The following is a 72,089-nucleotide window of genomic DNA, read 5'->3' as shown; positions in this document are numbered from 1 at the left end:
GCTGGATGGTCCAGGGCTTTGTTTTTGCTTTCACAGCAAGGACAAGGTCGTAGTGCAAGTTGACAGCCTGTAGCCCACTGTCTCCCTCTGTGGTCCTCCTGGATTTTGTTCTTCCAACGGCAGGTCAGTTCCTTTTTAACCATCCTAACAGGGAAGTGTGGTTAGCAACGAATGCTGTTTTCTCATAATCTTTCATCTTCTGTGAAAAGGCCATTTGTCTTCTCAAATAATAAACTGCAGGGACTCTTGTCTTCCCACATGCCATCTTCTCACCTTCTTAGGGTCTGAGTGTTGAAAAAGATCTACAACGTTTCTACAAAAATACTATAAAAATGCATCTCTCAGAGCTCTGGTGTCTCTAATAGGAGCAATGTGGCCTTTGACTAAGGGCAAGAGCTAAGGGGAGAATGGGTTTCGATGCCTGAAAGACTTTTCTTTCTTTCTTTTTTTTTCTGGTAGGAAAAAGAAAAAAAAAAAACCCACTCAGGAACCTTGTTCAGGCAGTAAGGAGAAACTATGGACCATATTTTAATGAGACATGTATTCTGCCTAGGAGAGAAATGTTTGGACAAAAAGCCATGAAGGGAGTGAGAATGACTAGGCTATTGCTTTGTTAAGAAATAGTAATGTATTCTTTTCTGGAAGGAAAAGACATGATCTTTAGAAAGAGGAATCTTAGAACAGAGGTTTTTGAAGTACAATAGATTTGAATCCAAATCCTAACTATTCTACTTACTATCTAAGTAAGTTTGGGCTAGTTATCATCTCTTTGAAATATTCAAGTTTACACATCAATATAATGGGTATAAATATTAATAGCTATTAATAGTATTGTGAAGATTAAATGTAATATTGTATGGGGGCACCTGGCTGGCTCAGGCAGTAGAGCATGTGACTCTTGATCTCAGAGTTATGAGCTCGAGCCCCACGTTGGGGGTAGAGTTTACTTAATAAAAAAATTTATTTTAAATGTAGTAATTACAAAATATTTTAATGCCTGGATATAGCCAGTAGCTATTATTAACATTGGTGATTTTATAAACATCTTGAACAATGTAAGGTTGCATAGAAACTTTCAACTGGGAAGCTTCAAGACTATGTGTGTGTGTGTACACACATACACACAAACTTTTTTTTGGTATATATGATCGATCTTTTAGTTTTCTTTGTAAATAAAAATAACAGATATTGAGTCTTTAGATGGCAGATAAAACTTGTTGTCTACACAATGTTTTTTCTTCCATTTTTCCTGACTGAGAAAGTCATAATGTGCCCTGCTAAAAAACTCGAATTCTTGCAGTTAGAAGTAGTTATGTGGGGGCGCCTGGGTGGCACAGCGGTTAAGCGTCTGCCTTCGGCTCAGGGCGTGATCCCGGTGTTGTGGGATCGACCCACATCAGGCTCCTCCGCTGGGAGCCTGCTTCTTCCTCTCCCACTCCCCCCTGCTTGTGTTCCCTCTCTCGCTGGCTGTCTCTATCTCTGTCAAATAAATAAATAAAATCTTCAAAAAAAAAAAAAGTAGTTATGTGACACAGTTCTGACCAAGGAAAAGGAAGCAGAGGTTTGTGGGTGATTTCTGGAAAAGTCTTCCTTTCCTAATATTGCTACCCCCTCTTTCTTATTGTCACTTCCAATGCCTCTTTTTGATGGGAAGGTTGAGATGAGGCTAGAGTAGAGTTTCCATCTTGAGGCAACAAGGAGACCATAGGATCAGGGCCACTCACTGAGGCTGGCAGAGCAGAGAGAAAGAAAGGGGTAACTCGAGGCAGCTGATGACGCTGAGGAGTTGCTTTCTTAGACCACCTCGATGTGAAATTTTTTGAGGGAAAAAATGAATTCTTATTTGGTAATCTCTGAAGTAGATCTTCTGTTCTGTGCAGCTGGAATTTATCCCTAGCTGGTGATTCTTTCTGTTTGCTGATGGCATGCTAATTTGCTTTTCATGAATTATCTGATTGAGCCCTAACACTAGTGCTATCCTGTGACATACAAATATATCCCTCATTTAAAAGATGAGGAACTGTTAAGTGACTTGTCCGTGATCACAGAGCCAGTACATGGAATATCCAAGATTTAAAAAAACCAAGGCAGTCAGACTTCAGAACCATTGTGTGTCTATTCATACCTTCATATCGTTCTATGATGGATTTCAGGCTCTTTCAAGAACTCCATAAAATAAAAGACATTAATATAAAAAACCCCAAAGTGTTGCTGTACAAGAAATAATACATTTCACTAGGAGGCGAAAACCAAGGGGCAGTGACGGGGGGTGGGGGGGACAGAACACATAGTCACTCCAAGAAAGATCCACAAACTAATGTCTGAGCTTTCTGGTAGCTAAGGGAAGGTAGGATATATTTTTGTGTGAGAAGAAAAAACAAACCCATTCTTAATGGGAAACAAAGCTTTTCCATGGTAAGTTCTAAAAGCAATTGCTAACGTATGGTTTCAGGGGGGACAGAAACGTGATTAAGAGACCATGGTTGTTTTTTTGTTTTTTTTGTTTGTTTGTTTGTTTTTGTTTTTTTAAAGATTTTTATTTGTTAGAGAGAGAGAGACTGAGAGGGAGAGAGCACGAGCAGGACAGAGGGAGAGGGACAAACAGACTGCCTGCTGAGCCACCCAGGTGCCCCAAGAGACCATGTTAAGACACAGATTCCTGGAAGCTGCCCTCAGAGATTCTGACTCAGTGGGTCTGTTGTAGGGATTGAGAATATGCATTTATTCCCTGCTTCTAGGTATTACTGATTCTGCTTGTCTGTGGACTGCATTTTGAGTGGCATAGCTACAGGATGCAGGTCACAAACTTCTATACCCAGAGGCGCCAGCCAAGTAATATAAAGGATCGAAGAAGACCACAGGGAGGGGTTGCTGCCATAGCCAATCAGGAACTGAATGCTTCATTTTAAAGGGGTAGCTGCTTCTCAACACCAGCCAGTTGTTGCCTTGTGAAAATTCAGGCAAATATTGCTGGATTTTCACCATTTCAAGAGAAACCCAAATGTTTCAAGATATCCCAAATGTTATCAAGAGAAAGTTACATGAATTGTCTATTTCTAAAAATAATGTTCTAGCCAAATAATCCATTTCTCTCTCTCTGTCTCTCTTTCTTCTCCTCCTCCTCCTCCCTCCTCCTCCTCCTCCTCCTTTTTCTTCTTCTTTTTTTTTTTTTTACATAGGCTCCACGTCCAGTGTGGAGGCCAGTATGGGTCTTGAACTCACAACCCTGAGATCAAGACCTGAGCTGAAATCAAGAATTGGATGCTTAACCAACTGAGCCAACTAGGTGCCCCTAAATACACCCATCTCTTAATACATGGGCTGTAGGGGGTGAACATATCTTATTGCTTTTGTTGTAATTTCTCTGTGTTATTGTGAGTTTTGTAAAATATTTTCTGCATGTTACTAACACACCCATTCATGATTGAGGAATTCCTCCTGAGATAATGTGTGTTTATGGTTTTATTTATGTTGGTGACTTAAGGCCCCTCTCTGTTCCTAATGTGGAGGTTCTTATATAAGGGGTAGGCAGGTGGCCAGGCTGCAAAAACTCACTCCAGTACCTTAAAGCTGAGGTATTTGCTTCCATTTCCTTGGAGATCAAGGATTAATGGGAAATAATTATAGGGGTCCAAGATCTTACAGATGAAATTCTTCTAGTTTTTGGTCCAGATTCCCTGCAAATATGAGCTAGCAGATTTCACATAATCTTTTTTTCAAGGTAAATTTTTTTCTTCCATAAATGGACAGAAGATAAATCTCTTCAAAATTTGTAGAGTACTTTCTCTTTGTTGACTGGTGATATGCTGATATACTGTGATAACACCTTTATTGTTGCTTTGATAATTTCTTCCTTTTTGTTTTTGTTCTTTTTCTAGAACTGCTAATATTCAGATATTGACCTCTTAGACTGATCCTCTAAATGTTTGCTGTGTAGCTTTTATGTAGATATTCATTATAAGATAAAGGAAGTTCCCTTCTGTTCCCATTTTGCTAACAGCTTTTTTGTTTTAAGTCATAAATGGGTTTTTAATTTTATCAAGTGATATTTTTGCATCTATTAAGATTTTCATGATTTTCCTCTTGTTAATATGAAGGATTTCTTAGGTTGATTTTAGCACATTAAATCATCTCCACATTCCTAAAATAAACTTTGATTAGGGTATATCATAATTTTTATGTATTTGTTAATTTGATTTTCTAAAATTTGATTTTCTAAAATTTCTCTTTATAAGGAATTTTAGCCTATAATTTTCTTTCTTATAATGTATTGTCAGATTGTGGTAGCAAGTTATCCTGGCGTTATCAAATGAGTTAGAAGTGTTTTTCCATATTTATTCTCTAGAAATAAGGAATATTGAATAATATTTTTATTTCCTCCTTAATTATTTGTAGGATCACTGATGAGGCCAGCTGAACCTACAGATTTCTTTGTAGAAAGATTCTTTTTTTCATTATTATTATTATTATTATCATTTTATTTAAATTCGATTTAGTTGACATGTAGTGTATTATTAGTTTCAGGGGTAGAATTAAGTGATTCATCAGTTGCATATAACACCCAGTGCTCATACATCAAGTGCCCTCCTTACTGCCCATCACCCAGTTACCCTATCACCCCACCCAGCAACCTTCAGTTTGTTCCCTATATAGTTAAGAGTCTCTGTGGCTTGCTTCCCTCTCTGTTTTTATCTTATTTTATTTTTCCTTCTCTTTCCCTATGTTTATCTGTTTTGTTTCTTAAATTCGACATAGGAGTGAAATCATATGGTATATTTCTTTCTCTGACTGACTTATTTCACTTAGCATAATACCCTCTAGTTCTATCCATGTTATTGCAAATAACAAGGTTTCATTCTTTTTGATGGCTGAGTAATATTCCATTGTGTGTGTGTGTGTGTGTGTGTGTGTGTGTTTTGCCTTGTCTATCTTTGCCATTCTAACTGGCGTAAGGTGGTATCTCAGTGTGGTTTTGATTTGAATTTCCCTGAGCTAATGATTTTGAACATTTTTTCATGTGTCTGTTAGCCATTTGTATGTCTTCATTGGAAAAGTGTCTGTTCATATCTTCTGCCCATTTTATGATTTGTTTATTTGTTTCTCGTGTATTGAGTTTGAGAAGTTCTTTGTAGATCTTGGATACCAGTCCTTTATCTGTGGTGTCCTTTGCAAATATATTCTCCCATTCCGTGGGCTGTCTCTTAGTTTTTTTGACTGTTTCCTTGGCTGTGCAGAAGCTCTTTATCCTGATAAAGTCCCATAAGTTCATTTTATCTTTTATTTCTCTTGCCTTTGGAGATGTGTCGTGAAAAAGGTTGCTCTGGCCGATGTCATAGAAGTTGTTGCCTATGTTCTCCTCTAGAATTTTGATGGATTCCTGTCTCACATTGAGGTCTTTCATCCATTTGGAGTTTATTTTTGTGTATGGTGTGAGAGAGTGGTCAAGTTTCATTCTTTTGCATGTAGCTGTCCAATTTTCCCAGCACCATTTATTGAAGAGACTGTCTTTTTTCCACCGGATGTTTTTTCCTGCTTTATCAAAGATTAGTTGCCCAAAGAGCCGAGGGTCCATTTCTGGGTTCTCTATTCTGTTCCATTGGTCGATGTGTCTGTTTTTGTGCCAGTACCATGCTGTCTTTGTGATCACAGCTTTGTAGTACAGCTCGAAATCCGGCATTGTGATGCCCCCAGCTTTGTTTTTCCTTTTCAACAGTTCCTTGGAGATTCGGGGCCTTTTCTGGTTCCATACAAATTTAAGGACTATTTGTTCCAGTTCTTTGAAAAATGTCCTCGGTATTTTGATCGGGATAGCATTGAAAGTGTAGATTGCTCTGGGTAGTATGGACATTTTAACTATGTTAATTCTTCCAATCCATGAGCATGGAATATTTTTCCATCTTTTTATGTCTTCCTCAATATCTTTCAAAAGTGATCTATAGTTTCTAGGATATAGGTCCTTTACGTCTCTGGTTAAGTTAATTCCAAGGTAACGTATGGTTTTTGGTGTTATTGTAAATGGGATGGATTCCCTAATTTCTCTTTCTTCAGTCTCGTTATTCGTGTATAGAAATGCAACTGATTTCTGGGCATTGATTTTGTATCCTGCCACCTTACTGAATTGTTCTATAACTTCTAATAGTTTGGGAGTGGATTCCTTTGGGTTTTCCATATAGAGTATCATGTCATCTGCAAAGAGAGACAGTTTGACTTCTTCTTTGCCGATTTGGATACCTTTGATCCCTTTTTGTCTTCTGATTGCTGTTGCAAGGACTTCTAGTACTATGTTGAATAATAGTGGCGAGAGTGGGCATCCTTGTCGTGTTCCTGATCTTAAGGGAAAGGCTTCCAGCTTTTCCCCATTGAGAATAATGCTTGCAGTAGGCTTTTCATAGATGGCTTTTATGAGATTGAGAAATGTACCCTCTATTCCTACACTCTGAAGGGTTTTAATCAGGAAAGGATGCTGTATTTTGTCAAATGCTTTTTCTGCATCAATTGAGAGGATCATATGGTTCTTGAGTCTTTTCTTGTTGATATGATGTATCACATTGATTGATTTGCGAGTGTTGAACCATGCTTGCATCCCAGGTATGAATCCCACTTGGTCATGATGGATAATCCTTTTAATGTACTGTTGGATTCTATTAGCAAGGATCTTGTTGAGGATTTTGGCATCCATATTCATTAGAGAAATCGGTCTGTAATTCTCCTTTTTGAGGGGGTCTTTGCCTGGTTTGGGGATCAAGGTAATATTAGCCTCATAGAATGAGTTTGGTAGCTTTCCTTCTGTTTCTATTTTTTGAAATAGCTTTAGGAGAATAGGTATTATTTCTTCTTTGAATGTTTGGTAGAATTCCCCAGGAAAACCGTCTGGGCCTGGAGTTTTATTATTTGGAAGGTTGTTTATCACTGACTCAATTTCTTCATAGTTAATTGGCCTATTTAAGAAATCTATTTCTTCCTGTTTCAGTCTTGGTAGTTTATAGGTTTCCAGGAAGGCCTCCATCTCTTCCAGATTGTTTAGTTTTTTGGCATATAGCTGTTGATAAAAGTTTCTAATAATCCTTGCAATTTCAATGGTGCTGGTCGTGACCTCTCCCTTTTCAGTCATAATTTTAATAATCTCAGTCCTTTCTCTTTGTTTTTGGACAAGTTTTGCCAGTGGTCTATCAATTTTATGGATTCTCTCAAAGAACCAGCTTCTAGTCCTGTTGATCTGCTCTACTGTGGTTCTGGTCTCTAATTCATTGATTTCTGCTCTAATCTTGGTCAACTCCTTCCTTGTCAGTGGGTTAGGCCTGTCCCTCTGTTGCTGTTCCAGTTTCTTGAGGTGAGAATATAGAAACTGCATTTTAGATTTTTCTATTCTTTTGAGTGAGGCTTGGATGGCTATGTATTTCCCCCTTAGGACTGCCTTTGCAGTATCCCATAGGTTTTGGACCGTTGTGTATTCATTCTCGTTGGTCTCCATAAATTGTTTAATTTGTTTTTTGATTTCCTGGTTTATCGAGTCATTCTTGAGCAGGATGGTTCTTAGCCTCCAAGTGTTTGAGTTTCTTCCAGGTTTTTCCTTGTGGTTGAGTTCCAATTTCAGAGCGTTGTGGTCTGAGAATATGCAGGGGATAATTTCAATCTTTTGGTATTGGCTGAGACCTGTTTTGTGTCCCAGAGCATGATCTATTCTTGAGAATGTTCCATGGGCATTTGAATAGAATGAGTATTCTTTGGTTCTGGGGTGTAGTGTTCTATATATATCTATGAGGTCCAACTCGTCGAGTATGGCATTCAAAGCCTTTGATTCTTTGCTTAGTTTTTGCCAGGGTGTTCTGTCTATTTCTGATAGTGGGGTGTTGAGGTCCCCTACTATTACTGTGTTCTTATCTATATGTCTCTTTATTTTGGTTAAGAGTTGGCTTGTGTATCTTGCTGCTCCCCTGTTGGGGGCATATATATTAATAATTGTCATATCCACTTGTTGAATACTTCCTTTAAGAATAATATAGTGCCCTTCTGTATCTCTCTCTATGGCCTCTAGTTTAAAATCCAGTCTATCTGATATGAGAATTGCTACTCCAGCTTTCTTTTGAGGTCCATTTGCGTGGAAGATGGTACTCCATCCCCTTACTCTAAGTCTGAATGCATCTTTGGGTTCAAAATGAGTCTCTTGTAGACAGCAAATGGATGGGTCATGTCTTTTTATCCAATCTGCAACCCTGTGGCGTTTTATGGGAGAGTTTAAGCCATTTAGATTGATAGAGATTATTGACAGATATGATTTTAATGATGCCATTTCTCTTTAAAGTCTTTGTATCGGTTGTGACTTGCTGCTCTGTATCACTCTTGGGGCCTTTTTACCTTTATAGAGCCCCCCTTAATATCTCCTGTAGGGCTGGTTTCGTGGTTACGAAATTGGTTAATGATTGGCGATTTTGGAACGTCTTTATTTCTCCATCAATTCTGAATGACAGCTTTGCTGGATAAAGGATCCTTGGCTGCATGTTTTTCTCTGAAAGAGCTTTAAAAATGCCCCCCCAAGCCTTTCTCTCATTCCAGGTCTCTGTAGACAGGTCTGACGTAATCCTGATACCTTTGCCTTGGTACGTGAGAAATTTCTTTGCCCTGGCCGCTTTCAATACTGTATCCTTGGATCTAATATTTGCGAATTGCACTATGACATGCCGTGGCGTAGGTTTGTCCTGGTTGAGCTTGGATGGGGTCCTCTCTGCCTCTTGGACACGAATGCTTGTTTCCCTTGCTAGATTAGGGAAGTTTTCAGCTACAATTTGTTCAAATATCTCTTCTAGACCTCTGTTTTTCTCCACCCCTTCAGGGATGCCGATGATTCTGACATTGGATCGTTTCATAGAGTCAGTAATCTCCTGTAATCTACATTCGTGGGCATGGATTTTTTTAAGACCAGCTTCTATTTTCGTTTTTTCTTCTACTAACCCATCCTCCAATTCACTAATGCCTGCCCATTTCTCGATCTATTTATTCTTTGGCTGTTGAGTTTGATAAATTCTTTATAGATTTTGGATAATAGCCCTTTATCTGATATGTCATTTGCAAATATCTTCTATTCTATAGGTTGCCTTTTAGTTTTGTTGTTTCCTTTGCTATACAAAAGATTTTCATCCTGATGAAGTCCCAGTAGTTCATTTTTGCTTTTGTTTCCCTTGCCTTTGGAGACGTGTCTAGCAAGAAGTTGCTGCAGCCAAGGTTGAAGAGGTTGTTGCCTGTGTTCTCCTCTAGGATTTTGATGAATTCCTATCTCATATTTAGGTTTTTCATCCATTGTGAGTTTATTTTTGTGTATGGTGTAAGAAAGTGGTCTGGTTTCATTTTTCTGCATGTGGCTGTCCAGTTTTCCCAACACCATTTGTTGAAGAGACTCTCTTGTTTCCATTGGATATTCTTTTCTGCTTTGTCGAAGGTTGGTTTACTGTAGAGTTGTGTTCTCTATTTGTTCCACTGATCTGTGTGTCTGTTTTTGTGCTAGTACTGTACTGTCTTAATGATTATAGCTTTGTAATATAGCTTGAAGTCTGGAATTGTGATGCCTCCACCTTTGGTTTTCTTTTTCAACATCCTTTTGGCTATTCAGGGTCTTTTCTGATTCCATACAAATTTTAGGATTATTTGTTCCAGCTCTATGAAGAATGCTGATGGTATTTTTAAAAAAATTTCTTTATTTATTTGACAGAGCAAGAGAGGGAGAGAGAGAGATCATTTTATCTTCTATACCACTGATTTGATCATCTGCTTTCTTCATCTCTGTTTTTATGGCCTGCACTTGGGACTGTATCTTGGTTATAGCACTTTTAATTTTGGCCTGACTAGATTTTAGTTCTTTTATCTCTACAGTAAGGGATCCTCTAGTGTCTTCTATGCTTTTTTCACATAAAACTAGTATCCATATAATCATTGTTTTAAATTCTAGTTCAGACATCTTACTTGCATCTGTATTGATTAAATCTCTGGCTGTAAGTACTACCTCCTGTTCTTTCTTTTGGGATGAATTTCTCCATCTCATCATTTTGTCCAGACAAGAAAAGAAGAAAGAAAAAGAAAAACAAAAACAATTATAACAAAAACAACGACAAGAAAACAAATAAACAAGCTAGATCCTGGGTGTGTTTTGGTCAGCTTGTTAAAAGAAACTAGATCCCAAAATAAGAAAGCAAGAAAAAATAAATAAATAAAGTAAAATACAGTGAAAGGAAACAAAAAATATATATAAAGTATACATAAAAATTTAAAAAAGAATAAAAAAGAACTGAAAAAATAAGAAAATAATAAAAAACTAAAGAATAAAAGTATAAAGGTTGCTAGATACTATTTTCCCCTAGAGCTGAAGCTTTGCAGCCCTCTATGATCAGTAACCTTGGTGGGAGGGAGTTCTTTGTGCTGATCTTCTGGGGGAGGGGCCTGTTGCTCTGATTCTCAGGTGAACTTGCCCTAGTGGAAATGCGCCTCCAGTGCGCAGGGTGGCAGGGCTTGGTGTAAGCGGCTCCAGATTCCACTAGGTGGTGCCGTTTTGCTCCCTGAAGGCTTTTGGCCCTGATGGGTGGGATTAATATGGCAGCGCTCTGCTCTATAGCCCCAGAGCTGGAAGTTTGTGCCCCCCACTCATCAGTGAGTCTTCACAGAAGAGCAGTCAATCACTCTTGTCTCCCTGGTTTCCGTCAGAACTCTGTGTTCACCCTGCCTGTGTCTGAGCATTTTTATCTTGGGCACACGACTGAGTTTTAAAACTCCAGATTTTAGGGACTCCCGGGGAGCGGACCTGCTCTATTCCTTCCCGAGAAGGGTCTTGCTGTGCTTCTGTCTTTTGCTCGGACCCGTCTGAGGAAAGCAGTCACACAACTGTGCAGCGGTTCGGAGTTTATGGCAATACAGAGCAGAAAGCCAGCATGTAGACTTGCTGTTCTCAGCTGGCTTCCAGGTGCCTATGCCTGAAAACCATGCTACACTTAGGCACCACCAATCTTCTCACAATCCAGGGGGTCCTCAGATCATGGTGTCATACGTGGGATTCTGCCCTGCTTCACTGCCTGAGCACCTTTGCTCTTATTTTTCTAACTTTTGGAGATGTATTTTTAGGTCACTGATTTTTTGGCCTTTTCTAATAGACGCATTTAAGGTGCTACAGTTCTCTATGTGGGCTGCTTTAGAAGCAAGTATGTTTTGGTATGTTATATATTTTTGCTGTCATTCAGTTAAAATACTTCTAATTTCCCTTGTGATTTCCTCATGGGCCCACAGGTTATTTAGAAATATATTGCTTAGTTTCCAAACATTTGTAGTTTTCTTGCTATCTTTTCATATTGATTAAATGATTAATTCAACTGTGGTCAGAGATCGTTCTCTATATGGCTTTAGTCATTTCAAAATTTGTTGAAATTGGCCTTATGACCCGGCATATAGTCATTTTTTGGTCTATGTTTCTATGTACAGGTGAAAAGAATAAATATATTGCAGTTGGTAGCTGAGTGTTGCATAAATGTTCATTAGGCCAAGTTGGTTAATAGTGTTAAAGTCTTCTACAATCTTACTGACTGTCTTATCTTCTTATTCTATTAGTTACTGAGGGGGATTGAAATCTCCAATTATAGGGGCGCCTGGGTGGCACAGCGGTTAAGCGTCTGCCTTCGGCTCAGGGCGTGATCCTGGCGTTATGGGATCGAGCCCCACATCAGGCTCCTCTGCTATGAGCCTGCTTCTTCCTCTCCCACTCCCCCTGCTTGTGTTCCCTCTCTCGCTGGCTGTCTCTATCTCTGTCGAATAAATAAAAATAAAAATCTTTAAAAAAAAAAAAAGAAATCTCCAATTATAATTGTGGATTTGTCTGTTGCTCCTTTTTCATCAATTTTTTTTGTTGTTGTTGAATACAAATTAAAAATTTTTCTATCTTTTTAAAAAAATTTTTTACCTCCTAGTTGACCCATTATTATTATGAAATGTCTCTGTTTATCTCTAGTAATTTTCTTACCTTAAAATTTACCTTATGTAATATTATTATAGCTAAGTGAGCTTTTATTGATTGACATTTGTGTGGTTTGTATATTTCCATTATTTTGCTTTTTTGAAATATATGTTGCTTTTTACCCCTCTCAGCTTTGTTGAGATATAACTGACATATAATATTGTGTGAGTTTAAGGTGTACAATATGATGATTTGGTATGTATACATTGCAAAATGTCATCATTTTACTTTTATTCATTTTATATCCTTATATTTAAAGGGTGTTAAGTAGCATGTAGTTAGGTCTTGGATTATATCCACCCTGAGAACTTTGACATTTAATTGAGGTATATTGTCCATTTATACTTAATACAATTACTGATATACTTTAGTTTTTGTCTACAATCTTATTATTAGTTTTTTATTTGTCCTACCTATTTTACATTTCATTTTCTCTCTTTTCTTGCATTTTCTTTGATTAAATATTTCTCATTATTCCATTTTCTCTCTAGTTGCTTGTTATTACTACGTTCCTCTGCTCTTCTTTTAATAGTTACCTAGAAATGACAATCTGTATCATTATTTGTTAGAGACTAACATCAATTATTACTTTTAATACATCCAGTACAGTGCATGAAACTGGGAAGAGTTTTCATCTCTTACCTTCACCTACTGGTGTGCTAGTGCTGGCTTATATCAGCTCCTGAAGGTTGATTGATAAATTTTCAGAAATTTTGCAAACCAATTGGTAAAACGTTGGTGGTTTGCAATTGGCCATGGTGGGGACTATTTATATTACAGAATCTGAAATAGTCAGAGTAAGATATTTTGTGTTTTCTCGAGAACTTGTTTAACATCTACTACCACATTACTGTCTCCATCCCCAGTTATGGTACTGTTTCCATATACTTTTCCATATATTTTAATCATATGTTTAATACTATATATTATTCTGCACAGTTAGTATTCATATATAAATGGAATGACTAGAATCACAGATCCCTGACAAAACTTCCTGTGTATTTTAAAATCAGCATATTTTCCATAGCACAAAGAATTGAAGTACAATGAATAATTATCTAGCCAGTTGAATTGACATACATTGTGGGCAGAAGCTTTGCCTGATTTTGACTCCTTTTCATGGCAGCAACTTGAGGAATGTCAGTTGTCCTCTTAGGCATTCAGTCCAGTGTTTGCTAAATGAAAGACAAATTTAATAAACATATGATCCATAACCTATAGATAATAGAGATAACATTATCTTTGATGCAACTATTACTACTAATATAATATCATTAAGAAGGGAATCCCTTTTACTATACCTGAAATAGAGTGTGTGTTCAGTAAATATTTGTGGAATTGGTGAATGAATAATTCAAGCCATAAAGGAGCACCTATCCTCACCAGCATAATCTTTTCTAAAACTGGGAGTATTCCTGTTTTATCTCGAAAAGTCTATTCATAGTTCAGGCTTTAGCCTTCTCTAGAAAGCCTTTCTTGACTTTTCCAAGTTCATGGTAGGTGTCCATTTGTGCCTCCACACCATCCCAGACTTTCTCGTATGACACATTGTAATTGCTTGTTAATTATCTTTTTATTTTATTTTATGTTTTTAAAAAGATTTTATTTATTTATTTGAGAGAGAGAGTGTGTGCATGTAAGCAGAGGGTGGGAGAGGGACAAGCAGACTCTGTGCTGAGCATGGAGCCTGATGCAGGGCTCGATCCCACAACCCTGAGATCATGACCTGAGCTGAAATCAAAACTTTTGTCCTCAACTGATTGAGCCAGCCAGGCACCCCATGTAATTGCTTGTTTAATTATCAATCAATTCACCATTCTGCACATTTTGTAAAGGCAGGGATCACGGCTCTTTTGTTCTATAGTAGATGCTATATACAATTAACTTGAACATATGAATTATAGATTTTCAATGGCAGGTGCTCGATCTCATTTGCCTGTTTTTACTTTGCAATGTAGGCATAGTACTACATTGCTATATGGTTTTCAGTTAATAGTTGTCATTTGAAATTCCCTCCCTATTAGAACGTGCTCAGAAAAAAGAAACTGCTCTCAACATTAATTTTGCAGAATACCTAGAAAACCAAGCTTGACTGAAACAGCCACACAATGATATTAGAAGTATTTTCTATTGTAGCTTTCCAGCTTTTGTTATTCTTTAACTACGTAGGTACTGAGCCCTTTTGGCATTTCCAAGAAAAAAAAGGGAAAATGTGGCCACAGAACACATCAATTAGAGGATTTCCAAACATTTAAGTGGTATTGGATGGCGATGTTTAGCAAAACTTGGGCAGCAGTGGATCAAATGTGGTATCAGAATTAAAGTCCGGAGTTTTGACTCTCAGCTTCATGGTTGCTCAGCAGGCAGAAGGCCTTGGAAGCTGTTTGTTGTGCCCCCTGCAGTACCTTGGTCCATGTCACACCTAAGAAGGCAGAATCTAAGTTTTTAAATGCAGTCAGCGTTTTTCCACAAGCCAGGCTCCATTGAACAATTGCTTTAACTGCAATAACAATTTTCCATTTGTCTTGCCATTGTCAAAGCATATTGAGAAAGTTTAGAAACGAGGATTATGTATTTGGCACTATGCAAAATTTATAGAATTCCCTGGACATGGCCTTAGGCTCAGAACCAGTTGGCAACTGCAGTTGGTTGGAAGGTTAGTTATATTTGTAAAGGTTTTCGTTCTTAGAAAATCATACTCTGGGAATAATGAGTGGCCAAAAAAACCTCAAAAAACAAAACAAAACAAAAAAACCCAACACCACCCCCCAAGCCCAAAACCCCTGTCTAGCTTGGCTGGGATGAGGCTAGTCATGTCATCTGTCTTAAATTTGTGGGCAATGGAAAGACATTAAGCTCCATTTTTAATGATTACAGGTCATGATTTCCATAGCCTGACTGCATTTGGCCACATGTTATTGTGTTATATGGCACATAGACAGTTTTGAAACCTAAACCACGAGATTTTCCTCCCCCTTATTTTTCTTTTTATTTGCTAGTCATAGCTGCTTTGTCTAGAACTTCTTTTTTGCTGTTCTGTTAGGGAATCTTAAGCAGACTTTCCTTAGGGAGGATTCTTCGGGTTGGTCACTGACCATATTCTTTCTACTTAACAGAGCACTTTTAATGACTAATTGAAACCAGTAGATGGTCTTTTGTCTAGTTTGGAGAACTGGTTCGTTTCTGGTGGCCAAAAGTAGCCAGGGCTTTGAAGCGAGATGGAGCCTGTATTTACTATGAGGGAGGAAGGTTTGCTGCCAGGTCAAGTTGGAAGAGTGCCTGCTCTAAGTCACATGCCACATTATTTATCTAGCTCCAACTTCTGTCATCTCTACTGGGCAAGTGATATTCTCCCCATCTCACACACATAATTGTGTGTGTTTATTTTTGTGTGTATGATATGGGGATACAACGGGAACCATATATCTTTTTGATTTTCCAACAGTGTCTGATACCTATTAAGTTCAGAAAAAAACTGAGGGGCAATTCAGGGTTACTTAAAGGAAGCAGAGTCAAAGTCCCTCTGTCTTAGGCATTCTCTTCGATCTGTGCACCATATAGGCTCCCACCTTCTCATCTCTGAGCCATCAGCCCCAAGAAAGAATGCCTGCACAAACCTGCATCCTTTACCTCCTTTCCCTTATTCTTTTTTGATCCACTTTGGAAGGGGCAGCCTCAGGATAGATTTCTACTGTTGGAAGGAGTGTCCTCTCTACACTCCAGTAGAACCTGGCTGAGGCCATTTGACAGGGATCTTGATATTGGAGCCACAGGGTGACTTGGAACTATGGATTATTGAGAATGAAAACACACTGCCTTAATTCCTCCTCCTTGAAAATAATGTCCCGTTACATGCTTTTAAAAAATGGGGTCATAATGTTCATTCTTTTAACCTACTTCAAAATATATATCATGGACAGCTTTCTGTGCCCGCAAAAATAAGTCTACATTGTCATTCTTACTGATGCCATACTGTTCCGCTGTAGTTTATTTGACCTTTTGTGGATATAGAAAATAAAAGATTCCATTAATAAAGCTCTTTTGTAATAGAGCTCATAGTAGATGCTATGATTTATTTGAGGCCTAAACTTTGGCATATTCTTTTTTAAGATTGTAAAGAAATTCTAATTCTCTTAAGGTTCTCCAGAACATTCTAAGTAAACTTAATGCTCATACCAGCTGTTAACAGTCAATTGCTGGTGAGGTTTAAGGTCCCATAGAGAAGATTACAATCTATTTCAGGAAAATTCCTTAACTTTTGAGATAAACTGATAAACAATTTTTAGATACCCAAATCTGACTAAATTTGGGCCTAGGTCCTCTGGACAAATGTTGTGGGGCACCACCATTATTAATGTGATGTCAGAAACAAGCCTCTTGCCTTAAAATATTTTGGAAATAATTGAATACCCTGAGATCCTGTGTATAGTAACCTCATTATATTACCTTACATTTTTTATCCTGTGGTTATGCAATGCCATTGCTGTTGGCCTCATTTATACTAGGGTATGAATGAGTTTCAGAAGGCTTGTGGATTTTTTTCCCCCTCCCTTCTCTTCTTGAAAAAATGTGAGAGGAAAAGAGGATAAGCATATTGGATACCTAATGTAGGAAAGTGGCCTGACAAGTGTGATGGGGGTGGGTGGGTGGGGGTGGAGATTGGGGTCTGGGATAACTACAGGGCAGTTTGCCCCATCCTAATTTTGTCCATCACAATTTCTGATGGGGTCATAGATAAGAGCGTAAATTTAAGGCCTTACTGGCGGGAAGGGGGCAGTTCTCACATCCCATGGACAGATCTGATAAAGAGCTTGAAGAACAAGACTGATTTCACAAAGTTGCATTGAGGAATGATGCTCTTCAGCATTCAGCAGATGGCAGGCAGTCCCTTTTATGCGATATATTGTGGTAGGTGAAGGAACTAACCATAGGCAAAAGAGGTACTAACTTACTGACAGTTGAGTGCCCCTTAGGGGGTGGCCAGTGGAGAAGATGGTCTAGGTTCCTGAGTTCTGGCCCCTTTTCCATTTTTCCAGTCCTTGGGGCAATGCCTGATGCCACTTGGGGATAAAAAGAGCCTCCAGGCTCGTAATCATTCATAACAGAGCAATGAGAGTTCCAGCTCTGTTTATGGCCAGCAGTTGTGAGAATTAAGGTGAGCGGCAGTACTTCGCCATTGATGAGGCGGTACATGGATGTTAGCAGTCATTACAGCTGTGACTGTTCCCTGTAAGGCTGTCTGAGATCTTACTTGGGAGAGAATGTGATTCTATTCTCATAACAACCCTGAGAATAAGGGAAGAAACTATTTTAATTTTACAAAATGAAAACAGCTTTATTTTTTGTCCGATTGTGGAAATAATACCTATATAGAATATCCCCCCCCCAAATAAGTACAACCAAGGAAAGGGAGTACATATTTAAAATTTTGATACATATCACCAAAGAGCCCGTTAAAAAGATTCAGTCAATCAATATACTTACCAGACATGTATGAGAGAAGCCTCCACTCTTGCAAATGCTGGGTTTTGCCCATCTTTTTAATTATAGCCAATCTGTTGTTTTATTTATACTTCTTTGATTACTAGTGAGGCTGAACATCTGTTCATATAGGTATTGGCCCCATTTTTTATTGAATTACCTCTTCATATCCTTTACCCATTTTTTTTGTTTGTTTCATACTGATTTGTAAGAATGTGATGCACTGCTCATATTTACCCTTTTCCTGGTGCATATGTTGCAGATGTTTTTCTCCAAGTGTCTTTTATTCTGGACTGAAATATTTTTGTTAGTCAAAAGACTTTGTTTTATGTAAATATATTAATATTTTAATTTATAGTTTCTTGTTTTTTACCATGCATGGAAAGAATTTCCTCATTTAAAGATGTAAAATTAGGGGCGCCTGGGTGGTGCAGTCATTAAGTGTCTGCCTTTGGCTCAGGGCGTGATCCCAGCGTTCTGGGATCGAGCCCCACATCAGGCTCCTCCGCTATGAGCCTGCTTCTTCCTCTCCCACTCCCCCTGCTTGTGTTTCCTCTCTCGCTGGCTGTCTCTGTCAAATAAATAAATAAAATCTTTAAAAAAAAAAAAGATGTAAAATTATCTGGGGCATCTGGGTGGCTCAGTCAGTTAAGCATCTGCCTTCAGCTCAGGTCATGATCCCAGAGTCCTGGGAGTGAGCCCTGTGTCGGGCTCCCTCCTGCTCAGCAGGGGGTCTCCCTCTCCCTATGCCTGCTACTCCACCTGCTTGTGCTCTCTCAAGTAAAAAAATAAATAAACAAAATATTTTTTAAAAAAATATAAAATTATTCACCTGTACTTTCTTTGAAAATAGGATTTATTGGGTGCCCACATGTCTTTGTCTCATTGCATGTATAATTTCATTAAATTTGCACCAAAATCTTATGAGGTAAGAATTGTCATCCTCTCCATCTTACAAATAAAAACCTCGCAGGTCAGAGAAATGATTCACTCAGGGCCACCCAGCGGAGAAGCAGTCGATTGACCGTTGGAGGTCTGATCTCTGGCTTTATAGACTATGAACTTTTCAGCTACTTCGTATCCCAGAGATGATCCTGCCTGCAGATATTTAATTTGAATAAATTCATAAGTTAAAAGGAAGCTATTACAAATACTTTCCCAGAAAAAAATGCCCAATTCTGAAAAGAATTACTTTAATAGCTTTCTGCAGGCTGGATAATAAAAAGTAGGAATAATGGCTGAGAATGCCAAGAACTAGTTTATACAGTAAGATTTACTGATTTCTATAACTTGGTGAATGGAATATTTTGGTTATTCAAATATTCCAGTTAAAATAAAATGCAGGACAGTGTCCTCATGAGCCAGTGGATAAATATTCTGAGATTGTTTCTGGGCAGAAATCATATTCTTCTTTAATAACCAGGAATAAATGAATGAATGTTACGTCTCCATCTACAATAGCCCCTGTCTAGGGGTGACATTTTATTTCTACCCTGTCTACACATTTATCGTGTTAATTTATTTTTACACCCAAACCTTGGTTACATACCTATTCTCTTTCAATTCAAGTGCTGTTTGATACCATACTTAATTGTTTTCTTTGAATTCTTTGTCATGTTACATATTTGTGACCCATTTCTAGCAAAATCAAACCAGTGAGCTGTGAGGTGTTCTGTAAATGAATTATCTAGGTTCTTGCTAAGATGAGAACTGTTGGCAAATTTTTAAAAACTATGAAGTATGGTAAGATATTGGTGTGGAGGGGCGCCTGGGTGGCACAGCGGTTAAGCATCTGCCTTTGGCTCAGGGCGTGATCCCGGCGTTCTGGGATCAAGTCCCACATCAGGCTTCTCTGCTGGGAGCCTGCTTCTTCCTCTCCCACTCCCCTGCTGTGTTCCCTCTCTCGCTGGCTGTCTCTCTGTCACATAATAAATAAAATCTTAAAAAAAAAAAAAAAGATATTGGTGTGGAGATGGGTCTTTTATGTTGATACTTTGAGCCTTTGGGTACTTTCAGAGAACTTGTACAGGAAATGAGATGTTTTAAAATTACATGGAAAAAGAGTTATTAACATTCTTTTGAAAATTTCATATCACAGAGAAAGTAGAGCTTTTTCTTGACTGGTAATTCAGGAGTGGAGGGTGATTTCCAAAATTTTAAAGCCAAGAAAAAAAAATTACACGGGGTAATAAGGCAATGGGAGACAGTTTTAACCATGATAACATAAGAAAGGGTTGCAGAATAATTTTAATTTGCTAAAGAAATGTGTATGTAAGACACAATATCCAAGGAAGTTCTTTGTTTTTGTTTTCATTTGGGGTGGAGGTTGTGGTTAAAAAAATAATTTTATATACTTGAGTTAATGACATAAAACGTAATTTATAAGTTATGAAGAGGGAAGTTTGCAGGCTACTTATCCATCAAGTAAGTGGATACAGTGAAGGCAAGAGGATGTGAATCCAATCTTTGTTGTCTTCAAGGAATGTCTCTTGGACATCAAAAGTCTAGATAAATTCCTTTGAATAAGCAAAATTTGTTTTTGCTTGCTTCTTGTTAAAAACATGAAAGAGAGAGGGAGAGAGACTCTGACTACTGGGTGATAAGTTAATTTCTCTTGGGGGGTGATCTGTCCTTGGAGCGAGCTGGAAGATGATAACATGAATGATGTGAGGGTAATGGTTCTGTTTACTAAGATGGGACAGAAGAAGGAAGGCTCAGGGGAAGTGGACTGGAGTTCGTGACAGGGGTCTGGACCGGGCATACAGATTTGGTAGTCATTTCTTGATTGATTTAGTCAACAAATATCTATGGTGTATCTACTAGGTGCCAGGCACGTTTGGGGGAGCAGTATTGGCTGTTCACTGTAGCTTTAGCCCACAGATAATTGGACTAATTGGGGGAGAGCAGGGGAGCATGCTTTTTCTCTTCTCACTTCCCTCATTTACTCCCTGCTAAGGGAGAGAGAAAAGGTTCATCAGTAGCTCAGAACTTGAAGTTAATGGACTGCATTTTACTGTGGGCAGAGCCACTGTATTAATGGTGTTATTAATGGCATGCCTTCTTCTTTTTCTGCTCTCTGGATCCATGGTGCTCACAGTTAAGGACTTTCCCCTTGTGTGCAGAACAGCTATTCCCTTTTGCTGGTCTGCCCCCGTGGGTCAGACTGGGCTGCCAGGTGGCGACCGCAAAGCCGTATCAGCTCAGGGTGAAGCTTTGGAGTGAGCGTGCTCTGTCTGTGGCTGTCTCTCAGTTCCTCTGCGTTGGGGCTGGTGAAGCAGGCCTGTAATCCTTGTCCATGTGGGTAGATGTGTAAGTGGATTTGGGGTTGCCTGTGCAGTGCTGGCCTTGATTGCTCACTTATTCCTGGCATAGCAGAGTCTCGGGGCTCAAGGCTGGGAAGCAGTGGGTCCCTTGAGCCTGAGCTGTGTTTCCCATTCCAGCTTTTGCTAGAGCTCTCCTCCGCCAATACCATTAATAAACAGCATGTTTTATTTGGCTTGTGATGTTTATTTGGCCAGTGCATGCTCTGTTGGCCAGGCCTTGAAGGGAAGGAGGAGAGAGGAGTAATTCATTTCAATTCAGCCCAACTCTAAGGGGATTTGAATAACATGTAGGGCCCCCAAAGCCTTGATAATAATATAGACAAGCCAGGAACAGTAAGTACATAAAGTGAGAAAAAAGGGGAAAAGGTGACAGAATCCTAGGAAAAATGCCATAGCATTCAAGGGGTAGGTATTATATTACAGAACTACAGTGACAGAAGAACTAGTGTAGGGAGTGAGATGGGTGTGGATAGTGACCTGTGGACACAGACACCAGGGGAGGTTTTCTATTCGTCTCGTTTTCACTTTCTGTAGCTTGCTTTTTTTTTTTTTTCCCCACCATAACAATGAGCAGTAGCTACTTTTATGGTAATAAAAAGAAAAACTTAGGGTTTCCTGGGTGGCACAGTCTGACTCTTGCTTGGTTTCAGCTCAGATGGTGATCTCAGGGTCATGAGGTCAAGTCCTGCATTGGGCTCCACACTCAACATGGGTCTGCTTGAGTTTCTCTCTCTCCCACTGGCCCTCCCAGCCATGTTCTTTCTCTCTCTCTCTCAAATAAATAAATAAATCCATAAATAAATAGAATCTTTTTTTTTTTTAAAAGATTTTATTTATTTATTTGACAGAGCGAGAGACAGCCAGAGAGAGAGAGAGAGAACACAAGCAGGAGGAGTGGGAGAGGAAGAAGCAGGCTCCCAGTGGAGGAGCCTGATGTGGAGCTCGATCCCACCTGGGATCACTCCCTGAGCCAAAGGCAGACGCCTAACGACTGAGCCACCCAGGCGCCCCAATAAATAGAATCGTTTAAAAAAATAGAATGTTAGCTGATTCTAAATTACTGCTCTCTATGGTCTCAAGGAAAGAGGATCTTCCTTCCACCCCGGGCTGTGACGCACAAACCCACTGTTTGTTTGACTGCAGGTGCATATTAGTAGGGTACTTCTTTTGCAGATAACACGTGGATGCAGCAAATTGGGGTTCTGAGAAAATTCATTTTGTGAGGAACCATCTGGGGACAATAAAATCTGAGGTCAGGAAGCATGCTCCACAGCTGGAGAAAGTGAGTGCAAAGGAAGAGGAGAAACCTGATCTAAGAATAAAGGAATTTATTTGTCCATTCAACAAATACTCACCGTGCGCCTCTCATGCGTCAGGTTCTGTGTGAGGTGGTGGGACTACAAGGGTGCCCAGGATCAGTGTGATTTGTGCTGTCACTGACCTACCATACTAGCGAGGATGCACCAGTCAGGAAGGGTTGAACAGCATGTAAACGCCGTGATGGGGGCGCCTGGGTGGCTCAGTCATTAAGCGTCTGCCTTCGGCTCAGGGCGTGATCCCGGCGTTCTGGGATCAAGCCCCGCATCAGGCTCCTCCGTTATGAGCCTGCTTCTTCCTCTCCCACTCCCCCTGCTTGTGTTCCCTCTCTCACTGGCTGTCTCTCTCTCTGTCAAATAAATAAATAAAATCTTTAAAGAAAAAGAAAAAAAAAAAAAGGAAACGCTCCTCCTATAAAAACAAAACAAAACAAAAACCAAAAAAACGCCGTGATGCGCCGTGGCTCCAGGAGCACCTGGAAACATCTGAAACAGACGGTGGGGAGAGTTCGTGAAGCAGACAGTGGTGGTCAAGAAGAGCATAGAACTCTGCTGTGGACCTAACCCTTCCCTAGCTACATATCTGGAAATTTCTCCCCCAGACAAGGAATGGCATTTTCCCTCATAACTGTGTATGCAAGGTTGGGAAGCTTCCCCATGGATGCGCTGGTGTTTCCATGACTGATAAAGAAATGACGGTTCTGCTAATCAACAAAATGCCTAAATATTATGAGTACTTGGCTCAGCATCCGAATATGCTTTTTAGTTTTGTTCCAGAAACCTCTTTCACTTTAGAAGCTGTCTGGTTTCCACACCTAAACCCAGCTGAAAAGCTAATTTATGAGCAGAGGATGTCGGATGCCAAGACAGACAGGCCGTGCCATAGCAGCTGTAGCAGATTACAGCCTGTTAAGTTTGTAAAGACACATGTCACTGTGCTCTTGTGCTTCGAGGAAGCCATATGCTCTATTCTCAAATGTTTTGGGTCTGCGTTCCCCCAAGGTTTCAGCTTCATGGTGGTGTGTTTCGTTGACACTTAGGGAGCCAAGAACATCAGTGCTCTGTCTCCCAGGCTTAAAGAAAGGGCAAAATGCATGAGCAGGGGATTGAAACAAAGACCAGGATTAAAATGTGTAGGCCCATATTGCCATATACCTCTGAGCCTATGATCTGCCTAAAATGTTAATCCGGTTTCTGGTAAGCTTTTCATTTGTTAAGTGTGGGGATTGGTGCGTGTAAAATGGCCAGGCTAGCTATATGAGAGGCTTGCCTCTGCTTTTGGGTTGAGAAATGCAGGGACATTTTTAAGAGAGCATGACAGTAGACCCTAACCACTCTGGGCCAGGTGGTGCGAGCAGGATGGATGCTCTGAGAAGACTATGGAATGGTAAATTTGGGAGGATTTAATGAGAGAATTGTCATGAAGCACTCATTTTATATATATATATATATATATAATTTATAATAAGCATATAATAAGCACTTAAGTAAATGTGCTTCTTCTTTCTGGATATAGTTTCTCTCCTCACCCTAGGCTTCAGATCGTACCAGCTCTTCTGCCAACTTGTTTGGGGACATAGAACAAGCTTGCTGGAAACAGAACTGTGGTGACAGGCCACTTATTCTGCTTTGGCTTTCAGGGCAAGGGTGTAGTTTTTTCAAACCAAATGATGGTTCTGGGGCATCCTTGACCTTGAACAGAAGTACCTCCCAGGGTGGTTCAGGGCCCACATCACATCTGGTTACCCAGTCAGTGCCTGAGGACAGATGATCAGAATGTTGGGTGCAAAAGAACAAGGTGCGGTGCGCCTGGGTGGCTCAGTTGGTTAAGCATCTGACTCTTGGTTTCGGCTCAGGTCATGATCTCATGGGTCATGAGACTGAGCCGTCTGCACTCAGTGGGGAGTCCACTTGAAGATTCTCTCCTGCTGCCCCTCCCCCTACTCGCATGCGTGTGCACATGCACCCACATGCACGCTCTCCCTCCCTCTCTCTCTCTCTCTCAAGTAAATAAATCTTTAACAAAACAAAACAAAATGGCAAGGCTCTCAGTTATAACAGCATTCCCTCCCTTCCCTCTTTGCTTTCTCTTTCCCTTTCTCCTTCTCTCCCTCCTTTTCTCCCTCCTTCCTTTTATTCTTTTCCACCAGAAAAAGGAAGCAAAGCAGAAACAATTTAGGAGTAGGAAGATACCTGAATTAGGTACTAATGTACTAAAGCTAAGTACCGAATGTTGCTCCTCAAACTTCCTAGAAGCAAAGCAAAACTACTCCAGCATGCAGAATTTGAAAATAGGCTATCTTGGCAACTTGGAAATAAGACATTTGTGCATCATCCTAACTCCGGCTTGCCCTGTAGACTGCATTGTTTATGCAACCAGAGGCAAAAAGAGATAAGAAAAGTGTTGTTTCAGTTTTCATTCTCTTCATTGCTCAGTTTCTTCTTCGCACTGATGACTATTTGTAATTATATAAAATTGCCTGTTTACTGGTTTCTCTGATTAGACTATAAGCTTGTTGAGGGCAAGGACCATGCCTGCATTGTTTACTATTGAATACCTATTGCCTAGCATAGGGACTTTTTTATAGTACAATTTTGGTGAACACGAGTGAATGAACGATTTTAAAAAGGCGCAAACATAATGTACACAGATGAGTAAATGAAGTCCAAAGGAGCCCACCAAGAATAAGACCAAGAATGAGATTAGCTTGGATGTTAAAATTTGAGATCTAAGATCAATAATGGCTTAGTAGCCTATAGTTTTGCATATCGTTCTGCTTCCAATGGACCCAAGATATTGAAGAGTAAATAGTTAGGAGGGCGTTGCCAAATTATAGCTCTCCTGCATACATAACTTACAGACCTGAGTATCACATTTGTGTTGCCTTTCTGTCAGAATATTTCATAGACAAACCCCCTAGAATTTCTTCCCCTTAGGTGAGAAGACAAGAATGATCCTATGGATGAAAAAAGAAAGGGATGACTTGTCCAAATCCAAATGGTGAGTCAGTCACAGATCCGAGAAATGACTAATGAGCTATGGGAACCTCCCTGAGTCACTGAATTCTTCCGAGCCTCATCTGGCAGGTGGGTGTAATTATAGATGCCCTATTACTTGTCTCATAGGGTTTTTGAGAGGATTAAATCTCCTACTAGATGCGAAAGCCTTTGAGAGACACATTACATAAACGTACGATAAGAAAGTGTCGTGTTTTGTTTTGCCTGCTAGCATGCAGTTCTGTATTACTTGAGGAAGCCTAAATTGCTGAATTAATAAACCTAAAAGAAATGGCTCAAACAAAAGAGAGATTTCTTTCCTTCCCTTGTAACAGTCTGGGCTGATTTTGGTGGTGGCAGTGGTGGGGGTCTGGCAGTGGGGTAGAGTCTTTCCACATAGTCATTCAAGAATTTAAGCCTGACCAAGGCTTTGCCATTCTCAACACATGGCTCGTGGTTGCTCTGGGCTTGCCATCTTCACTCATGGGAGTGACCGTGAGTTTAATGGCCCAGGCCTAGAAATAGTACTGATTGCCTTGTACTCTTGGAGAGGACTTTGTCACATGGCCACACCGAAGGGTACAAGAAGCTGGGAAATGCAGCACAGTTGGACAGCCTTCTGCCTTCTTCTATAGGAGGATGTGAGAGTGGATTTTGGTGGGTACCAGCAGTCTGTGCCCTGGATGGGGTCACGTTCTCCCTTTATAGGATCTCACATTCTTTACAGTGGTCCAAGACACAAATACATTTTATGATTATTGGGTTCATTTTGCCTCATCAGATAAGGGCAAGGGTCCCATCTCTTGTTCATCATGATCGCCAGCACTTGACATAGTGCTAAAGTCATAATAGACCTTCAATCAAGATTCATTCCATGAGAAAGGGTATATGAATGTATCAAAGACATTGGTTGATTCTAAAGAACCTCAAATGAGACTGTCAGCATGTGTCCGGTGAGGTGTTAGAGCCTTGCGCTCATCAGGTATCTTTTGCAACTTTTGATACACTTTGGGAAAGGGGGTGTGGTAGGCAGAATTCTAAGATGACCCGCAATGACCCTCACCCTTGTATAATCTCCTCTCCTTGAAAGTGGCTGAAACCATTAAATATGATAATCATTAAGTTATATTATTTGGCTCAGATGACTTTGAGAAAAGGAAATTATCCTGGGTGGACCTCTCCTACTCAGGTGAGCCCTTGAAAGGGACTGGGATCTCCTTGAACAGGTTGGAAGTGTGAGAGGTATTTGATGCAAGGGAGACTCCCTGTTGGTGGCTATGAAGATGGAGGGGCCACATGGCAAGAAATACAGATGGCTTCTAGGAGCTGAGAGTGGCCCCAACTGATAGCCAGTGAGATAATGAAGACCTCAGTCCTACAACCACCAAGAACTGAATTCGGTCAACAACCTCAATGAGCTTACTAGTAGATTTCCCCCCATGGCCTTCAGATGAGAACTCAGGCTGGTTGATACCTCAGTTTCTACCACAGAAGACCCTGAAAAGAGATCTCAACTGAGATGCCCTCAGACTTCTGGTGTTCAGAAACCATGAGCTAATGAATGGGTGTTGTTTTAAACCACTAACTTCGTGGTAATCTGTTAGGCAGTACTAGGAAGCTAATACAGGTTCATGTGTGTTTACTGGGAGGGGGTCGAAGTTGGAGGATAGAGAATGATGTCTGCTCCCCTGAGGGCTTCATAGGTTTGGTGCCTGAAACTTAAGTAGGATAACTGTTCTAGTTTGCCTGGGACCAAGGGTTCTCAAGTATGTGGGATTTTCAAAACTACCACCAGACAGTACTGAGAAACGAGGCAGTTGACCCCCCGACGCGCTGTAAGAGTTGCTTTGTGAAGAAGAGGTACTGTGGGCCGTGGTGGTTGGCTTTCTTCTGTTTAGCAGAGAGCAGGAATGCGATCCTTGCTTCAGCCCACAGTGGCCTGTTTTAGAGCCACTGACACTGGTATGATCGTGGTGGAATCTGGAATAGAGGCTGTGATGAGGTCCAGCCCTCCAGAGACTGTAAGTAGCAGATGTAAGCGAGGAATCCCTGAGGGAAATTATATGAACGTCTACTGTAATCACGGGGGAGTCTCCGGGACCTTCTAGAATTAATCATCTATATCTCTGAAATGGATCTGTAGCTCCTGCACAACGCAGATATGGCACGTGCCAGGGAGATCTGCGTTCTCATCGTCAGTGTGACCTGACAACCACAGGCTCATGAACGAAGGTGTACACGCATCCACTGTGCTGGGTGCAGGGCTAGCCGTTCTCAGATGTGCTAGGGTCACAGCGTCTTACATGGTGGATACTGTAAGCCCCATTTGGATTATAAGCAATCTGAGGCTTAGTGAATTTACATAATTTGCTTAGGAATGCCACCTGGGGCTATTTTACATGTATGCTAAATCTCCAGGAGATACTAAAAACAGCTCTAAGAATCAGTACATATAACATCTTCAAAACTCTGGAAGGACTACTAGGAGATCCCAGTGGTAATTTATCTTCTGTAGTTGCCTTTGCTTAGCTTAGGAGCTTGGAGCTCTGTGGGGAGACATAAGGTATACATTGAGTTTGAAGGGCATCTACGTAGGTTTTGGTCAAGGACGACTTAACTCCAGTATCTGACCAGGAATGCCATTATTTTTTTATCATTATTTTATCATTTATTTGGGGGGAGGGCAGAGGGATAGAGAGAATTTTAAGCAGGCTCCACACTCACAACCCTGAGATCATGACCTGAGCCAAAATCAAGAGTCAGACGCTCAACTGACGGAGTCACCCAAGTGCCCCAGGAATGCCATTCTTTTAAAAGCATTTGGAGGTGGATTGAGTAAATTAAGTAAAGAAACAAGCATTAGCACATATCGTTTTACCAGGTTACTTCATAAAACACAGAATATCTGACAAAAAATCAGAAAAACATCTTGTTTCCTCTGCATCTGCTTCTTATTTGTAGTGCCAGGGCTAATAGCTACCAGAAAATGAGCATCCCTCCTCCTAGCTCTTGTTTGTAAAGAAAATAGATGAAGTTTCTCATTTGTCAACCAAGGGCCACTGTGTACATTCGGGCAGGCTGTGTACTGCACAAGAGTGCTTGGTATAACAGGCATCTTCTTCTGATTTGGAAAGAATAAATGCTCAGTGAGCTAGAAGCAGCCCTCCTAAGCCCACGTGGTTCCATGCCTCTCTCTTTCCATATTCAGGCAGAGCAGAGCTAGGCTCTGAAGCCGAACTAGGCCCAGCGTACGCTGGTAGCTGTTTTCTGTCTGTTGGGGGAGGGATGGGTGTGGGACAGATGGAAAGAACCCACTTAGTCCCAGAGGTTGGGAGTTATAATTTTCACATCCTATTTCCAGTTAGTACATTAGAGAACATAATATGGGGGTAAAAGGAAGATCTCCTTGTGCTACTGAGAGATGGATCTGCCCCCAAATTTATGAAGGCCCTGAATTTTTACCTAGAAGTGCAAATGATAACTCTCTTCAGTTTCTTCTAACACAACTTGACTTTAAGTGCCTAGTGACTGGACACTTAGTCTATTTTTGCTAACTTCAGTTATGTCAGGTTTCAATTCAGACAATTCAGGTCTTGCTACCTCTTCCCTCCCCAACCCCCACCCCCACCCCCATAAAATGAGAATTTATTTTCTCTGTTCTTTTCTCCTAGGGGCTTAAATCTCATGATGGTACTGCAGGGAGGGTGGGCTGTCCCCTGTGATTGGCAGCTGTCCCTTTGCTAGGTAGAAGATTGAAGTCATCCCATGTGGACTTTGGTATTTCACATCTGTGCCCTTTGACCTTCAGCCCTGCCTTAGTGTCAGGGTCCTCAGGCTGCACTTGTTCCTATCTGCAAGGAGCTGCCCAGTGGGCAAGTCTTTCTCAGCCACTTCCGCAGGCTCTTGGGAATACAGGAAGGTTTGAACTCTTCTCTCATACCACCCCAGGTGTGTGCAAGAGTCTGGAGGCCCCTCCTGGAAACTAAGTTCAGATCCTTTCTGCTTTCCAGGCCCCACTGCAGCGTGGAGTTTGCTGTCTCTCCCTTGAGATCTGTCCCAAGAGGGTGGGCACCTGTTGGGGACACTTTGCAGGGTCAGACTTTTTTCCTTTTTCTTTGCTCTTTTAATCAAATTTGGGCTGGAGAACTGACTTTTTAAGTTATCTATTATTAATAAGGTAAACTTTTCCTCTTGGTACTTAAAACTGAGTTTTTGAGACTCAGAAACATCTTTCTCACCTTATTACCTGTGCTGAGAATTTCAGAACTCTATATGGAGACAGCTGAGACATGACTTTTCTCTGTTGTTCTCCTGTGGCCTGCCTTCCCTAAGACATAAGCCTGGAGGGCCTGAATGCATCTGAAAAGAGGGAGTAGAAAGCCCAGAGCAGTTAATACTGAAATATTCTTCCCTTACATTTGCTCGCATGAAATCAAGAGTAGAGGGTCAAGAGTAGAGGGAGAGCAGGACATAGGTCATGTACAGAGCTTGCTTGCTGACAACCCTAAGCCCAGGCAAATTGTCCTTGGCCTGAGGGTGAGTAGAGATAATCAACCCAAAAAGGTCTAGGAAGAAGCCTTGCAGAGAAAGAGAGAGGCAGTGGGCAGAGTCAGAGGAAGGGCAGAGGTTTGAAAACTCATCTGCCGTTGAGGCGCCTGGCTGGCTCAGTTGGTGGAGCATGTGACTCTTGATCTCAGGGTTGTGAGTTCAAGCCCCACATTGGGTGTAGAAGTTACTTTAAAAAAAAGTATTAAAAAAAAAAAAAGAAAAGGAAAATCACCTATGGCAGCATCTGGAGAGAAAATGTTGTTGTCCTCAAAAGAGTGCATTGTGAACAAATTTAAAAAGGAGAAGGCCTGGCAGTGTTTGTCCCCTACTTAATGATACTTGAAGGAGGAGAAAATGCAGAGGACCTTGGCTTAATTCTGTTCACTTAGGTATCATTTTCATCTCTTTTGGTGCCGCAGTTGAATCTCAGATGAACTGACATGTTTGGTCCTGTCTTCCCAGCCTCCAAGGTTTCCTCTGCTTCTAGATACTGATACGACTTTTTTTTTTTTGGAAAAATTTTTTTTTTTAAGTAGGCTCCACACCCAGCATAGAACCCAATGTGGGGCTCGATCTCATAACCCTGAGATCAAAACCGGAGCTAAGATTAAGAGTCAGACACTTAACCAACTGGGCCACTCAGGCACCCCCCCATATGATTTTTAATCTTTTTGATTAACTATGTGGAGAATGCAAATACCTCCTAGACTTAATGGTCTATCAGCCTTAGATTTTGAAAATGAATTATGTTTTCATCTTTTTCTATTTCTGATGATATTTTGTTGAAAAATTTGGAGAGGCTACATTGGGGCCACCATCCTAAACTGGATGTCCCATTGTAAGTTATTTTTAATAACATTTAATAATAGTGCAAATAAATATTTTTATTTGGTAATTATTAGAGGAATTTAAGATATTGAAAAACCAATTAGTTGTTTATATGTGTAAGTCATTAACATTGGAGTCAAAGACAGCCTAAAAAAGTAACTTTTTTCAAAATAGTTAAAAGTGACAAAATGAGTATATATGAATACTGTGAGTCTGTGTAGGCTTTTTTTTTTTTTTAAGATTTTATGCATTTATTTGAGAGAGAGCAAGAGAGAGGGAGAAGCAGGCTCCCTGCTGAGCTAGGAGCCCAACCTGGGGCTTGATCCCAGGACCTTGAGATCATGACCTGACCTGAAGGCAGACACTTAATCGACTGAGCCACCCAGGCACCCCTTTATAGGGTTTCCATTGCACAACTCAGGGGATAAATGATGCCCTTGGAGTTGATGAATTCAACAGCTCAGGGTAAAATCAACCACTAAATTTACCCTTGAGTAAAATAAGATAAAAATAAAAATATTTAAAACTGGAAATTCCTGTCACATACTGAGATATAAAACCATATCTGATAAAAAAAAGACATTAAAGTGGTGGCAAATTATTTTCCTTTTACGTAACTGATGATGGACAGTGGCTGCCTGAGGAGCTGTGTTAAGAAGGATTCTGAAGCCACGTCTAAACCTAGAGGGAAATGGGTCAGGATCAATCATGTATGGTTGTCATAGGCACTGACAATGAAGTAGCTATCAAGCCCTGTGTCAAGATTTTGCTATCCTTAGTATAAGAGGAAAACATGAGTAAAGAAAAAGAAACTAGCATAAGCAATATGTAAAACTAAATACATTAGTTTCAAAAAGTCCAAAGATGTCTTTTCCCAATTTAATGTGTATGTACAAAGTCCTGTGCTGTGAGCTCTGGGGAGAAAAGCTGTTCAGTGAAGCTGAGATCCCTTCAGATCCTTGGACATCCATCCGTCAAGCTTGAATGCCAAACGCTTTTACTTTTATTTAGGCAGAAGAATATTGACAGTCCTTACACAGTGATCTTACTGAGCATTTTGTAATGTATCAAATTTAGGGGACTTCACAATGATGAAAAGGAATTTCCTTTAGTGTGTTCATTTTAACAATGTTTTTCTGCTGTATTTGTTGCACGATTGCATTTGTTTCCTTGGGCTTCCATATCACAAGGTGGATGGTTACACAACAGAAATTTATTTTCCTCAAAGTTCTGGAGGCTAGAAGTTCAAGAGGAAGATGCTAGCAAGGTTGGTTTCTGGGGAAGCCTTTATCGGAGGGCTGTAGATGACCCTTTTCCAGCTGTGTCCCCACATGGCCTTTCCTCTGTATGTACACACACACCCCTCTGGCGTCTCATCCTCTTCTTGTAAGGACACCAGTTTCATCCAATTAGGGCCCCACCCTTATGACTTCATTAAATTTATTACCTTCTTAAAGGCCCTATCCTAACTACAGTCACATGGCCTGTGAGGGCTTCCGCATATGAATTTTGGAGGAACTCAGTTCAGTCCCTATGAACAATCCTGTGCCTTCAGTTGCACCCTGTCTCCTGGAGGGGCAGGCATGCTCCCTGCGCTGCAAGGCGAGGAGGATGGAATCAGCCCTGGGATAAGGATACAGGAAGCGCTGAGGGAGATAAGAGGGAGAGGTTGCCATTAGCAACAACCATAGCCTTCTGTGAGTTAACTATTTCCTTATCTCTTTAGCTGCTTGTTTTTCCCTAAACTTCAATCACATCTGCCTCCATGGGGTTTTCAAACTGTGCTCTGCATGCCCCGTTGTAGTGATTCCTTAAATGTGCGATTCAGATTTCATTTAAAAATACATTTCAAGTATTAAAACTGTAATAAAATAACATGCAAACAAGCTTCAAGAAATAACTCATGTGTGTTATTACCAAACTTTCACACATTACAAATCACTTACACACCAACTTAGGGTGCCAGTTTATCTTGATTTCCTGTAGGCTTTGGAATAAAACCTCTGCTGTTGCATCTTTATTGAAGAATATCTTGAGATCATAGGACAAGCTGTAAGAAACAGTTCATCTGTGTGAAGAAACAAAAAAAAAATGCAAATAAAATGAGCATTGAGGTGAATGTATAATTCAATTTAAATCATGATTTCTGGGTGCCAGGATGGCTCGGCCGGTGAAGCATCTGCTTTTGGCTCAGGTCATGATCCCAGGGTCCTGGGATGGAGCCCCATGTTGGGCTCCCTACTCAGCAGGGAGTCTGCTTTCCCCTCTGCCTGCTGCTCCCCCTGCTTGTGCGCTCATTCTCTCTTTCAAGTAAATAAATAAAATATTTTAAAAAATCATGATTTCTGCTTTCTTTAATAAAACAAATTTATTGACTTAAATTGTTGCATATATAAACTTATAAATTACATTTATGCTAATGAATGGATGTTAATAAATAATGACTTTATACTCACTTAGTGTAAGATTTCATATGAAGGTAAGGTTGCCGCTAAAGCAAGTTTGAAAACCATTGCTCTATTTGTCTATATGTCTTCTATGCTGCCTGTGCCATTAAACTACTGAAAATTGCAGGAGCCTATCATATAATGTAAACCGAACAGGTAAAATCAGGCACATGGAAGTCTAGGTGGATAGAGATACATGTCATTTATGTGCCCTTGAGTTGTTGGTTTTATAGCCTGGCAGTGAGCAGTCATTCATTATAAATCATTAGAATTTTAATTTAAAAAATTAGTGTAAGGAGCCGAGTTGTGGGGGGCATTAATATGAGTATTTGGTATTAAGATGAGAGCAGCCCGGTAGGAAACTTCCTAATGGAAATGTCACTGATAGTAATTACGCCTTTCCAGTCAAGCAGCTCTTTGATTTTCCTCCAGCATTAGGGGACCAGGCAGTCTGACAGATCCAGTGGAACGAGAAGGGTGATTTTAGAAAGCTAGAGAATCTGGAAGGCTGGCTAGGGAATTTGGAGACAGCAATGTGGTTTGCTATTTGCACCATCTGAGAAGTGTGTTGGGTCTAGCTTTTTCATTGCTGGGGAGAAACTCGATGGGGGTGTGGGATACTGAGAAGTGGAGCCAAGGAGCGAGAATTTCAGGACCCGAAGATCCGTGCTGATGGGCAGAGAGTGGGGTGGGCAGGAGAACCAGCCAAGGTGATGGGAGTGCTTGGAGGTGGCCGCTCTTGCACTCCTCCCACGAGGGGTGTCTCACTCTCAGAGGGCCCATGGGTGGTGTGCTGGTGACCCTGGGAGGAGTTTTAGGATGACTTTAGCCTCATTGTTCTTGTAGGCAGCATGTGAGATGTTTATCATTACTCAAACCTTGTGAAATCTTTTTTTTTTTTTTAAAGATTTTATTTATTTATTTGACAGAGAGAGACAGCCAGCGAGAGAGGGAACACAAGCAGGGGGAGTGGGAGAGGAAGAAGCAGGCTCCCGGCGGAAGAGCCTGACGTGGGGCTCGATTCCAGAACGTGGGATCACGCCCTGAGCTGAAGGCAGAAGCTTAACGACTGCGCCACCCAGGCGCTCGTGAAATCTATTAAACTGAATATATGAAAAGCTCTAGCTAGGGTCTCTGAACCAAAGTAGCTTGTTTTAGCCTTTTTTTTTTTTTAATTAGTTCTTGGAATCCTTAAGCCAAGTACCAGCAACATTTTACTTCCAAAGAAAATGCTTACAAGTTGAAGGGTGAAATTTCTGATGATTACACAGCCTCTTGCCAATGGATAAGTATGTGTGTCTTCCATTCCTTAGTTTTCCATACTATTATCCCCTGTGTTTCTATCATTTCCTCTCTCATAGAAACAGCTTTGTAACCTCAAAATGAAGATTGAATGAGAACCCTGGTCCTGGTTTTTTTTTTTCTTCTTTCTTTAATGATTAAAACTTTCTTTATTAAGAACATTAAAGGAAACATGTCAGAGGGCTTAAATTATCTATATTTGAGTGTGACAAGTTAATAATAAGATTGCGTTCTTCTGTCTGGCTCTGGATTAAGTCTCATTTCTCTGAGAATACGTAACACACCCAGAGGAACACATATTGATATGACAGCGTGCAAATACAGCAGCTATGTTTACAGATATCCATGGGTGAAATTAGACAAGCACTTTCAGTATATAAATTTTTGTTTTTCAAGAAAGGAAATACTGCAGAGACCTCTCTGCAAAGCTATGCTGACTGTCTGTATTAACTGGCCAATATAATGTGCAGGGTATGTTTTGGTTGATTTCCTAGCAATCAGAGATAACGTGACAATTCACAGTATTTGATTTTTGTGGGTTGGTAATGGTACAAACGCACGGGAGTAATTCAAAACTTTGCTTTTGTGGGTTCAATAATTCCATCTCCACTTAGAAATGAAATGATAGATTTTTTTTAAAGCAAGTAAATAATGCATGGTGTGATGGGATGAGGAGAGTATTGCTAAAATTCACATCAAAAAGCATCCTCTATCATACCGCTCAGTTCTCAGAGCTGTTCCATTAGTGCCCCTTTAACATGTAATATTTTCCAATTAAATGTGTTGGTAAGAATTATTCATTTTAATAATTAAAGAGCTTCCCCAGCTCCCTGAAGAGCGTTACCATGGAGGCCCAGCTCCACTGCTGGGAATAATCACAGCATGCTAATGTAAGGAGAGGGTGACAGTTGAATGCTAGTGTTGCCATTGGGTGAAACTAACTTGGGGCTCATTTCAATGGCTGGGCCCCGGGACACCCGTGAAGTGACCTTTTGCTGTAGCAGGCTGTGATATGGCTTGGTTTTGTGGCTATAATGGAGTATTAAATTTATCAGTTATCATGTATTTAGACTATGCTTTGAGACATCTAGGATGATTTGAGAAGGCTTTTTTGACTGCCTTTAATACTACTTAACTATTACACAGAGATTTCCCCCAAAGTAAGAGTTTTGTGATACCTTGAAATAAGGGCTGCCTTGAAATGCTGCAAACAAAAATTTCTTTCATTTTAATTAAAAAGAAATATAGGGCCTTGGGGCTTTCTGGAGAGGCTCATGTAAAAGCAAACTTTGAGAAGGGGTCATAACTAAATGCAACAGAAATCCTCAGTCTCTTGGCAGCAGCTGTAATAAATCTGGGTCTGTGGGCCGGTAGCGAGACACTGCCTTCTTGGGGATAAACTGCTGGTAAATGTAATCCTGGCTGATAGTATTAGGGGATTGATAGTTCCCAAACACTTGAATTCCTAGTATAAGAAAGTTATGTAGTATGTAAAGCCAAAAACCCCATCCCATTACTGAAAATAATGATGAGAATCATGGGAACCGCTACCGCTGTGAATCATCATTCTAGCAGGTGGCTCAGTCGGTTAAGCGGCTGTTTCCGGCTCAGGTCGTGATCTCAGGGTCCTGGGATGGAGACCCAGGCTGGGCTTCCTGCTCAGTGGGGAGTCTGTTTCTCCCTCTGCCCCTTCCCTGCCACCCCCCCCCCGCTTGTGTTGTCTCTGTCTCTCAAATAAATACATAAAATCTTAAAAAAAAAAACAAACACCCATCATCCTAATAAAAAACTCATGCTTACAGAGTATTGACCCTGGAACTCTATTCTAAGTACATTACATAGGCAGATTCATTTAACTATCATCTGCAAAGATCAGGTTCTATATTCTGATAACTTGCTAGAGACATCAATGGTGATAAGTATGTCTACAAATATTAGCACTACCCCTATAATGATAATGCTTTGTGACTATTTAGTACGGCACAGCTTTCAAACCACTCTTATGTTTTTTCAGTTGATTCTTGCAACAAACCACTGAGGTAAATAGAACTACTTTTCTGTTAATCATACAGAGAAATGATGGGATTTTCTGAAAATTTAGCAGCTAATCTTGGATTCCCAGAATTTTCAAATTGGAGTTATTCTATAGATTTTTATCAGTGAGAAAACTGTCTGACGGAGCTTTGTGCTCTGCTCAAGCTTTAGGTCTTGTCATTGTCATTCCTATGAATTTCCCCTGACATCAGTACCTTTGCCTTGATTATCAGAACTGGAATGATCATTCCTTAGCTTGCCTTGACAAGAGATGCTTTGCTTAAGGCCCTTCAGGAGCACTCCCAAGAACAAGAACAGAGGCAAAGAAACAGTGGTTTCTATAAAGGGTTCTCATGGTTTCCCAACGTGGTTAACCTGAGAAATGAAAAAAATGAAAAATGACCAAAAAGGATCAGAAGGCAGAGTGGGATCACAGATTACCTTTCTGGTTTCTGGACCCCCTCCCCCGGACAGGAGGAAACCGAGCACTTTTCTGGTTTCTCGGGCAATGAGTGGACTGTGGTGCCATCCCCCCCAGGATCCCAAGCTGCAGTCAGCCGTCTAAGGGTGGCTTGCTCAGATTGGTTTGTCTACATTTGGGAGTAGTCATGATGGAGTTGGGAAGTGTCGAGGAGTGGCCAGAAGCCTGGGCTATTTGAGCCGGCTGTCTATGATCCTCCCAGGGTGGATCCGATTCTCCATCTGTCAGCAGGCCTCACCACCATCTTCTCTGTGATCCAGGGCCTATCTTGACAGATGGTTCTTATGCAGTGTTATAGCTATTTTCCTTTTTGAGGGGAGCTCTCTCAGCCCTCAAATTACAGTTAACATTGTAGCTAAATCTTTCTCTGTTCTCTTTGGGCAGTATATAGACATGACCTAGTGATTTTCATATGCACTGGGTAGTATCACTAACTTGCTGATTCCTAAGTTTCAGTACAACAGTCATGCACATAATGCTTGTAGCGCCCTTGAACTGAAGGCAGAGTCCCCACTCTCCATTGTGAGAAGAAAGGGAGAGGGAGTCCTCTCTTGGTTTGTCCCCTAAGTCCCTTTGGGTCCCAGTCATCCTTTTTTGCATGTCTTCAGATTATTATGATCTGCTATTTATCTGGCTGACTTTACCAGGAGACATTTGGTTGCAAGGAATAAAACTCTTTTTTAGGAAAGGGAGGGATTAATTTCAAGGATACTACAGGGAATTTCGAGGTAATCCACAGGTGGGAAATGAAGTCTGGCCTGTATTTATGGGACTGGAACTTGGAAATAGGGTACAGACTGCCTCTCGCTTTCTTTGACTTTTATTTTTCCAAAGCTTCATTGTATTTGGTGTCTGCTTTTCTTGGTGATCTGTGGACTGTCTTCTGCTCTCACACGGCTTATCGTGACTGCCTCCAACCGCAGCTTCACATCTCAGATTTCCTCTATCTTGTGGTCTCAAGCTGGCAGCCAACTGACCTGGACTCTGTGTATCAGTTCCTCTTCTCTGTTGTAAACAACAGAAACCACCGTGGCTAATTGAAGCAGGAAAGGAACTTACTGGAGGATATTATATAGCACACAGAATTGTTTGGAAGGGCTGGGGAATGGGCAGGAAACAGAAGACTCCACAGCCAGAACCACAGCAGAATGTGCCACAGAACTGGTCCCGTGGGAAGTCCATGGCTGCTGAACACTAGACCCTACTCATCCTTGGCCCCCTGATGCTGGAGGCTCTTGCATTCTGCTGATGCTGCTCTCACGGCTGCTCATCCTGTTCCTTCTGAAATCAGATTCACTAGTGTCCCTGCATCTGAGCATCACTAGCTTCCACTTCAAAGTCCAGTCTGACTGGTCCAGCCTAGGCCATGTGCCAGTTCCTTGCCTTTAAAGGAGATCGGGAAAGCCAGCGTCAGGTGCTTCTAGGCTCTGTAGTGGAAAGAGGGCTCTTCCTTCCACCGTGTCTCATAAGGTGGGAAATTTCTCAAACCTAAGAAGGGGATTTAGGTTCCGGGCAGCCCCCCCCAAACCAAAGCCAAATGGTCACTGCACTCAGTGTTCCTGTTCCTCACATCTGAATGGATATAAACAGTCTCTTTTGAGTCCAATATCCTTCCCTAGACCAATGGCCTATGACCAATGAAGCAAGAAGCCTTTATACGGAGAGCTGCACTTCCCAAAACTGTGGCTGAGTATGTTTTTCCCTAAGAAGCGGGGTGTGTGGGAAATCATGGCTACCTCTGTTTCTCATAATGGTTCATGATTAATATTTTGAGGTGACTTCTAATATTACTTGCTAATTTTCAATCAGTTGCATTAATATGTTCATATGGTTTTTAGCTTCCCTAGAATAGAAATGGTTACTTTGGGGCATTTGGTAGCCTTGTAGACCCAGATCTCTTCTAGAAAGTCCAGTTTCTTTTCCTGCTAAGATAATTGACAAATTCCAGCCTACTCCTTGGCTGGAAATTTGGAATTGTAGCTTCTAATATTCACCAGATTGTGTCTAATGAAGCAACCCTTTGGGGCTTTGGTGAAGGTCTGACAGATATTATATTTGACAACACCTGCCTATGTACCTCTCAGAGATAGGTTAAGTGTGAAAATGGAAAAATGCTTTGGGAAGATAAAACACCACTAAATAATAGTTTATTATAATTACTTTTGTTCGCTCAAAAAATACATATTGAGTGCCTTTTTTTTTTTTTTAATTTATTTGACAGAGATAGAGACAGCCAGCGAGAGAGGGAACACAAGCAGGGGGAGTGGGAGAGGAAGAAGCAGGCTTATAGCAGAGGAGCCCGATGTGGGGCTCGAACCCATAACGCCGGGATCACGCCCTGAGCCAAAGGCAGACGCTTAACCGCTGTGCCACCCAGGCGCCCCTTGAGTGCCTTTTGTATGCTAGGCACTGTGTCAAACTTTATTAAAGTTAATTTTTCTTAAATGGGCAGAGAACCCAAGTAGATATTTTTCCAAAGAAAACATACAGATGGCCAATAGACACATGAAAAGATGCTTAACATCACTAATTCAAGGAAATGCACATCAAAACCATAATGGGCTAGCATCTTATACCTGTCAGAAAGGCTAAAATAAAAAAGACAAGAAATAACACATGTTGGTGAGGATGTAGACAAAAAGGAACACTTGTGCATAGCTGGTAACAGTATAAACTGATATGGCTACTGTGGAAAATAGTATGGAGGTTGCTAAAAAAGTTAAAAATAGAAATATCATATAATTCAATAATTCTACTCTTGGGTATTTACCCAAAGAAAACAAAAACACTAATTGGAAAAGATACTTGCACTCATATGTTTATTGCAGCATTATTTATAACAGCCAAGGTATGGAAGCAAACTAAGTGTCCGTTGATAGATGAATGGCTAAGGATGATGTGAAGACACACACACACACACACACACACACACACACGGAGGAATATTACGTAGCCATAAAAAGGATGAGGTAATGCCATTTGTGACAACATGGAAGGACCTAGAGGGTATTATGCTAAGTGAAATAAATCAGAGTGAGAAAGACAAATGCCATATGATTTCACTCATATGTGGAGTCTAAAAAACCAAGTGAATAAACAGACAAAAAGCAGAATCAGACCTATAAGTACAGAGAACAGTTGATAGCTGCCAGAGGGGAGGGAGTTGGGGATGAGCAAAATGGGTAAAGGGGAGTGGGAGATACAGATTTCTGGTTATGGAATGAATAAACCATGGGAATAAAAGGCACAGCATAAGGAGTGTAGTCAAAGATATTGTACAAATGTTGCACGGTGACAGGTAGTTATACTTGTGGTGAGCATATTATAATGTATAGAGAAGTTGAATCACTATGTTGTATGCCTGAAACTAATATAACATTGTGTGTCAACTCTACTCAAATTTTAAAAAATTAATTTTCTTAGTGATGCTCATGGTAAATTGAAATAAAAGTAATCTCTTTCAACTATAGCCAAATTAACCGGTAAGAGCCATATATAGCTTTTCATCTCTATATTTTAATAATTTGGATATTTGGGATTCAGATGTGGGGAGACTGGATATCTAGCTCAATATTACAGTCCTTCCTCAAGAGAGTTTAACATTTTTTTTGTTTAATAAAGAATTCTGAAACTCTTTCTGGAATCTCTGTTTGGGGGCCTGAATTTTAAGAAGTACAACTGGGTATTTGTTTCCAATGAGGTAAATGGTGCCAGGAGCAGCAATTATCATTAATATTTACTGTTATTTGAGCTTTACAGGAGAGAAAAAAAAAGCTCATGGAAAATACCAAAGTTGATAAGTAATAAAAGGAGTCTATAGGAAGCAAAGCACAACCAAGAATGAATATTACATGAAAACTCCATCATATTGAGGGGGCAAGAGTAGTAGAAAGATTTCCTTGATTATATACAGTCAGGTTTTAAAAGTATGAGGCTGTTATATTAAATCTGGTAAAAATATTTAGGCTTTAGAAGGAAAATGTGGATATTGAAACAGGGGCAAATATTAAAAGACTATCAGTGATTTACTCCATTGTCAACTTATTTTACTAACCCACCTTATGACTCACATCCATGTGTAATCTCTTGTTTTGAAGGTCTGTCAAGTCCCATAAAGCTGTTGTAGTTGTATTTCCAAAGTAATGACACAGTTATGTCATAAAACAGAGTGGTGGGGCACCTGGGTGACTCAGTCGGTTAAGCGTCGCCTTCGGCTCAGGTCATGATCTCAGGGTTCTGGGATCGAGCCCCACATTGGGTCCTTTGATTAGTGGGGAGTCTGCTTCTGCCTTTCCCTCTCCCTCTATGCTCTCTCTCTCTCAAATAAATAAATAAAATCTTAAAAACCCCCAAAACCCAGAGTGGTGGGGCAGTTCTGTTTGACAACATGGTTGTATGTGAGATGTAGCAAAATAAACCGGCTCTTTGATAACATTTTAAAAAAGAAGAAACATGATAACATGTGAAATAGTGATTTGTATACCCAGTAGGATTAAGACGAATCACTATAAAATAATCTCCTTGGGCTTGGGCGGGGGGCTGAGTTTTCTTTCAAGGGCAATAGACACAGAGCAGCAGGTGTGACTGTAACTTAGACCCATGTGCTATGGAGCAGTCCAGGGGAATAAGAATCCCTGGCACCCGCTCCACTCCTATTCAACAAAAATATGGGTGGGTAAAACTCTCCTTATGTTAAAGCAAACTTACTATCCATCTGCATTCTTTAAAGTAAGAGGAGGCCAACTTTCTATAAAGGGCCAGAGAGCGAGTATTTTTGGCTATGTTAGTACTACAGTGTCTCGTCACAGTTACTCAACTCTGCTGTCAGAGCACGATAACATCCATAGGCAATATGTAAGTGAGTAAGTGACGCTGCGCTCCTGTAAAATTTATTTATGGGCATTGTAATTTGAATTTCATACAACATCAAGTGTCATGAAACATTCTTCTTTTTTGATTTTTTTCCAGCCATTAAAAAATGAAAAACTTTATTCCCAGGTTTGTGTGCCATACAGAAACAGGTGGCAGGCCAAATTTGGCCAGTGGGCTATAATTTACCAGCCCTGTTCTAAAATGTACTAGCGTTTTCTTTTTCTCAAAGCTTCCAAACTAAATAGGATTAAATGCATTTTCAGGAGGCTCAACACATGTCCTATTGTGTCACAACTTTGTTTTAAAATATTGTGGTCTCGCCTTTCATTCCCCCTTCCCCATCCAGGTGTTGATATCTTCCAATTAATAATGTCAAGAATGTGAAATGTAGGTAAGACTGGTCAGGAATTATAGATTTGGTATTTAACTACTCTCTTCCACATTATTTAATTCATCTTTTCTTTCCCCAATTTCACGGCATAATTCCTAATCCCCTGCCCTTCACTTTTCCCTTCAAATCTAATTTGTATGTGACATATATAATCTTCTTTAGAAAAGATATTTGCCGTGACTCAGACAATCCCTCCATTCGCTCTTGGTTTCTTTCTCTTGAAATGAGAGAACATACATCTTAGTCCGGATGAATAAGAGAAAAAAAAAGTAAATGGAGTTGAACATCAGCCAAAATACAGGCTTTGCATAAGATGCCCAACTAATTTCCCTCAGCTTTGTCCGCTCTATTAATTTTCTGCCAGTTGCTTATTTTCTCCCAAATCTTACACATCCTCTGCATGCAAAAGCAATACCAGTGAAAGCTCGTATTTGAGCCAGAGAAGCAGGAAAAACTCGGCCATTCTTACTATTACAATAAAAAAGCGTTTCTTAATTCAATTTAACCAATAATAAGGGCGTGAGCATGTGTTTTTCTGTAGACAGCACTGTGCAGAATGGGGGATGCTAAAAGCTCGTGTAGTAGGGTAGATACCCGCAGGGAACTTGCAGTTAAAGAATGTACTTAATATATTTAAATAAAAATACAGAAGAAGAAATATGCCAGTCCAAGTTGGCCAAGAGGGTAGCAGCATTGGAAAACAAAAATATTCTGTCTGGCTTCTTTACCTTCCTTCTTCCGGCGCTGTGCCTTTGAGGAAGTTTTAGTCCCTCTGCTGTTCTTCTTAGGCTCTTGGGTGGCAAGAGCATTTCTCACGCATGATCTCGGTTGTAATTCCATCTTTATGTTATGACGGCTTGGTGTTCCACCTTGTTGAGTGCATGTTAGATCACAGCACAGAAGATTTCTGTGAGTCTAAGTTCCCCAGTGGACAGTGCCCCACACCTGAGGGTGCCTGGCTGTCTGTCCTCTGTTGTTTCTAGCTGGGCACCCTGAATGACATGTTCTTGGTCTGGAGGAAATGCCTTTTGTCCATTTTTGTTATCTCTGCTGCAATGCACTACCATCTCCTGGCAAAGTTTCTTATCAGGTAGAGAACAGAGCTATAACACTTAATTTCATGTTAATTGCAGTCCCATTCTCTACCTCCAGACTCAGGAACTCATCCTTAAAGACTATGTTGTGAATAATTTGAGGGGCAGACACCAAAATACAATCATCTCTACCATAAGAACCCAATAATCTTGAACCAAATATATGCATCTCAGGTCTTTCTTCTCTTAACATGGATGTCTTCCCCTAAACTTTCTCAGCCACTCATTCATCTAGATCCCAGGCCAGGCAAATCCCATAAGCCCTACTAAAATGCTCCACGGCCACACACAGCTTAGATTTTCCATTCTGGGATTTCCACAAACATACACAATGAATAGCCAGAGTAAGTCACACAAACGAAGTTGTAGATAAGTGTTTGGAGAGAATAAAGATTGTGTTTGAGCTGGAGTTGTCAGAGGAAAAGTCTATTAGGAGCTAACATTGAAAGAACAAAAATTCAAAAGAAATCAGTGGGAAAGGCATTCCTTATATGTTGCTAGTCAGTGCTTTTTGGGGCCACATGTCAGAGTCCATACTTTGCCCTGTAGCATGTTTCAGTTATATCTGCACAAGATATGAGCGGATTTGTGTGCAAGAAAGGTTTTATGGAAGAGATGGGATTTCAGAAGTTTCTGATCACTTCCCTGAAGGCTTAAGAGGCTCTGACCAATATTAATTCACAAGATTTGTAGGATAAAGTTTCTTGGAATACCACCAAGATGAAACCCTGGGTAAAATAGTTTATTTTTTTTGCATTTGCTTTAACTGCTTTTCCCTTGAATAGTTTTTTTTAATCTCTAAGAGGTTGATTTTTGACTGAAAAGGGACATTCGTTTCTCTGGCAAACCACTGAAAATGACAAAAAAAATAATAGCATAGCTAGTTAAATTCTCTGGTTATGGTTTTCATGGTTGTGTTTGTATTGAGCCAAAGACAGTGTTGGGAGAATGATTAAATGTGGCACAGGAGAATTACTAGGATTGAAAACCATGAGTTGATTGTAAAGTTGTAATAGCTCTTAAGAGTGCCCGACTCAAATTCTCCTTTCTCTTTATGGATTATTGTTTAATGGTAGAGGGTACTCATGACACACAGTTTCTAGGGCTGATAGACCCAGTCACAGTAGACTGGTGTCTTGTATGATCTTTGCATCATTCTCCCTTTTCCCTCTACACTAGCATTTTCACCACAAATGAGGTCAAGGACAAGGAATATTTGTTATCAAATCCTTCAAAAGTTTAGTCATGGAAAAAGCTAAGGGGAAGTTTGAAATGAAATCTGGCAATAGGTCTATGAATTTCTTTTGTTCGAGTCATCCAAGAGAAGCAGTGGAGAATTGTTGAAAGACTCCAAGGTTTGGAGTCACAGTGCTGGTTTTTTAAGCCCAGCTTGGCCACTTAGTGACTACAGAGATGAATCAAATGTTTCTGGAGGGCAGGGACTTTGTTTTTTTCTTTCTTGTAAACACTAAACACCTAGAACAATGTCTAGCACATAGTAGGTGCTTATTTAAATTTGTTAAAATATGAATAAATGAATGTTAAGGTGAAATTGACTTGTACATAGAAGGTGCCTATATTAGTCAAGTTCTCTAGAGAGAAAGAAAAAGATTTATTTTAAGGAAATGGCTAATAGGATTATGGAGGTCAACAAACACAAAATTTACAGAGTAGGCCAGCAGGCTGGAGACCCAGGAAATAGCCAATATTGCAGTTTAAATCTGAAGGCTATAAGCTGGCAGAATTCCCTTTGGCTTAAGGGAAGTCAGTCTTTTACTCCATTTAAGCCTTCAACTGATTGGATGAGGCCCACCTCCAGTATGGAAGGCAATCTGCTTTGCTCAAAGTCAGCTGATTTAAATGTAAATCTCATCCAAAAATACCCTCAAAGAAACATTTAGAATAATATTTGACCAAATATCCTAGCACTGTGGCTCATCCAAGCTGACACATAAAATTAACCATCTTAGTGTTTAGTACATATGGATTCACACATTCATCTTATATCTCTACTAGGCAGTGGATTATTATAGAATTGTCTATTATCAGAGCATAAACCCAGACTCAAGTTGTCATCAGTAATCAATTTTTTTTTTTTTGGAGAAGAAGATAGAAAAATAAAAATAAAGCATTTCTTTATTGATGTATGAATGTCTTGTTCCTATAGATTTTTTCCTCAGCAGTGGAAGTGTGCACTTGGACTATATTTGGGGGCTTTGCTTGCTGTCTTGCCATAAGTAAATTTCTTTCTTCTATCATCTCTGGAACCACCTTCATCTTCTCAATACTTCCAACTTTTAATAGGGTACTGATCATGGAAGATGTGATCATTGGCACTGCTGGAGTTGGAAATACGAGCTTTGCTTCTTGTGTTGCCATTTATGTTCCCTTTAGTGTCTTTTGGCTGCAAGAAGCAGAGGCCTACTTGAATTTATTCACGTGAAAGCATATTATAAGGACTCAGGAAGACGTCATAGGACTCTAAGGGCATGTGGCTTCAGCCAATTTGCAGGGGTACTGGAAAATGTTAAAGAATAGAAGTTACTCTCTCAATTTCTCAAGCATTAACTGGCACTTCAGTTTCCTAGGGATACTGTAACAAAGTGTGACAAATATAGTGGCTTTAAGAAAACCAGGGTTTTATCTTCTTAAATTCTGGAGACTAGAAGTCTGAAATCAAAGTGTTGGCAGAGCCATTCTTCCTCTGAAGGATTTAGGAGAGGATCTTTTTTTTTCTGTTTTTTTTTTTTTTTCCTCCTGTCTCTAGCTTCTGGTGGCAAACGTTGGTGCTCCTTGGCTTGTGGCAGCAGAGCTCCAATCCCTGCCTCTGCCTTCACATGGCCTTCTTCTCTATGTATCTATGTGTATTTAACTTTACCTTTTTTTTTTTTTTTAAGATTCTATTTATTTATTTGAGAGAGAGAGCGAGAGAGAGCACGAGCAAGGTGAGGGGCAGAGGGAGAAGCAGATTTTACCTCTTCTTAGAAGAACACCAGGTGTAGGATTAGGACTTATCCTACTCCACTATGATTTCACCTTAACTGGATTACTTCTATAAAGACCCTATTTCCAAATAAGGTCACCTTGGGAGGTACTAGAGGTCAGGATTTGATCATAGCTTGTGGGGGTATACCATTTAACCTACAACATTTGGTATCTCATCCTTGCTCAGAGTGAGTCTTATATACACTCAATGAATGAGTAGCCCCTAAAACTGCACTAACAAGCAAGATATATTTTTTTTAAAGATTTTATTTATTTGAGAGAGAGAGAGAGCTATGAGTGAGGGGAAGAGCATGGGCGAGGGAGAGGGATAAGCAGACTCCACACTGAGCATGGAGCCCAAAGTGGGGCTCAGTCCCAGGACCCGAAGATCATGATCTGATCTGAAAACCTAGAGTCGGACGCTCAACTGACTGAGACACCCAGGTGCCCCAACCAGCAAGATATATTTTAGAAATAGACAAGATCATTCTAAAATTTATATGGAAAGACAAAGGAACTAGAATAGCAAAAAAGTTTTGAAAAATAAGAAGAAAGTGGGGATAATCATTCTATTTTATGTCAAGACATATTGTAAAACTATGGTAATCAAGACTGTGTGGTATGGGCAGAGGGATAGAGTCATAGAGCAATGGAAAGAAACAGAGAACCCAGAAATATACCCAAATAAGTATGCCCAACTGATTTTTGACAAGTAAATGTTGCATTAGCAGGCATGAAAACAACATTAATTTTGTTGTACGTCTCCATCAGAACTGTTGGCTGACCCAGGTGCATTGCTAGGGAGCAGTAATAGTTTGAAAGGAATCTTTTTTTCTGAGCAGTAGGTTTCAGGAGTGGGCTTGAAATAGTAAACTGTGTTGTAAACGTATGTGCTGTCTTGTCATCCATGCTTTGTTGTTTCATTTGTAGGGCACGGGCAGAGTAGATCTAGCACAATTCTAGAATTTTCAGAATGGTAAAGGAGCATTGGCTTCAGCTTAAAGTCACCAGCTGCATTAATCCTTAACAAGAGTCTGCCTGTCCTTTGAAGCTTTGAAGCCAGGCATTGACTTCTCCTCTCTAGCTGTGAAAGTCCACGATGGCATCATCTTCCAAGGGAAGGCTCTTTCAACCACACAGAAGAGCTATTGTTTAGTGCAGCCACCTTCATTAATGACCTCAGCTGGATCTCCGCGTCACTTGCTGCAGCTCCTACATCAGCTCTTGCTGCTTCACCTCGCGCTTTCATGCTCTGGGGATAGCTTCTTTCCTTAACCCTCATGAGCCAACCCCTGCTAGCTTCAGACTTTTCTTCTGCAGCTTCCCCATTGGTCCCAGCCTTCATAGAGTTGAAGAGAACTAGGGTCTTTCTCTGGATTAGACTTTGGCTTAAGACAATGTTTACTTTATCAAGACCACCAACACTTTCTCCATGCAGTAAGGCTGTTTTGCTTTCTTATCATTCATGTGTTCGCTGAAGTAGCACTTTTAATTTCCTTCCAGAACGTCCCTCCCTTTTCTTTTCTTTTCTTTCTTTTCTTTTCTTTTCTTTTCTTTTCTTTTCTTTTCTTTTCTTTTCTTTTCTTCCCTCTCTTCCCCTCCCCTCCCCTCCCCTCCTCTTCCCTCCCCTCTCCTTTCCTTTCCTTTCCTTCTTGGCTATTTGCTGCAAGAGGCCTAGCTTTCAGCATGTCCTGGCTTTTGATATGCTTTTCTCACTGAACTTAATCATTTCTAGCTTTTGTTTTAAAGTGAGAAACACATGACTCTTCCTTTCGCTTGAAGGCTGAGAGGCCATTGGTAGGTTACTAATTGGCCTAATTATAATATTGTTGGGTCTCAGGGAATAGGAAGGCATGAAGAAAGGGAGAAAGTTGGGGAAACGACTGGTCAGTGGAGCAGTCAGAACACACGCACATTTGTCAGTTAAGTTTGCTGTGTTATGGGGGTGTGGTTGGTGGTGCCCCCAAACAGTTACAATAGTAACACTAAAAATCATTGATCACATATCATCATAACAAATGTAATCATAATGAAAAAGTTGGAAATATTGTGAGAATTACCAAAATGTGAGCAAATGCTGTTGGAAAAATGGTGCTGATAGACTTGCTTGATTCAGGGTTGCCACAAAATTTCCACTTGCTAAAAATGCACTGTCTGTGACGTGCAGTAAAGCAGAGCTCAGTAGACCCAGGGATGCCCAGAGGCACATGGGTGGTGCAATCGGTTGAGCGTCTTACTCTTGGTTTCCGCTCAGGTCATGATCTCCCGCTTGTGGGCTCGAGCCTTGCACTGGGCTCTGCACTCTGCGCAGTCGGCTTCAGATTCTTTCTTCCTCTCTCCTACCCCCTGCCTCTCCCCTCTCACGTGTGCTCTCTTCCTAAAATGAATAAGGAGGAATTTTGACATCTTCATGGTCCCATAGCCAATTTTATGTTTCTAAAGCACGAGAGATACAGATGTCTTATTTTATTTATAAGTCTAGCTTATGGCCATAGCAGGGAGGACGTGCTTCCTCAGCCCAATATTTCCCCCTTTTCAGAAGGATCACATTAGAAGAGATATTTGATGGTGCCAAATACAATGTATTTAAAAATGGCCGTAACTTATGGATTTGATTTTTTTTTTCTTATCACATGTGGGACCTGTGTCATGCTAACGTTAGCACTGTTGTGTAGGCGGTGTGATTTGGTTATTATCTACTTATAACCAATGATGGGTTGGATGCACATCATTGTTACTTCAAAGAGGATCTTAAAATTATGCATTTGCAACTCATAAACTTTAACTCTTAACTATCAGTGATGATCAAAAGTGTGATAATATCTAATTATTGGGCAATATAATCATATATTTATAAATCATATATATATAAATCATATATATATATTTATATTGAAAAATAGTTTTATTTATCACACAACTGTTTTTAGCTACGAGGGTTAAACACTGTATGTGTATTCTTTAATTAAGTCTTGACGTTTCTTTGAGGTGATTATTATATTATCATTATTTTACCAACATGGAAACTGTGGCTAAGAGAAGTTCAGTAACTTGCTGAAGGATGGACATATAAAACTTGGGGTAATGCAGGGGCACCTGGTTGGTTCAGTCGGTAGAGTGTGTAACTCTTGATCTTTGAGTCATGAGTTCAAGCCCCATGTAAGGCCTGGAGCCTACTAAAAAAAAAAAAACAAAAAAACACAAAACACAAAAACACAAAACCCTGGTGTCATGAAAATTAGCATCCCAGTTGATGTGACTCCCAAGACCTTGTTTATATAGAACGTGGCCATGTGACGTGAAAATTCACAGTATTATTTTCAACTGGGGGTAATACGAATTTTAGAAGTGCGGTTTTTCATTTCCTTATCCTCCTTTTCTGCTGAACTTTTAGCCTTGCTTCTGAGACTGATAAAAAGAGTCCACTTAACAGCAATTCTAGCCTCTTCTAACTTGCTGGACTTTAGCTTCCCTGGGGCTGAGTGGTAATTGCTTTTACATACCACATCTTATTGTCTTGCTTTGCTTTTGAGACAACAGAGTTTATAAGCACAACTGTTTTACAGTCATTTAAGTACAGGTAATCTTCTCTTTGCCTTCCAAATATTGGAAAAACTTGGGTTTTTCTTAAAGTTAGTGTCTTGGAAATTCACAGCTTTCAACCCTGTTGTATTAAACAGAATGGTGCTCCCGATTTATGTCCTTTGCTTCATGTATTCTACGTAGAATACGTAAGGATGACATAAAGAATATGCAAGCCAAGGTATTTTTTGTCCCTAGTAAGAAGCTTTGGGATAAACACACATATTATACACTACCCTTGAGTTTCATTCATTTATTCCCAACATACAATTCTCCCTTAAAGACGTCATGAGCCCGATAGTTGGAAAACACATGTTAGACGTGAGTGATACCTCAGATATGCAAGACACTATTTATTTGCTAACTTCATTTTTTGTTTGTTTATTTGAGAGCATATGGGATACAGGTGTTTCCCCAGTATCCCTGGGAGCCAGCCTGGGATGGACACATGGCCAAATAGATTGAGTATGCTAATGTTTAACTTTTGGGAATGAATGTAGCCCAAATTATTTCAATGTCTTTCGTGCTCACAAAAGAGGTGAAAAAGATCTCATGAACAAGCAACATAAACTAATACACCTTTGCTGAGCTGTTGCTGCTAGCTGTGGGGTTTCTAGTGTTGGGGGTGATTCTGAGTCCAAGGTACACAAATAACACCAGAAGTCACTCTTGGTGAAAAATGAGCAAAAATAAAGGTGTAAGAAGAGCTCATTTTCCCAAAGTTTGAATCATGTTCATCTTTTCACCAGAAGCTGTTTTGCCCCTAGCATATTTCATTCTGAGGTTGCTCAGCATTTGAACATATCAGAGCATCACTTTGCGTTCTGTGTGGTTCACCGAGCAGATATTTTTTAACGTAAAGCGGGAACTGGTAGAAGATTCTTTGCTACAGAGATTTGCTCACAGATATCCTGCATCGGAAGATATTCTCAAGCCCCTGGCTGTGTTCATTGTCCTTAAAAATCACTACCATGACCACCACCTGCTCATCAGAATCCTTCAGTTCTGTCTGCCCTCCTCAAACACACAGTTTCAAACATATGGTTAGGTTCTAATGCAAAAATTATATCTTAATACATTGAATGCTGCTGTAACTTTTGGGGACAAAGCATCATTTTTTTTCAGTCTGCCTTTCCTGGGAATTGGGATTTCCAAACAAGCTACGTTACAAAAGGAAATTATTTAAAAACAAGCAGAAGTTTAAGTACTCAGTAAAAGGAAAGAAAAATTGAGGCAAGTTTCTAAATGTGGCCCCTGCATGTGTAATGCAATATTCTGGCTTGTAATTAGAATTCCCCAGGAACGGAAGCACACAGGTTGGATGTCTGAGAAAATGAACAGGAATGATTATGGGCAGATGAATGGTCCACAGAAATGTTTCAGAAAGCAGTACATTAATGTGCAGTCCCAGAGACCCCAAGAAAACTCCCAGACAGGAGGATTTTTGAAGAGGAGATAAATGTCCCTCCATACGTTTTTAGGTAAAGAATATGAAGAAAACAAAACCTTTTTCCTTTTTTACTTCAAATCGGTGTGAAACCTGCTCAATTGAAAGTACTGGCCTAGAAAATAAAGGAATTAGAGATGACACTGAGATGTAATTTTTCCATGCAGCTCTTCAGAATTCAGAATCGACACAGTGGAATGTCAGCTATTGTTTATAACTGGACATGGCTGTGACAGTCCATAAATAATAGATGCTCGTTTGTCTGCTATCCAAGAGCCTGGGATGCTGGAATGACCTTAAAAACGTTGCCTCTTTCTCCCTGGCAGTGATTTGAGGACTTTTCTGACCAATCAAGGTGGAAATCAGCATTCCTCCTGCGAAGCACTATGTTCATGCTATTGGCTACAAGAAAACAAGCTATATCGGTTGTGTTCTGATATCTTTGGAGGTTTCACCGACATTCTCAAATGAGAATAAGATCAAATAAATAGGGGTACTATTTACCAGCTCTATTATTCCTACACCTCAGGGTATGTAATCATGTGTAAGTACCAGCCAAGCTCCAAATAGAAGGTACTCTGAGTTGGAAACAGAGGAGATGTAGTGCCACATTGGAAAGGGGTCTAACTTTAGGTGGCTTAAGTGCCATTTATGAGGAGGGAACATCTGCTCTGGGGCCGTCTTTTGACCCCTGGCTCCCACTGCAGCGAGTGCAGCTTGCCCTGCCTGTCCATGGGCGTCTCATTTGGTACACTTTTGATGATGTCTAGGTCCTGCCTCGCCTGTGATTTGAGGGTCTTGCAGTTTGCATCTCTCTTATCTCAAACTTGGGTCTCTTCTGATTCATACCTTGGCCTTTAGAAAGCCCGAGAAACTTCAGCTGCCTTCTCTGCACCGCCTGAGACTATGTAAGTCCCTCAGGCTCCCATGGGTCCACCTGTAAGTTCTGTTTTGATCATTTAAGCACCATGTCCCTACTCTGCGAGGCTCCCTCGAGGCAGCTTACACTCTTTCCAGGATATTCCCTGGAAAGGCAGGCTCAGCTGACTTTCCCTATTATTCTGCCAAGCCTCCTTGGGGGTCCTATTATTCTACTTTCTGCAACCAAGGCCCAGAGAAATAGGGTGTTGGAAACTGTCTCAGTGACCCACGTAACATGTTTAACCTGTTCTTGCATCCTCCAAATCCTTCCCTTTCTTCTCGACTTTATGACTTAATTTTGTAAACTCTCTGAGCTCCGTCCTCTAAACTTGGTCTTTCTTGAGGTTCAAAATATAACCCTCTTTCACCTTAGTGCCTAGATCTGACTAATCTTAATGCACTTTGCCTTTTGGAGGATTGTTTTTCCTCTGGGTGTAAAACGATGTTTTATTTGAAACTCAAAACCAGACAATGACTTCTTTGTTATAGGAGGTATCAGCCTTCCTTTTATCCAGGGAACTTAGCTGTGTGTTCAGGGCTCAGCTTTACTTACTTACTGGTGGAAAGTACAATGACAACTTCAGAGAAGATAGGTGGGTGAGGAAATTTAATATCAAAAAAATTCTCCTACTACTTTTGTAGTTATAACTTATATTGCATTTTGCAAGAAATTTATATAAATCTTTATAGTTTTCAAAATGCTTTCATGTATGTCATCTTGAAGCACTGTAGAATAAAGGTTAAAAACCCAGACCTTGGACCTGGGCTTTGATTATGGTTCAGCCACTCAAGAACAATATGTTGTTGGATGAGCTAATTTAATTTTCTTCATCTGTAAAATAAAGACAAAGGGCACAGTAACAGTATCATTGTAAGGCTTTCAGCATTAAAGAAGACTTCATCTGTGTAAAGAACTTAGCATAAAGCCTGATACACATTATTTATAGTTGGCATGACTTCTATTCCAAGAAATTGAAGAGTATAAATAAGGACCACACTATGGTTCTTAACATTGGTATTAATCTCTTTGGACCTTACTTCTGAAAGGTTTGTTCAATCTCCAGTCTTAGTCATGGATTCCATTTCTTTGTCTAAAGCTGGGTGAAGAAAATGGAGGTCCTTAATTGCCAAAATATTTTGGCAGTTCATGGTTGCTATGTGTGTGGTCATTCCCCATGGCCCTGTGCTACTGCTAGGTGAGGCAGGGCTTCAGGACTTTGTCAACTCATGCTGGGAACCTGGGAGCCCCGGCTCAGCTTCACTACTCAGGTGGCATGGAATGGTTCCAGTGCTCAGTCAGCCTGCAGCCCTGCAGATGTCTCTGTGTCTTCTCTTTTTCACCCAGTGGCACTCCTTTTCTTCTGTCCTCCTCTGGGACAACCTAATATAATGTCAAGGAATTCACACTTTAGGAACAAAAAGTGAAAGGGAGATTGATGTCAAAGCATTTCTACTTCCGGGAGGTACCTCCTATGTTTAAGCAAAGGAGTGCTGCAGGAAAAACAAAGCATAAATTAATATCTCAATAAATTATCCTGATATGCATTGAATTCCTGGAAGCAGTTATTATAGGTATTCCATGATATGATGGAAGGATAAAGAATTTTGAGTGACACTTTGATCACTTAACCTTAATCTAGTGAAGGAATTTTGGGATAAATATTTGATAATATTGAAAATGAGGATATCAGACTTAATTTCTATCAAGCTCATAGAAAGAAGAAAAAGGAATCAGTCCAATACTGAATATTTAAATTATTTTAGGAATTTGTACTAGTAATTGGAATGCACTTAGAAATCTGTAACTAGTTGTCTATGATGATTAAAGACGGAAATGCGAATATATATGCAAACACAAATTTACAAGAAATCCTAGATTATATATAGAAGAGGGAAAGAAATTCACAAAGAAGACTGAAAACTCAGACCTATAAAAGAAAAATACTGATATATTTGTTAAAAGTTAAAAGTCACTGGGGTGCCTGGGTGGCTCAGTTGTTAAGCGTCTGCCTTCGGCTCTGGTCATGATCCCAGCGTTCTGGGATTGGGAAGCCTGCTTCTCCCTCTNAGCCCCGCATTGGGCTCCCGGCTCAGTGGGAAGCCTGCTTCTCCCTCTCCCATTCACCCTGCTTATGTTCCCTCTCTTGCTGCCTCTCTCTCTGTCAAATAAATAAATAAAATCTTAAAAAAAAAGTTAAAAATCACTATGGTATCTGATACCATAATCAAAGTCAAAGATAAATGATGGATTTGGAAAAAGTATTGGTAATACGAAAGACAGAGCGATTATATACATAATCATACACAGAACACGTAAAACTTGAAAAAGACAGGCCGGTAGAAAAATGAAAAAGTATGTGCTCAATAAACACAGAAGAGTTGACGTGATGTATTGGTTCGCCAGCACTGGGCTGACAAAATTGAACAAACAAATGTAAAGTCCTGTCTTGGGGGACACACACATAGAAGCATACATTCATCCATCGACGATAGGATTTGTGACATTCTTCTGGAAAGAGACATGGCAATTAAAATAAAAAAATAAAAAAATAAAAATAAAAAATAAAATTAAAATAAAAAATATAGATATCTGTGGACTTAGAAATGTACTCCATGGAAATAAAAAGTCAGCTACAAAAGGAAACATATACAAGAATATTTATTGCCATGTTGTTCATAATAGTTAAATTATGGCAAACTCACAGCATGAAAAGGTATGCATCTATTAAAAGGAATGAACTAGAGCTATATTAGTCATCTCGGAAGGATTTCCATGAAATATTGTTGACTAAGCAAACAAAGAAATGTGTGCAATATAATCTAATTCTTATAAAACAACAATAACTCTCCCATATAAGTGACTGAATGTATGTGTGTGTATGTGACTAGAGAGATACACTGTTGATTTTAACATGAGTTACCTGGAGGAGTAGTGGTGGGGTGGAGCTAAAGGAAAGATGTTGGATGGGAAGCAAGGAAAAAAACATCTAGACTAAAAAGCAGATGTACAATCCCCAAATAAAAATACACGCATACATACACACGCACACACAGAAATTAGGGGGAAAAAGGAAAATAAATTTAGTTCTTTATGAATGGCCCATAATCTGTCAAGTTTCAGTTTACAGAATAATATATATAGTATACTATCTTTGTTAAAACAAAGTAAATAATCTCATATATATGCATATATGTTTCTGTATATGTGTGTATATTCATGCACACACATTGTGCAAGGGAAAAGCACACACTAGACTTAATATTGCACACTTTAGGAGGTGGGAATGCAGCAAGGATTGCATCTTTATTTCTTTCCTTATGCATTGTTTGACTTTTTATACTTAACTTCAATGAATTTTAAATTTTAAATAATAATGCCTAACATATGTATGACTTCCAGATCCTATAAATCTGTTGACTCAATCAAGTAATGCGCCAGCCCTGGCCTGTGGTCAGCATTATCTAAGCCAAACTCTGATCTTACCCCGAAGTAAAATTTATTTTCCTATGCTAAGTGATTGCTAAGATGCCATTTCCCCATGCATCTTCTCACCTACTTCTCATAAGTAGACCGAGAAGGTATTATTATCCCCATATGTGTATATATATGGAAGAAGGAGTCAGAGGCCTCAGTGACTTGACAAATGTCACAGAGGACCTAAATCCAGATCTCAAATTCTATTTTTTCCCCTTTCAATTATATCACAAATGCTGCTAAGGAAGTGCTTTCCTAGTTCCTTCCAAAAATCCAACACTTGCCCAAGTCCTGGCAATAGATGGACATTCATGCCACGTAGTGAAATTCTCCCTCCCCCGGTTGTCAAGAGATCATTTACTTTTTCCAGTCTCTGATGCCTTCTTTTTCCCCCCCTCCTTGGCTAAATTCTGTCTATTTGTGAAATCATTTGGATACCTTCCAAATGCATGGCATCAAAAGCAGACTCAACCCTATTAGCTGCCTTCTGTTTCAAGTAGAATAGCCTGGTTCTTAAGAAAGTACACAATCAAGGGTTTCACAGCCTGAGTGCTAAAGAAATAAGATGAACAGCACTAATAAAAAAGGCCTCATAGCCTCAGGCTACTACAGTGAAAGAAACAGAAAAATAACCAAAATAGAAGGTTGATATGGGCTGAATGTGTCCTCCCCAAATGCATAGATCGAAGCCCTAACCCCCAGTGTGATGGTATTTGGAGGTGGGGCCTTTGGGAGGTAATTAGAGCTAGATGAGGTCGTGGGAGTGGGGCCCTCATGAAGGAATAAATGCCCTTCTACAAAGAGGAAGAGACACTCGTGCTCTCTCCCTCCACCAGAGAGAACACAGCTGGAAGGCTGTGTGCAAAAGACAGGAAAAGCACCCTCACCAGATACTAATCTGCTGGCACCCTGATCTTGGACTTCCCAGCCTCCAGAACTGTGAGAAATAAACGTTTGTTGTTTAAGCCACCCGCTCTGCGGCATTTTGTTGGAGTAGCCCAAACAGACGAAGAAAAGGTGTAACTAGTGACTAGAAATCACTGATACAACCAGTCTTTTCACATTTGCTATTAGGCAATGTAGGACTGTTGCACATACGTGTGTGTGTGCTTTTATTTCTTAAATCATAAATCACACTTGTGAAAGGCAGGATTCTAAGGTGACCCCTGATAAGTCACAGCCTGTGTATAATCCCCTTCCCTTGAATGTAGGCAACACCTGGGTCTTGCTTTTTTGTCAATAGTGTGTAGCAAAGGGAATGGGATAGTTAGTCATATGATTGCATTGTACGCCATAAGACTGTCTTAGCAGACTGGAGAGGGATTCTCCTGCTGGCCTAGAGAGTGTGAGTCAGCTGCCATGTTGTAAAGGAACCACGTGTGGGTACTGCAGGCGGCCTCTGGGAGCTGCTGACAGCCAGCAAAGAAACCCAGGCACTCCAGTCCTACAACCCCAAGGGACTGAATGAACCCCAACAACTGCATGAACTTGGAAGAAGACCCTGAACTCCAGAAATGAATGCGGGCTGAGTGACATCTTGGTTGCTGCTTTGTGAGACCCCCTAGTAGAGGATCCAGCTACACAGTGCCTGGACTTCTGACCCATGGAAACTATGAGTTAAGAAACGTGTTTTGNACCACGTGTGGGTACTGCAGGCGGCCTCTGGGAGCTGCTGACAGCCAGCAAAGAAACCCAGGCACTCCAGTCCTACAACCCCAAGTGACTGAATGAACCCCAACAACTGCATGAACTTGGAAGAAGACCCTGAACTCCAGAAATGAATGCGGGCTGAGCGACATGACATCTTGGTTGCTGCTTTGTGAGACCCCCTAGTAGAGGATCCAGCTACACAGTGCCTGGACTTCTGACCCATGGAAACTATGAGTTAAGAAACGTGTTTTGGTTTAAGCCACTAAGTTTGTGGTAATCTGTTAGGTGCCAATAGAAAATGAATATGATACGTAACAAGTACAAACCATGATGTCATGGAAACACAGCTCTGGAACATAGGAGACTTGGCTTCATTCCTCATGTTCCAGTGACCTTGCTATGGGGGGCATCAAGCAAGTCGCATAACCTTCAGGGTCCTGCTCTGTGAAATGGGGGCCTCTTCAAGATGTCTTTAGGGTCTTGTTGCTAACANGTGTTTTGTTTTAAGCCACTAAGTTTGTGGTAATCTGTTAGGCGCCAATAGAAAATGAATACGATACGTAACAAGTACAAACCATGATGTCATGGAAACACAGCTCTGGAACATAGGAGACGGCTTCATTCCTCATGTTCCAGTGACCTTGCTATGGGGGCATCAAGCAAGTTGCATAACCTTCAGGGTCCTGCTCTGTGAAATGGGGGCCTCTTCAAGATGTCTTTAGGGTCTTGTTGCTAACACCTCCTGGTTAGTGTTGACTTTAATTACTACAGGATTTTTAGCCACATCAAATATCTTATAAAATGCATGTTATTATCATATATTTTAATCTGGTTCACTCTTTTATTGTCATTGTCACTCTCCCCTTGCCCCTGAGTCTATTAAATTAGCATGCTCAGATTTTTTTTTTGCTTTTTTAAAATTTAAATTCAGTTAGCCAACATACAGTACATCATTAGTTTCAGATGTAGTGTTCAATAATTCATCAGTTGCGTATAACACCCAGTGCTCATCACATCACGTGCTTAGATTTTGATTTAAGAACTCAGAAAGAGGTTTAAGGCCAAGTTCAGAAAGGTGTTTAAGAGAAATTGTATGAAGGTCATTATTACCTTTGAGAAATTTCATTGTAAAATTGAGAAGTAAGACATAGCTAAGGTAAAAAAAAAAAAAANAATTTAAATTCAATTAGCCAACATACAGTACATCATTAGTTTCAGATGTAGTGTTCAATAATTCATTAGTTGCGTATAACACCCAGTGCTCATCACATCACGTGCTTAGATTTTGATTTAAGAACTCAGAAAGAGGTTTAAGGCCAAGTTCAGAAAGGTGTTTAAGAGAAATTGTATGAAGGTCATTATTACCTTTGAGAAATTTCATTGTAAAATTGAGAAGTAAGACATAGCTAAGGTAAAAAAAAAAAAAAGGAAATGGGGATTTTACTTTCCAAAACATTTTCAGGAATGTGAAAGATCGGTCAGATATAATTTGTGTCTCTATTTCTGGAGCATTGCATAATGTGGGAAAACAGAGCAAATCCTCAACAATCTCTGGGGAGAATGGTGCACATTCCCCAGGTGAGACTCTTGCATCAGAAGGCAGCACCTTCCCATCACCATCAGGATGCTGGTGGTTCAGTAGTTCGTCTTAATGGTGTTCACTTGCTCATGCATAAAAGAGAGAAGCGAACAACAATGGAACCACCAACTGTTTTATTGTACTTTGTCACTATCATGAAGCATCATAGTTCGTATTTAGTCTAAGTAATGAGGCTTGGAGAGGCAAAGCCCCATGCTGCACAGGGTAAGTGGTATATTCCCTCCGGATCCCACAAGGCACTGCAAACAAAGGCGATTTCTGCTATAAATAGGACATGGGTCAGGAAATGCTTCATGCAAGTATTAATAATCGATGTCCTACACAGACAGCATAAGGTGAGGGCTGGGGTAATTATCATCTAGTTAGGAAAACGAAGAAATGACTTCCTTTGCTCCAGGTGGCAGTTGGTGTGACCAGATGAAGGAATTCTTTGTTAATTTAATTTTCCCTCTGCATTGACTTAGCTCTGCAGTTGACCCAGGAGTACTGGCGCTTCCTCTAGGAAGGCAGCCCCTTGGAGCGGGGGAGCTAGCCGTCATTTGCAAACTCACCACGAGACTGGAAGCAAAGCTAGAAGACGGAGCTGCCAAAGCCAATAGCTGCAACCAACCTGGGGCAGGCTCCACTGCCTGGGCTCTCCCATCGCCCTGGGAGAGAGGCCCCGCCCCCTCAGTCCTCCTCGACGGGCGCGCGCCGGGCTGCTGCTCTCCCCGCACCTGTCGCACCTCCCGGCTTTGGCAGAATGAAATGAAGAGACAGCTGGAATCATTATAGTTCCTGTGTTTGAAGGCTGCCCAAATGAAAAACAAACAAACAAATCTGGTGAGTTTCATGTTTCTTTTAAGTGTTCAGCAATGCAGCTGCTAAGTGGTGTAGGAGATCAAAGGAGCCTTTTAAATTCAGGACACCAAAGTGTTCTTCCTGGCTTGATCCTTGGTGGAGATTTGTTAGAAAACTTTAGAAGGGAGTTGCAGAAGAGGATGAGGTCTATTGAACTTGTCTGAATTGTGAAAAGTTCTTTATAAAGCTCATTAAGTGTCTTCATTGCACTCTCTGTGGAGACGGGGATAGTGTAGGGAGCCCCTGGGTTGTTATTTCAGGTGGTGAGTCAAGTGCATAGTTGAAAAACATTTATTTAATAGAGTGATAAGGTAATATGATTGATTGTCTATGAATTGGCAGTTTCTTAGGAACAAAGGTATATTCTGAAACACCCAGTAATTCCAGTATTTGGAATGAAATGAAGTTTAATCTTAGCCCCCAAGTTTGAAGTTGTGTCTTAAAATATAAAGAGATTATGTAGGTAAAATAACCGTTATATTATTTTCAATGTACATTGCATTATATAAATAGCTTAGACTCCAAATAACTGGCGCCAGCAAAAATGTGTATTTGTTGTTTTCTATCAGTACCTCAGCAGGTATTAATTTTCTTAGCAGTAAGAGAATGTGAAATTACTTGGTCATTGTGGATTACAATGGAAAAAGTGAATGATAGTATTTGAATATTCAAGGTTTCTGAACATTAAAAAATCTTATATTTTTCAAAGTTATAGTCTCTAGTTTGTCCAGAATTGGTTAAATACATGGTTTGTGAATGTTTTTTACTTTAAAGTCACTTTTCTTTAATTTGACATGCTTTAAATGACTTCTTGATCATGTTTCCCTTCTGTTTAGCAGCAGAAAATTTAAAATATGTATATGGGTAGAACTAACATTGCTAATGTGTCTTATAATACAGTTTAGTTATTGTTGTTGACAGTGTTTGTACGTGTGATAAGATCTCTTTTGGTTATTCTGAGATTTTTTTCCTATTTGTTATCCAAACTAAATGAGTTGCTTTTGGCTAAGTTTTTTTCCCCCCTCTGGCTAAGATAATATATCTAAAAAAAATTAATTTTCACCTGGAATTGTTTTAATCTACAAATTTCATTGAGAGCTCTAATACTTAGTTATTTTGGTCAAGTTTGAATCTTATGTTGACAGTTTTAAGGGGCTTGCCGAGGAGGGGGCGGGAAAGAGAAGAGGGATGTGAAGAGGCTCTTGAATTAAATAATGTATAAAGGTTAAACATCAAACACTCATGACTGATATCATCATAATTCTAAATCACAGCTGACCACAGATATTGATCTCTTCTTCCAATAAATCCTCACCTCCTTGATGTATTTTTTCTTCTGTTGACCTGATTTTCATTTTCTTAGCCTCTGGAGTGTAGCTCCATGAAAGGTAGGTTTGAGGTAGGTTTTCATTTTGGAGACATGCCGGAATTTGGAATTGGAATTGGAATTCCAATGAGGTCCTGGGTGGGGCACGTTCTCAAGGTGGTCTTGTCAAGGTATGAGCTATAGTGTTGGTTGGTTCTCTGACGAAAGGCAAGTGACTATGTGTGCATCTAACTGCAAGAGAAACTCTGGTTTTTAAAGAACGTGTGCAGAATTTCTGGAAATGAAACTTGAAGAACAGTTGAAAGTCATTCAACAAAAAGCCATTTTTATTTGTTTGCTCCCCCCCCCCCCATTTGAGGATTAACTCACAGCCATTTTACTTTGGTAATTGGAATACGGTTTGCGTGGTTGGAAAGGAGCTGTGCTTGTCTTCTGTCTTCTGTGTGAAATGCCCCCAGTTTTTCTTATTGGGTGCCTAATAGTATAGGTTTAGGTTTTCTTCTCCTAATTTACATTTAAAAAATAAAGTCATTCAATTTCAAAGATAGAGTTTAGTATTTGTAGATTAATTTTATTAGAAATTTGACTGGAATATGTGTTTCAGAAGGTCCATGGGAATTGAAAAATTCATCAAGGTAGTTGCTTCTTAATTTGTAGTAAAATACATGACCCTTTTGAAAACAAATATTTTAAACATGCTACATGTTCATTGTAGATAGATCATAAGATATAGAAAAGTACAAAAACAGTTTTAAAAACCACTCAGCCTCAGAGTGAGAGAACTATTAAATGTGGTGCATTTATCAGTATAAAGTATGCATATTTTTTAGAAAGTGGAATCATACATTTCCCATAAAATGTTAATTATTTTCAATTACTCTTGACTATTTTTAAGTAGCTATATAATATTTTTTGCACAAAATTCAGTTTCTGTTATTAAACTTGCATAATTATCTTTTCCTCTTTTGAGTTTTTATTCTTTGGATATATCGATATGAATGTGGAACAGAAGAATTACAGTCCTAATGGTACAGCATTTACTCTGTACTTATTACCTAAATCCTGAATAGCTTCATATTTAAAATTTAACATTTGTAATGATAAACTCATTGGTGTTAAGCATGGATGATTACGTATCTACATAATATTCTATGAAATGGATAAATCATAATTCTTTAAAATATTCCCTTGCTGACATTTAAAATTTCTTTTTAGAGTAAGAGGGTCCAATAAGATTTGCTTGGTACAATTCATTTTATACATTGAAAGCACAGGCTTTTCCTTATTCCTCAAATATGGATGTTTTCACTTCTTCGCAATGGAATACTTCATTATGGGCATGGATAAAGGAAGTTCTTTATTTCTACACCTTCATTTTAATTTTAAGCAGTGCAAACACCAGTTATTATAACTAATATTGGCTGAGTGGGTTCTATAAAGATTCATTTAAAAAAGACTTAATAGGCCATTAATATATCAAGGGAACACCTTGTAAAGAGTCTCCCTTACAAATCATTTAGAGTACTCTTCTCTCTGATGGGTACCATTACACTTGTATATTTGCAAGCGAATAGAATATTGGCTTTATTAAAATTCTCAAGGTACTTTTGATACTACTATCTCTAATATGACAATAGTAGTGTTAGCTGAAGTCTGTGGTTTTAAGTGGCTTATAAAATCAGTAGGGGGTGATAGATTTTGAAAAACTAATTATCAGTCACTAGCTTAAAATAGCATTTGGCTAGCAGTTCCTGCTTAATAGTTCCCCACTTTACATGAAAATCCTTAGGAAGACAGCCTGGAAGATGATTTCATAATACTTCCAAAGACCAATACCGATAGTTAACCTGTTGCTAGTATCTGGGAGAAATTTCACTGGACTAAAAAATATCAGGGGCTCAAGTTTCAGTATGACCAGAAAAATGGGAAGAAATCCACTTTATGCCTTTTTTGTATGTGTTTGCCTTCTAATTCACAACCTCACCGTCTATACCAAACAGGCAACTGAGTTTCTGTTCCCTTATTGGGTGCTGCTTTTGAGGAAGCCACGCCAAAGTGCTCTGTGTTTATGCTAGATATTAGCATTTCTCTTTCTAAAGCTCTTCGAGATGGCAGACCATGTCAACAGCTGTGGAGAGATAGCGGATTACCAGTGTTGATGACGCCATGCACCCCTAGGTAAATCTCTGCTGGTGGGTGGAGAGCATGGGAGAAGCCTAAGAGCAATGCACGTGGACTTGGGGGTTCTCATGTACTCCATCTCTTCAGGCAGGCTCCCCAAGCAGGGCTGTGCAGTTTGTGCTCTGCCCAAGTGAACAGGGCACATGGAGACTGCCTTAAAAAGGAACAGTGCCTTTTTAAAGTTGTGTGTGTGTGTGTGTGTGTGTGTGTGTGTGTGTGGCGTGCGCGCACTTCACACAAAGTCCTTGCATGGGCTAGTGTTGCGTTGTCTTCAGAGCATCAGAAACCCAGACTGTGTAGGTAGGAAAAATACTCAGCAAGGCCAGTAGAAGCATGGTGTAAATACTGCTAGACCATGGAAATTGGGATGGGAGCTGTGCAAATCAGTCTACCGGCTAACAGCAGAGATCTGAGAAGGTGATGTGAACGGTGCCCAGTGGACCATGACTGAGGCCGAGGGAAACTCTCAAGACCTCTTTCTGTGTTGGTAAGCAGCTGGTTGAACTCTTTTGTATTGAGATTGAGTGCAATTCTGTTAAATAAGAGGTGGCATTGAAAAATCTGGCTGTCCTCTATCTGGTGAGATTATGGGGTTATGAGTGACTTTTAAGTAACTGCATAATATTTTAATAATTGGAAAATGGAGGTCATCCTTAAATAAGAAGAGAAAATCTGCTGAAAGTTTCATATTCATTGATACTCTAACAATAGAATTGGGATCTTCTTTGACTCTTTTTAAATTTGCTTTTTTCTTAATTAGTGAAGGTATCTAAGAAGATACCAATGGTTCTATTTTCCTTTTGGACTGATGGTCCAGTGATGGTCACCTTTTTGTTTATTACACCAGGTTGGTTAGGTCTGGTGGTAAGAAGAGGAAGATTGCTTAGTCACCCAGATTTTCCCCCTTCCTGGAGTAGTGACACTACAAGCCACACTTGAAGCAATTCTTTTAATCTCAAAAAGTTTCCTCCTCGTTCTGGTTAGAGAATGTCAGTGTACTGGGCAACCAAGGTTATGTGATCTGGTGGGGCCAGATCCGATTAATGTTTTTAATTGTGATTTCAAGATGTAACACACCCACGGAGATTTGTTCCAGATGGATGCAGTACAAAATGAAAAATAAAATAAAACCCCCTCCAAGCACAATATTGTTCTGAATACTTCTTTGAGGCATCAGCAGGTTTTAAATCATTGGAAGACGGGGCTGAAGGCATTCTCTACATCATTATGCCTTTCTAAGTTATTTGAAATGAGTTTTAGTTTTAAAGGCTTTTCTCTGTAGCACTGTTTTCTACCTGTCATTGGTGACCTCACCTGTTGTATTAAAAAGAAGTAACCAAGGAAGGTATATAAGTCGTAATATGGATGATTATGACACTTAAGAGTATTTTATTTGACTACCCAGTATTTTCTCTTAGTGCCTCAAAAGTTCTGGATGTGTTTGTGTGTGTCTTTGCATCCTTTACAAGGTCAAAGACAATACCAAAACTTTGTTTAGAAAATAATAAATTAAATGTTAAAGGTAGATGAGCAAACCATTACATAAAAACTAATGAAACAAATATATTTGACTGTTTTCTGTATAAATACACATTATGGAGATATTTTAAAATATCAAATAAGAGAGTTGAATTATGTAGTAATTTCTGAGAGCTATTAGATTCTTTACTTGTTACGTATCCTATAAAGTAGAAATAAATAATTGAGGTGGCTCTTAGAGTCTGGAAGCAAAACTTGCAAAAGGGGAAAACATTTTCAAGAGTAAATTAATTTGGATTTAGGTCAGTAAAGATCTCACAGACACATTGGGTTTGCAGACTGATGAATTTCATCTTGGTGCTCTTGGTTTAATAACTAGTTCTTACAACTGACTACCAAGAAAATATCTTTGCATATTAAGATGTTACTTCATGTCTAATGCAATTTTAGTTTGTTGTTGTTGGGAGTGCTCGAGATCTAGCCCCAGGGCATTTCAATTGTGTAAACACAATTAAAAACCTAGCATGGTTACTTGTCTTTGATCTTGTAATCATTTGCCCTTTCTCTTTGGATTTGGGTAGCCTTAGAAAAATGAAAACTTCCCTTAAACTCTCTCTTACAATATAGAGGAAAAAAGGAATGCATCATAATCGGGGGCATTAGGTGCTTGAGAAATAAAACTCTGTTTAGGAAATCTGTTCCATGTTAAATCACCATCCAGAATGTAATCATGGGGTTGAGTATGACCCAGGAGGTGTGGATTTTGTCCCGTGTGGTCAGATCATGGGGAAAATTTGCACACATGCATACAAGATGAAAACTTAAGAAAGTTACTAAAGAACATGTTTAAAATAGGCACACCTCAGACAGTTTAAAACAGGTCTCTGTGTGGCTACCTTAAGCTCCACTTTTAGGTAAATCCTTGAAGCAGTGAGCCATGAAATTCTTCCTACTGGAGATTCCATAATCTCTAAAACAAAAGAAATAAACCTATTTCAAATGTTTAGGCCATGGTCACTACCACTGAGGCTTTATTCCCAGATTTCCTTTTGTTTTTGTTTTTTAAAGATTTTATTTATTTATTTATTTGAGAGAGGGAAACAGACAGCATGAGCAGGGGGGAGGGGCAAAAGGAGAGGGAGAAGCAGATTTATCGCTGATCAGGGAGCCTGACCGACATGGGACTTGATCCCCGGACCCCGGGATCATGACCTACGCTGAAGGCAGATGTGTAACCGACTGAGCCACCCAGGTGCCCCTGTGCTCAGATTTCTATATGAAGTTAAAATCACATAAACGTAACAAAGAGCACAAGCATCTTTGGTTAAATACTATAACTGTTTGAACTAGTGGGAGTAGTTGCCTTCATTTTTAAAAGCTAATCCCATTAAAATAATGATTTGTTGATAGCGTCCTGGATTAAGTGTGGACAGCTAGGGATCTTTGTGATCTGGGTGCTGTCCTACAATTGTTTTGAGAGCAAATTGACTCCCTATATGCCCAGGCATCAGGTGTTCTCTTTCTTTACCTCCAAGTTCCTGAGCTTCTCTTTGAAAGCAAAATTTTCATCTGTGTAGCTATCCATAGAACAGATACTTGAAAGTGAGGATGATTCAGGAAGCTTAATAGAATAGGAACCGTTTTAAGTTGTTCTTTCGATCTGAATACAGTTGCTAAAATAACAATGCTGTTTGGTTTTAGTACAGAAAAACAAAACATATGCCAAGGATATCGTTTTCTTTTCAATAAGCCTCCAAAGGACTGGAGAAAACTTCCTAACTTGCATGGTTGAAAGGATTTGACTTGTGTAGACCAGGTTATGTATAGATGTGAGTTGGAAATTTGGGAGCAGGGGTTGGGGGGAAATGGCCCAATTATTCTCTCATTCCCTGTATTCTTTGTCGGTTGATTCAATTTTTCTTGGCTTCTTTGGGCACAGTAGATGTGTGCTAAATCCACTGGCAAAATCTTTCTCTGTACAATAGCCCCCCTTACTTGCTTTCCCTGTGTCAGTTACCAGGGGTCAGTTGCAGCCCAGAAGCAGATGATCCTCCTTCTGACTGTCAGAAGGTCAACAGTAGCCTAACCGATGTCACAGCGCCTCCATAGTTCACTTCACTTCATCTTATCACATGGGCATGTTATCATCTCACATCATCCCAGGAAGGGTGAGTACGGTACATAAGGTATTTTGAGAGAGAGAGAGGCCACATTCACATAACCTTTATTATAGTATATTGTTATCATTGTTCTATTTTATTATTAGCTGTTAATCTCTTACTGTGCCTAATTTATAAATTAAACCTTATCATGGTTATGTATGTATAGGAAAAGGCATAGTGTATACAAGGCTCAAGGCTGGCCACAGTACATGCAGGGCTCAGTACTGCCCAGGAATCCACTGGGGGTCTTGGCACAGTTCCTGGGCGGTTAAGGCAGGGGGGAAACTGTAAACAATGAAAGACCTTGCCAGTTCTAAATTGACAATTTGGCAAATATGGAAATCAGTATTGTAGTGGAGAGGCAAAAATTTCACGGGCAGAATGTTTTCTGGGTACCATTTAATTTGGTGGCATTGGAAGGGAAAATCTCTTTGAGATGATTAATTTTCAGCAAAAACTGTTGAATGGGTGCTCCATACTCAGCCTATGGCTGCTGTTCTCTTCAAGCCAGGCTTTCATTGCTCACCTTTCATCAGTCATGACTTTACCTTTCACACAATTTATGCCAAATAGAAAAGTTAAGATTGAATGTGGGGTTGGAACATCTTTTCACTCTTTTTTTTTTTTTTTTTAAGGTGGCTATTTTGGTTTGTGAGTTATGTAGATTTCTTCCTGCTCAAATCTCATTTTGCAGCTTTTTCTCTCCGTATTTATCAAAGTGCGAGCAAAAGGATAATGGCCAGAGGTGGGGCCCTAAGATCTGCCTTTTCAACAGGCATCTCTAGGTCAGCTTTGGGAGTCATTGCCTCAGGTGCTGACAGGTTACCCCTCTGAGGTGACGTACACCTCCGTCTCACTCCCCACACCCCATCCAGTAGCTCTTTTTTTTTTTTCCCCGCTTGGCATTTTGACAAAGGGTTTCATGGGGAAGAAATTAGCCTGGATGGCTAAGACTGGATCGTCTAGAAGTTTAGTTTTTCCAGGGCACCAGACGTTAGTGCAGGGCTGACATGTAGCATGATTGGTCCAATAATCATACGTTGTGAGTGTAGGATAACCGTGATGGAGGGAATTTCCTGCGTAATAAAAATAAGAGGTCAGTACTTCAACATTATTGTCAGTTGCTGTCATCACTGCCATCATTAGCAATGGCAGTTCAAAACACTGTGCTTTTGAAGTTGAGCTAAGAGGTCTAAATGGTTTCCAGGCTGGGGGGAAGATCTTGACCTAGAGCTGTTGGTTTATAGCAAAGAAATATTGCTATGTAAATGAGCCAGTGCTAAAATCTAATAGTATAAAAGCCAGTCGTTTGTACCTATATTGATGTTTTTTAAAGGAAATTTTGGCTCTTCACAAGCCAAAGGAATAATTGAATATAGAGGTACCCCTAAGTAAACATAAGACACACCATCTTGGTATGCTACTGAAAACAGAACGAGATAAGAAACAGCTAGGAGGAGAGGATTACGCTATTAATATCTGCTAATTTGAGACTTTTAAAATACATAAATTTATGAATAAATGAACTACATGGACTAAGCCAGATATATATAGAGAAACAAGTGACTTATGAGGGAAATAGTATTTAGTTGTGTTCTAGGAGAGCAGACTGTTGTGATTCTGGGGTTCCTAAAATCAAGTAACTCCCAACCGTTAGTAGCCCCACAATTACAATATGGTATAACAAATACCACTTTAGACACGCAGATGTTAGAAGGTAGGCAGTGTTCTAAACTTTGCTTGGGGAGTTTCTGGAAATTTATTCAGAACAGATGACCCTAGAGGTCCTTACGGGTACTGTGTGCTCAAGAGGTGTTTGCCTCTTATATCGTTATTGTTGATCTTCAGGACAACTGGCCTGGGAATCAGGTTATTTTTCAAATTATTTTTTCCACTGGGTTTAGTTTGACGTTTTTCTGTGGCTTTGGATACTGTGGTTTGCTCTCTTTCTTCCTGTCTGTGAATACTACAGAAGGAGCAGTAAGACCAATTTGGCGTTTGATAGAATCCTTCTTAATAAGGCTGTTCAAGATGGATTTAAGTTTTAGAAATTCAGGGCCTTTCAGCAAATAGCTCTGGAAATGGTGTTGAGTCGCAGCTTTTGCATCTGGGAAAAGATGTCGTGGAAGTAGATGTTATTATACTTAAAGGGTAGTTTGCGTTTGTTTTTAAGTTGAAAAGACGGTGGGTGTGGCTGCTAACAGTACTGTGTGTCTTTCTATTCAGGAAAGCTGGGGGTATCAAAGGGGCTGGTTGGTTGCGTTCTCTATTTCCCTCAAAGTCATTTCTTCTTCAAGAGCTAGAAAAGAAATGAAGAAAACCCAGAATTCACAAGCAGGGGAAAGTTAAGTAAGGCCTTGCATTTTAAGTAAGTAACCTGGGTGAGGCGCTTTGATTTTTAAATGCTAATTAAAGAGGAACCTGGCTAAGAATGAGAAGCAGTTTGAGGCCAACTGGATATTAAACCACACGGAAACTTTGGGATGAATCTCCTGGAGGAGCATTTCCCTACAAGCTAAGAAAAGTTTGGGACACTGACTTCTAAAATGATGCTCATTTAATGAGAACTTTTGTTTTAATTTGCCAGACTTAAATTTTGCAAGTAGAAAAACCTATCTTTTAAAAATTTATTTTTAATAAATTGTTTATTCAATTATAATTAGCAAGTCTAGTATTAGTTTCAGGTGTACAATATAGTGATCCCGCAATTCTGTACGTTACTCAGTGCTCATCACAGTAAGTGTACTCCTAACCCCTTCACCTATTTCATCCGCACGCCCCCACCTCCTCTCTGGTAACCATCTGTTCGTTCTCCATGTTTAAGAATCTGTTTTTTTTATTTGTCATCTTCTCTCTTGTTCATTTATTTTGTTTCTTAAATTCCTTGTATGAGTGAAATCGTATGGTGTGGTGTCTAAATGTGGTGTTTATCAGGCAGAAGCTGGTGGTGAGGGCAGTGAAAAGAATTCACCTGAGGAAGGACAAAGGAGATAGAAGTTGACCGAATACACTGCAAGGGAGCAGCAGGCAGGACAGCAAAGGAGAGACTGTCTGCAAGGAAGCAGTGGGTGGGGGCTGTTTTTAAAGGGGGGTGAGGAGGTATGGGGACCTATAGAACTTTCCCTTTTTTGGTAACTGTGCCTGGTTTTAAGTAGTCCCTTGGTCAGTTAGGGCCTCTGGATGATATTTTGAGGTGATTTCCTAAATTTTTTTTTCTTTTAAGATTTTATTTATTTATTTATTTTTTAAGATTTTATTTATTTATTTGACAGAGATAGAGACAGCCAGCAAGAGAGGGAACACAAGCAGGGGGAGTGGGAGAGGAAGAAGCAGGCTTCCCACTGAGCAGGGAGCCCCGATGCAGGGCTCGATCCCAGGAGCCTGGGATTATGCCCTGAGCCGAAGGCAGATGCCTAACAACTGAGCCACCCAGGTGCCTCTTGAGGTGATTTCCTGATGGGCCTGTCTCTATTCAGCCAGGGGGTCGCTGTGGGCCATTTCTACATTCCATCACTCAAGCCTGTTTGCCTAAAAGCAGCCTCTACGTGTGGTGTTTGTCTTTTTCGGATTCATATTTCCCTTAGCATTGTACTTTCCAGATCCATGTCCATGCAAATGGCAAGGGCTCGTTCCTTTTTTATGGCCAAGTAATATTCCACCACACACACACACACACACACACACACACACACACACACACACCCCACTTCTTTATCCATTCATCAATGGATGGACACTTGGATTGCTCCACAGTTTGGCTGTTGTAAATAATCCTGCAATAAACATAGGGTTGCATATATCTTTTCAAATTAGTGTTCTTGTTTTCTTTGAGTAAATACCCAGCAGGATCATATGGTAATTCTATTTTTAATTTTTTGAGGAATGTCTATACTGTTTCCCACAGTGGCTGCACCAGCTTGCATTCCCACCAACAGAGTATGAGGTTCCTTTTTCTCCACATGCTCACCAGGACTTGTTATTAAATCTGTCTTTTTATGAGGAAGACCTGAGTAGAGTCATCCACATTTGCGGTAGGGCACTCATCGTGTGACTTGAATTATATGATGGCGGCAGCCTTGTCACCTAGTGGTGGTATATTAAAATTGCAAGTTTAATTTCAGTTCAGTTCAGTTAGGAATGTCTAAAAAATATTAATACTAAACAGCACAATAGAGAAGTGATGGGAAATATCATCTTAGTTTTTTCTTAAAAGATACCATAGGAAGCATATGGTTAAGATTATGGAAATCCCTGGAAAGCTGAAGCTGGAAAAGAGTCCTTTAATTGGCAAAATCTCTTTCACTGATGGGATCTTTCTTATTAAAGGTAGAGCACTGAATACTAAGAAAAAATTAAGTATCTTTTTTGAAAGGTAAGTGAGTAGAACACAGTCAAAGCATTGCCTGTGACATTTAGCAAGCTTCAGAGGAAAAAAAAAGAGATTGTCAATCCCTTGTCTGTCACTCATTGGGACAATACTTTCTAAATTTATTAAGTCAATGATATGCAGCCCACAGAACCACAAGGGCAGGCTGATGTTTTTAAGGGGAAAAAAAAGGAAGAAGAAGTCTCATATTATAGCAAGAAATAAGTAAACCTGCGGTTGCTCTTTATGTTTCATTGCTTGGCCTTTGTGGCTGTTACTACTTTTCGTGACCTTTTCCCATCTACATTCTTTTTAGCATTAAGAATCAATCTCTAATCAGCCAGACATACCATCAGATCTATAGTTAATATCACTTTGGTATTATGCTTATAGAAACAGCTTCCCATAATTGACTTCAGGACAGTGAAAGCAAAAGCAAACATATATCCTTTTAAATGTGTTTCTTTGCATAAATCTTCGGGTATTTTAGCAATCAAGCCATAAAAGCACACAATTCTATTCTCTTTTTTATTCACCTCATTGCGAGAATTTCCTTATGGAAAAACTGACAACACTTGGTGAATAGAGTGCTGCCACTCAAGCATTTTACAGAAAAATCTCTTTTGAGAGGTGAGCGACCAGATGTCACCCTGGACTTCTGACATATGATTGGTGATTTCTTGGGAGTGAGAAGGTGTACTGGCCTTTTTGTGTCTTTCTTGTTTGTGTTTTGGATACAGACCATCCGTCCCCCCATTTCCACAATTTGGCCTCCTCGTAGGAAAAGCACACCCGGCAAGGTGCTGCCTAGCTATGCTGCAAGGCTGGCTTCCCGACTTGTTCAGGTGGCCGAGAACCCAGACACTGTGCAGTTCTTTGAACTCAATCACACATTATCTCAAACTGGATTTCCTGATGAACAAGTGGTAGTAGCAATCAGAAGTTGAAGAAAACTCACAAAAGAACCCTTGTTC

This window comes from Ailuropoda melanoleuca, chromosome 17 (assembly GCF_002007445.2).
Source record: "Ailuropoda melanoleuca isolate Jingjing chromosome 17, ASM200744v2, whole genome shotgun sequence".
In the NCBI taxonomy this organism is placed as follows: domain Eukaryota; kingdom Metazoa; phylum Chordata; class Mammalia; order Carnivora; family Ursidae; genus Ailuropoda; species Ailuropoda melanoleuca.
The sequence above is the reverse complement of the archived record's forward strand: the minus strand, read 5'-3'. Positions refer to the sequence as shown.